The 60,948-nt window shown below is 45.2% G+C and overlaps 6 protein-coding genes across 7 annotated transcripts; 4 read left to right on the top strand and 2 right to left on the bottom strand.

Annotated features, from left to right (window-relative positions):
• LOC8062331 (villin-2) lies at positions 5,730-15,928 on the top strand. Its single transcript, XM_002456894.2, has 24 exons — positions 5,730-5,977; positions 8,482-8,593; positions 8,725-8,824; positions 8,922-8,990; positions 9,072-9,308; positions 9,389-9,566; positions 9,648-9,780; positions 10,487-10,646; positions 10,729-10,885; positions 10,957-11,060; positions 11,163-11,321; positions 11,650-11,718; positions 11,798-11,866; positions 12,012-12,149; positions 12,329-12,457; positions 12,849-12,999; positions 13,167-13,177; positions 13,261-13,401; positions 13,498-13,623; positions 13,762-13,818; positions 14,055-14,153; positions 14,277-14,517; positions 14,877-15,133; positions 15,422-15,928. The coding sequence occupies exons 2-24, from the start codon at positions 8,541-8,543 to the stop codon at positions 15,533-15,535; spliced, it is 2,952 nt and encodes a 983-aa protein (XP_002456939.1). The 5' UTR covers positions 5,730-5,977; positions 8,482-8,540; the 3' UTR covers positions 15,536-15,928.
• Positions 23,028-24,293, top strand: LOC8077362 (germin-like protein 1-3). Its single transcript, XM_002456895.2, has 2 exons — positions 23,028-23,298; positions 23,401-24,293. Exons 1-2 carry the CDS (start codon positions 23,166-23,168, stop codon positions 23,940-23,942), a joined length of 675 nt encoding a protein of 224 aa, XP_002456940.1. The 5' UTR covers positions 23,028-23,165; the 3' UTR covers positions 23,943-24,293.
• On the bottom strand, positions 29,946-31,184 carry LOC8077363 (putative germin-like protein 3-2). Its single transcript, XM_002459063.2, has 2 exons — positions 30,952-31,184; positions 29,946-30,850 (listed from the first exon to the last, which is right to left on the bottom strand). The coding sequence occupies exons 1-2, from the start codon at positions 31,085-31,087 to the stop codon at positions 30,309-30,311; spliced, it is 678 nt and encodes a 225-aa protein (XP_002459108.1). The 5' UTR covers positions 31,088-31,184; the 3' UTR covers positions 29,946-30,308.
• LOC8062332 (germin-like protein 1-4) lies at positions 35,995-37,297 on the top strand. The gene is made up of 2 exons (XM_002456896.2): positions 35,995-36,285; positions 36,426-37,297. Exons 1-2 carry the CDS (start codon positions 36,132-36,134, stop codon positions 36,986-36,988), a joined length of 717 nt encoding a protein of 238 aa, XP_002456941.1. The 5' UTR covers positions 35,995-36,131; the 3' UTR covers positions 36,989-37,297.
• Positions 38,496-45,899, top strand: LOC8077364 (F-box protein At3g54460). Its single transcript, XM_021457308.1, has 8 exons — positions 38,496-39,119; positions 41,432-43,942; positions 44,022-44,235; positions 44,319-44,525; positions 44,607-44,666; positions 44,995-45,125; positions 45,341-45,455; positions 45,543-45,899. Exons 1-8 carry the CDS (start codon positions 38,695-38,697, stop codon positions 45,669-45,671), a joined length of 3,792 nt encoding a protein of 1,263 aa, XP_021312983.1. The 5' UTR covers positions 38,496-38,694; the 3' UTR covers positions 45,672-45,899.
• Positions 46,242-54,793, bottom strand: LOC8077365. Of its 2 annotated transcripts, XM_021457310.1 has the most exons (9): positions 54,362-54,793; positions 51,754-51,840; positions 51,565-51,654; positions 51,053-51,133; positions 50,726-50,920; positions 48,216-50,339; positions 47,630-47,776; positions 46,892-47,247; positions 46,242-46,761 (listed from the first exon to the last, which is right to left on the bottom strand). In XM_021457310.1, the coding sequence occupies exons 1-9, from the start codon at positions 54,425-54,427 to the stop codon at positions 46,629-46,631; spliced, it is 3,279 nt and encodes a 1,092-aa protein (XP_021312985.1). In that variant the 5' UTR covers positions 54,428-54,793; the 3' UTR covers positions 46,242-46,628. The 2 variants fall into 2 exon arrangements, with proteins under 2 accessions (XP_021312985.1, XP_021312984.1); XM_021457309.1 differs by having other exon boundaries at positions 51,565-51,840; positions 54,362-54,721.

The following is a 60,948-nucleotide window of genomic DNA, read 5'->3' on the forward strand; positions in this document are numbered from 1 at the left end:
TCAGGCCCCTCCAGCCAAAAAGATTCCTCAATCTCCTCTCCAAATATGCGAAGGATAGGATACTTCAACTGCATAAACACATCAAACCAAGTCATAAAAAAAAAGAGAAAAACACAAATAGCCTACGGCAAGGTAGAAACAAAACAAAAACCACCACCTAAGCCGGAGGCCATGAACCTCGGCGCGCAAGCGACTGGATAAATCCAGATCCTTCGCCATCAATATCATATCCAACAAACTCGAACATATCCACCAATCTCATGTTAGGGAAGGCAACTCGCCAGTACTCCCACAATTCGCCAGAAACATAAATCCCTTTGTAAAAAATCGAAAGGGGAGTAATGTAATGATCCTGCGCAGGTCCTCCGCCAGAGACCTGCGCAGGATCAAAGTGTAAAAGAAAGGCTTATCTGAAAACAACTTAATATATTACATCCTCAACAGTCTGTACAAAATAAGCAAAACCTCCGGCCTTATTTACAAAAAGCGTCACATGCTTGGACGCAAAAAAGAATAAGAAAAACCTAAAAACTAAAAAGCCTCACACCTGAGGCGGAGGAGGAGCAGAAGTCTCGGGCAGCTCTGAAACCTTGGCACCAGATCCCTCCGGAACTTTGGCACCAGCATCACGAGCCTCCGCTTCAGCCTGGGTCGGAGGACGCGCCTCGCTTGGTGGACGCGAAGGACCGGCCTTGTCAACCTTAGCCTTCTTCTTCGCAATCTCCTACAAAATACCCATCTTAAGTAACATTACAAAGCAGCAAAGCAAAATACAAAAAGAAAAAACCAAATCAAGAATACCTCAGCGCGACGAGCCTCCGCCATCTTCTTCGCCTCAGCCCGCCCAAACCTAATCCAGAACGAACTGATAAAGTTCCGGACAGATTTGCGCAGGCCGGGGGTGCCCTCGCCAACGTCCTCCGCCGTGGCAAACTCCACCTTGTCAACCCCCTCGGCGTGGGAGCAACCTCCGCGCCGCAAAAGCCGAGCGAAGGAGCTAACCGCGGCCAAAGCCCCAAAATCAACAGCCCCCCCGACAAAGTCAGGGAGCATGCGGATATGGGACTTCATCCACGCTAGGCAAGCCCCAACGTCGCCGCTGGGCGGAGGAGCAGAGGTACTTCCCCCAAACTTCGCAAGCGATTCAGCATAGAGCTCAACAATAGCTGCAGCCTCCGCTTCCGCCTTCTGCATGCGCGTCTGCAACTCAGCCGCAGACAACCGCTCAGCATCAAGCTCCTTGCGAAGGCGTTCAGCAATGTCCTCCGCCTTCTCGACTCGCTGCATGGCCAAATCCCTAGCCACCTCCGCCTCAGCGACACTCGTGCGAAGGACAGCCGCTGAAGCTTCAGCATCTTCTTTTTCCTTCTTCAGAACCTCTGACCCAGTCTTGTAGTCATCCCTCTCCTTTCTCAGGGAATCAATCTCCCTCCTGACGGAGGAAAGCTCCTTAACCTCCTCCGACAGGCGAGCCTTCTCAGCTTCCAAGGTCTCGTTCTCCTTCTTCAGAGCACCAATCGCCTCATCACGGCAGATAACCTCCCAGGAGCAACGCTCCTCCAAGGCGGCAGCCATGTGATGACCCTGCTCAAAAATAAATAGTTACAACAAACCTCCGAGCGAAAAACCGTGAAGAAAGATATAACACATCGCAAACGTACAAGGCTATGGTGCTCATATTGCACGCGAAGGAGCGTGTCAAAGTCCATGCCGCGGAGCTTCTGACGAAAACGATCTGTAAAGCAAAAACAAGTAAGAAAAAACATCGTAAGAAACAAAAAACCTTTGGCGGAGGCCAGACAACGAACCTCCGACCAAGGAATGAACCTCGCGCAAGGCATCAGTCCAACCTGTGATCGAAGGATCAGAAGCACCTGCGCAAAACAAAAACAAACCTTAGAATAAAATGCCAAAAAACCAAACCAATTTGTTGAACAAAAAAGAAGAAACTCACCGGGACCAAGAACATCAGCAGGCGAAGGCCTACTTGCCAACGCAGAAGGCGCAGGCTCACGCCGCGGAGGAACAGCAAGTCCTTCCTGCGCAACGCTGGCGCCTTTGGCCAATTCCTCCGCAGTAGCCAACCCAGCAAAAACATCCTCTGAAAGAAATATAAACAACATGAGACCAAGTCAATAAAAAAAATTATATAAAGAAAACAAGAATCAACAAAAACTTTACCCATGTACAACGAGTTTATACCATCTCCAGCCGGACGCGGGAGATCCTCCGCCCTCTTAATCCTCCGAACAGAGACAGACTCTGCCTCATCACTGGATTCCTCTTGCCCATCCTTCGGCGGAGATCCTCCTCCAGCCAAAGCCTCCCGCGCAGGACTCTCAGCCACCGCAGGATTTGCCTCACGCGCAGGACTCGCCTCAGGGGCCTCCGCGTCGGAAGACTCCTCCCCAAGAAGGGACGCGAAAGGCGCTCGTACAGAAGAAACCGCGCGTGAGTCTTCAACCTCAGGAACTCCACCAGCAGGAGCAGCCTCCGCAGGAACAGAAGCCACCGAGTTAGACTCGGCAGCAGAAGAGCGGGCAGAGGAAGACTCCAAAGGAGTCTCCCGCACAACCTCCGCCTTGCGCTTCTTCGCAAGTTGGTTAACAGCACCACAACCCTTTCTTTTCTTAGCCTCAGCCGCGGCAACGGCTTTGGATGAATCCTTCTTCTTCTCCAGGCCAAGCAGAACCTCCGGAGGAACGACATAATCCTCATACTCGACCCCCAACTCTTCAAAAACGCGATTGAAACGCGGCATAGTCCCAAGTGCGGACTTGCGCTGGAGGTATTCCTTCTCTGAGATCTTTCCAACGATCCTTCGAGCAGAAACTTCCACGCGGTCAAGGAAAGATTCCCGCGTCTCATCCTCAGGCAAACCCGCGCCAAAACGAGGAAACGGCAACCCCTCCGGAGGACCAAAGACTGGTACTTGCACCATTTCAATGGTGAACTCGTCGGTCCTACGGCCAAGGGGCCAGTAGTCGGCTGCAACCATCTCCTCAACTAGGTCCCGACCTCCGGAGTATCGGCAAGCCTGCGCAAATGCCTTGTCGCAAGCCAATCGCGCCTCAAGCTGTTCCTCCGACACCGGCTTCGAAGGATCAACCTTCGAAATAGGCTTCAACTCCTTCATCAACGATGCGTAAGGATAAACCTTATCAACGCTACCGTCATCCAAAGTCCTCGACGCAGCGGGGGTCCTCACGTAGAACCAGGCTCTCATCCAATCCTTCTCCCACTTGCCCTTTTGGCAGTAGGAGATCTCGCACCTTGGCCCAGGCATTGTGCGGCGCGGCATGAACGCGCAGCTTCCAAACTGCGCAATGCACTCAACACCTTCGGCGTCCTTCACCTTCTTAGGCTGGCGCTGAAGTTCGAAATATGAGCAAAAAGTGTCGATGTGGGGCATTGCTCCGTAGGATTCACACGCCCATGAAAACTTGCTAAGGGTCAGTATCCCATTGGGGCTGAAATGCTGTAGCTCAACGTTGAAGCTCTCCATCACCTCGCGAAGGAAATGATACGGAGGCATCCGAAGTCCGCAGGTAAAAAAATCCCTGAATACAACAGCATAACCTTCTTCAGGCTCAGGCACCGTCTGACCCGCAGGCGGAGCCTTCGCGCGGCCATCCTTGAAAAACCGCGCTTCAACCATGTCAGCGATATCCTCCGTCCTCACTGTTGACTCCCCAAACTCAAAGGTAATTGCAGCCATCTCCTCAAACTCCTTCGCGCTGATCAGATCACCAACAGAAGCTTCGACGTCGGACAACGTCTCCTCCAGGTCTTGAGCTGCTGCCACCTCAAGCATCCAATCCTCAAACCTCCGCAACCAACCACCGGACCTCACACTAAGAAAATTACGCAAAGGACCAGAAAAATCTGACCTTGAAGGACGATGCGAAGGAAAATGAGCCACTTTATATCCTCCGCAAACACTTAAGAGCTATACGCAACTAGAGCGAATGCGAGTGGGCGAAGGAAGAAGCGCAAACAACAGGCAGCAAGGGTGAGACCCAAGAGCCTCCCCAATGCCCTTTTATAGGGGGGGGGCCTGCGGCAACGTGACCGTTGCGATTCCCCGCGCCCAACGGCTATAAGCGGAGGAATCAGCCTGACCGTTGCGCTTCGTCAATGCCAACGGCTAACTCCAACGGCTATAATATCCTCCGCAACCCTCCGCAATCTAACGCGCGTAGGATATCAGACTAACATAGCAACAATGATCGGAGGATCCCGGCAAAACAAAGAAACCAAGAAAATTTATGACTAAGTAAAAGAAACAATTATCCAACATTTGCTAACAAACACATCCTGCGCACCAGGGGGGAAGGCGGCAACCATGCTCATAGTCTCCGCAGCGTAGCATGTTTTTGAGCACATGGACCGCAGGAGTGCCATTAGCCCAAAAAAGGGGGAACTGTTGGGGAACAGCTTCATCCTTCCCCCTGGTAGCGTCGGAGGTTATCCTTCACCTGAGGAACCTCCGACGCCTGAAGCGTCGGAGGATATCCTTCATCGGGAAATGCTAATGTTGACGACTCGTCTGGTCGTGCTAAGTGTGTGCAGGGACTGAGACACCGGCGGAGGTCCACGAGCGAAGAAAGGTGGGAACCTCCGACCCTCCCGGGTCCGAGGATGGCGGGAGGACGCGGCCAGGCCGAGGAACCTCCGACTGGACCGGGTTAAGGAGGAACTCCCGGGGTGGCCGGGTCGAGCAACCTCCGGCCCAGCCGGGCTGAGGAACCTCCGACACCAAAGCGTCGGAGGATCCGCAACTGGGCGGAGGATCCAAGCCTCCGACCAGCTGAGGCCCCAGACAGAGGATGAACGAAGGGCTTGCAATGTGAAATTACGCAGGTGTATTAGGGTCAGTAGACTGCGATGAAAGAATATGCTGGAATATTCCCCCACCGTCAGGGGCATTTATGTAAATGTCATTAGGTCGGTTTCCAGGCCCTATATAAGGGGCGCGATGCCGCCATTAATAGAGGGAGAGAGAGCATTCACTGTATCCACCTACTGTTGAGCCTACTGCCCGTTGGAGCTCAGACCTCTCACGGCACCGAGTGAGAAGGTTCACTATTCACCGTACTGCTGGGGAGTGCGGAGAGCATCTTCCCAAAAAACTTGTGGCTCAATAATTTGTATTTCAATGTCTTTGCGTAACATGAAATTACTTTGGGAAGTAAAAAAAACTAATATATATATAATTGTAATACTTACTATGCGTAAAAACTATTAAAAGAGTTTCATATAATTGACCTATTAGAGAAACACATCCTGATACAATTTATTTTAAACATGAACCTAATCAAATTTGAACAAAGTTTAACTTAATCCGAACTAAACGTCATGTGCTCGTTATTATATAAATGAGTATATGGAAGGAGCGAGTGATAATTCAACTCTATAGATTAGAGTATTTGGCCGCATGTTATTGACTTTTTGAGCGTGGCCAAACACAAATTCCCAAAGTATATAGGTAAGGACTTTTGTTTGGAGTTAGCGGATGGGTGAACGAAATTTGAAAAGCAGGGAAAGGTCCCTGCCGCCCTGGTCGGTCGGTGCCGGTGGTCCGTCGGCCGTACGTATCCTGCTACGTACTCCAGCGCCGCGCCGCGCCGAGCCGGGGACGAGCCGGCCGAGCCGCGCCGAGCCAGCAGTGCCGTCCCCGTCCAGCGTCCATCATCGCCTCCGCTGCCCCTATTTACGCTGGACACTCTGTTCCAGGTGGCTCCTCCTCCCTCTCTCCCCCTCTGTCCGTCCGGCCTCTACGCCTGTGCGGGGGTGACCGCTGTCTCTGATCCACTGATCAGTGGCCTCGCCTCCCCGCGTTCCGCTCCCCCGCTTCCTGATCCCGCGATCGGCGGGGCGCCAGCCTCTCTCTCTCCCCCCGCGAGCGCAGCAGATCCGGCGACGCCGCAGGCCCTCCGCCGGCTGCCCGACCGCCCGCCCGACGATCTAGATCCAGGTATTTCGTCTCTTCTCTCTCCCTCGCTCTCACCTCAATTGCCCAGCTCCCGCTGGCGTCCTCGCGGTGTTAGATCCGCCTGCCCGCCCCGGGCCCTGGCTGGTTTTCTGCTTTCGCTAGTTAGTTCGATGGCATAGCTCCTGTGGACGAATTGCTTCTCCACACGACTCGCTTGTTTCCTGTGAGCCCTGGAATGAAATCCAATCCAATCCGTTTTGGATTCATCCATTTTGTTGCCAATTGTTTGACGTGAGCTGGAGTGCTGCGATCGCTTTGGTAATTGGTACTCTCCAAGTTTTTTTTTTGGACTGTCTCAAGCTTAACACCACCGTTAGCTGTCCGTCGTGTTGTCTTGCTGGAAGAAAAATCTCATGATCCAGCCAGCAGCTGCGAGCACCTTGCACTTGTATACGAAGCGGATCGCGTGATCGGCATCAACGTTTGACTCTGCCCATCATCGTGAGCAATCGCTGTCTGTACCATAGGTAGGGGAAATACTGAAGTGCTCTGTTGCTGCTCTAGTGGGATATTTGTTTTTTTTTCAAGGCTGGTGGAAGGCTACCTTTGCCAAAGCCAAGAGTGACACGTGCCCCAGCGTCGGTATCCGGCCAAGCATATAGTACCAGCTATGAACATGGTGACAAGAAGACCATGCCTATGCCGAGATTGATGGATGCCGATTTGTGGAGGAGTCAAAGGGAAAAAGGCCAATGCTACAAGATAGCGTATAGTGCTTCTTAGAGGATCAAGCTGGGGTTTTCTTACATGTAGGCTGTTGGTTACAGCAGAGGTTTTGGGTCATGCACACTGTCCGTTGAGACCGCTAAACTCGCACCTAGGCAACTCTTTGAGCTAATAACTTGAACTATGAACAGCTATAGATAATACATCTAGTGTTTACGGAAAGGGATACAAAACATTGCCTACTTCCAATAGCATGCATTTGGATCAGCCCAAGCACTCGCTATCCACTTCCTACTAATTGTGTAAAGGCAATAGTAAAAAAAAAAATCAGTACTGCCTACCATTTTCACAAAGTTGCACTAACTTGAACCCATATTTTAAGAATGAGCAAGAAGTCACTTAATCTAGACCTAAATACAAAAAACACTTGTAACTTAATTAAATTCACCTGTAGACACTTAATGTAGACACCTGCTCCAATCACGCTGTCCGCACACTTGGTTTGAAGTATGAACATTTCTCAGCCCAGTCCGCTACATTTGGGCAAAGCAATACCAACACCATGGTTATACGACAGGGTGAACAATTTAGATAAACAGGACTGAAAACCTGAGAGCAATGACGAAACTGACCAAAGATGTAAATGTTTGATTGAGCCAAGTGATAAGCACTTGTAAAGGACCTGACTGAGGTAGATAGAAATGAGTTGACATCAAAAGGAAACTAATGAATAAATTAGCGAAAGAATTGAAATCGATACCTTAATTATGTAATTGAGGTTACAAGCAGAGGAAAATCTTAAAACAAAGGGTAGCACCATAGCACCACTTGCTCACATAGATGTTACCATGCTTAAGAAATGTCTTAATATACTATTATTGTAATACACATGGCTTGTCATGGATACAGTGCTTTGCTTTGAGGTAGGGATGAAAACAGAAACAGAACATATCGTTTACCATGGCTTATTATTGAAGTTTTATGATTTTATCACGATCTTGGATCTTTGCTGAAACATCAAACATGGAAATGATAATGGTTTCAACCGTTTTAGCAATTTACACCTGTCGACCGTTTTTTGCCTATATATATATCCCACACTCCCATATTCTTGTCCTATTTTAACATATCAGTTTACATGTGTGTTCAACTTGTATAGGTAGTAAGCATGTTTGTTCGTTTTAAAAAATAAAAACAGTAAAGCATGCTTGAAGACTTGGCTTACCATTCCTATGCATGCTGTTTTTGTACTATGCATTATCAACTACCGACCAATATTTATTTCTGGCAATATCGTTTTCGATTTGTTTATGAAAAAAAATGAAAACAGAAACAATTTTGGCCTCTTCTGATCGTTCCCAACAGTTTTCATCCCTACTTAGAGGAATTAGGTAGAGGTACACGGCTTCTGTTCAATGGGATCTGGAGACGATTAGGTTTCTTTTCTTGTGGAAAATAGTTCAGTAGTGAACATCTATAAGGCAAAGATAAATCTGAAATCTCACTCAGTTATTTTTAGAGCTATATCTAGCTCAATATGTAATTCTGAATCTTTTCCATACCTGTGAATTATACATTTGTACTCCCCATTCCTAATTCCTAATTATAGTTAAGTTTAGCTTTGCCCTAGGTTAAACTTCTCTAACTTCAATATCTAGAATATGTTACCTGCCTTATTTGTAATTGGTATTTTGGTTTAATATTTTCCTTTTTATTTTTGGCTTAATCAAACACACTCTCATATTTTCAATGTAAACTGATTGCTTTATTGTTTTTCGGTTCTTAACATATGGTGTGTCTCTAATATTACACTTGTACAGGGGAACCATCTGCTATCATTTTGTTTTCTTCAAAGTAATCCAAGGAAAGTTGCTTCCAGATGTCAACTGCAAAAGTGTTAGATCCTGCTTTTCAAGGGGCTGGCCAAAAAGTGTATCCTTTCACATGTTTGTCAGTCTATTCTGGTTCTCTTTTGAGAAATTGATAGACTTTTTTTCATTTACTCAAGCTTGCAAATTTAGAACGTGTTTATAAATGTATGTGTATCCCTTAGCATAATTTAGTGGGACAGAAATATGGCGGATTGAAGATTTTAAGCCTGTTGCGCTGCCAAAATCTGATTATGGTAAATTCTACTGTGGAGATTCATACATAGTTCTGCAGGTGCCTGCTTGCCCTTTATTCTCGTATCCCATAAAACATCTTCAATTTTTCCATTCATAAGACAAAAAGTTGTGAGCTATTTCTGTTTCATTTGTAGACGACCTGTACTAAAGGTGGTGCCTATCTATACGATATCCACTTCTGGATTGGGAAAGATTCGAGTCAAGTACACACTTGTGGACTTAAATTCTGTGTTATTATATGTACTACTTCTAGCCTTTCTTGTGACTATGTGTCGGTATTGCAGGATGAAGCTGGTACTGCAGCCATCAAGACAGTTGAACTCGATGCCATCCTTGGGGGTCGTGCAATCCAACATAGGGAACTCCAAGGTTATGAATCTGACAAATTCTTGTCATACTTCAAGCCTTGCATTATACCTTTGGAGGGTGGTTTCGCCTCTGGGTTCAAAAAGCCTGAAGAGGAGAAGTTTGAAACACGGTTGTATATTTGCAGAGGGAAGAGAGCTATTCGGGTTAAAGAGGTATGGGAGATTCACTCCCCTTACTGCACATCATTTACAATTTCAGCTCAATAATTGCGGATGTTGTCTTCTTTGTTCAGGTTCCCTTTGCCCGTTCATCATTAAACCATGATGATGTGTTTGTCTTAGATACTGAAAATAAGATATACCAGTTTAATGGTGCTAACTCCAATATCCAAGAAAGGGCCAAGGCGTTGGAAGTAATCCAACATTTAAAGGAGAAGTACCATGGGGGTGTTTGCGATGTTGCGATCGTTGGTGAGGGATATATGATATTTGGACTGGCAATTTTGTCGTCCCCTTTTTTCTCTATCTCTATTCTTATGGTTTTTATGCCAGATGATGGGAAATTACAAGCAGAGTCAGACTCTGGAGAATTCTGGGTCCTTTTTGGAGGTTTTGCACCAATTGGGAAAAAAACTGTGAGTGATGATGATGTTGTACTTGAAACTACAGCACCAAAGCTGTACAGGTATTTCCTATGACAATCATTGTTATGAAAATCATTTGGTAGGTGATTGATCCAAAATTATAGTAAAAGTTACAGCAATGAAAGACTTAAATTCTTTAAATCTTGGTCAACTGCTGTAAATCATATCAATGCTTAGTTTCTGTTGTTCCCCTGCAATAGTACCTCTTAATATAAATAGGATTCTATTTGGTCTTTGAGACCAATTGGTGTATCTAAGATACATGTAAATGTTTTGTGGCTTAGCAGCTTGGCATTGCTTTGGTTTAATCTGTGTTGTGTCTTACTACTTTGAAATGTTACCTATTTTGAGCTTGTGGGGCCATGAAAACAAAATCTTCATAGAATTAAAAACCTTTTCCTTTAATTGCAAAGTTTTACAGTGTGAGGATTGCATAGTAGCCGCAAACTGGGAAGTGGCTGTACCCTGTATTCTTTGCTAAATGCTTTTGTAATAGTTGCAGCATCAATCATTGTTGGAAGCAATACCCACATATAAGAAAATGTCTAATGAGCTCATGCTGTGGCTAAATATATCTCTGTGTAACATGCCCATATATATATGAAAAGGTTTAGTGAGTCCATGCTATTGCTGAGTAAATTTCTGTGGTTTACTATGCCCCTACTGATTATATCATGTCTAAGTTCTTTATGTCCCCATAGCGTCTTCTGTGTTTTACAGTTACATTATGAAATGTTCTTCGTGCAGCATCAATGATGGCCAATTGAAGCTGGAAGAAACAGCTCTTACAAAAGCTGTGCTTGAAAATACCAAATGTTTCTTACTTGACTGTGGGGCTGAAATATATGTATGGGTTGGCCGGGTAACACAAATGGAGGATAGAAAATCTGCCACTAAAGCAGTTGAGGTAAATTCTTGAACTAATTTTCTTTTCTCACCCTTTTCCCCATTTCTTGTAGTTAACACTTTCATGGTTTTCTCTTCTGCAGGAATTCCTTATTAATCAAAAGCGTCCAAAGACAACGAGGGTAACTCAAGTGATTCAAGGTTATGAGAGTCATGCTTTCAAGTCCAAGTTTGAATCATGGCCAGTGGGTAATGCTGCTGGGAGCCCTGGCGCAGAAGAAGGGCGGGGAAAGGTTGCAGGTATGTCATTCAATTATGAGGACATTGAAAGCTCCCTTTTGTTTGCTGATAATAATTCTGTATCTTTTCAGCTTTATTGAAGCAACAAGGTGTTGATCTCAAGGGAGCTGCAAAAAGCGCCACTCCAGTGAATGAGGAAGTTCCTCCTTTGCTTGAAGGCGGTGGGAAGCTTGAGGTTAAATTGATCAATATTCCTTTTTATGAGCTGAGTTGTTTATGAAACAAGTAAACATACAAGATATCTATATACATTCCTTACTAAACCAAATTGTAACAGGTATGGTGCATTGATGGCAATGCTAAGACTGCCCTGCCAAAAGAGGATATTGGAAAGTTTTACAGTGGAGACTGTTATATCATTCTCTATACGTATCATTCAGGCGACAAGAAAGAAGAATACTATCTCAGCTACTGGATTGGGAAGGATAGCTTGGTGGTATTGCATGTTACTGCCTTTCTCTTTTTTGATCTTAATTAAATTGTTTTGGCATCCTGTCTTCTACCTTTGTGCTTAATTAAAATTTGTCAGTTTGCATTGGCAATGTGGCATTTTTTTATTGTGGAGTGTTTGCTGATAAAATTTACTGTTTTAAGTTAAAACATATTTCTTGTATTTAAAACCAAACAATTTATGCCTATCTGCTTAGCTGTTGGCATGAATTCTCTTGAATTTACTTTGCACTTGTTCTTGTCCTTTTATAGAATTTACTCCTGCACTTGTACAGGCCTGATCTATATTTACTGTTTTGGCGTTTGCTTTGCAGGACGATCAAGTATCGGCATCTCAAATAACTAATACAGTGTGGAATTCATTGAAAGGACGGCCAGTTCTGGTGCTGCATTTTATTTCAGATGTGCCTACAATATTTGTTCGCAAGAGACGACTTTGAGTTATTTATAGTTATTTTGTAGGGCCGTATATACCAAGGGAAGGAGCCACCACAATTTGTTGCTCTTTTCCAGCCCATGGTTATCTTGAAGGTACACATGTTAAGACTACCAAACATTTTTTTCTTGCTTCCATTATTTTATTTGATTTTTTCAGTAATGGATTTGTAGCTCACCTTTGTATGCAATCTAAATAATATACATGCATAATATGTTTCTGGCGAAATAAATTGTGTAGGGTGGAATTGGATCTGGATACAAGAAGCTCATAGAAGAAAAGGGTGCGACGGCTGAGACTTATTCTACTGAAGGCATAGCTCTAATTCGAGTATCTGGGACATCTATCCACAACAACAAGACTCTTCAAGTTGATGCGGTACTACCTAGCTCTTTCTACTAGATGTCGATGATTTTTTTTTGTCTTGAAGGCTCTTTGATTTATAAATATAATGTGCTAGTCGTGTGGTGTGGTATTTTAGAATAGATTGGTTCAACATTTGCTACCAGTGAAATTCAGTTGCTTATCCTTTGAGCTGATCGGTTATTGTTTTATAGGTGGCAACGTCTTTAAGCTCAACGGAGTGTTTTGTACTGCAATCTGGAAATGCTATGTTTACATGGTTTGGCAATTCTAGCACATATGAGCAACAGCAGTGGGCAGCAAAAGTTGCTGAATTTTTGAAGGTATGAGGGCACCTTTAGACAACTTTAAGCCAACCAATTAAAATTTCTAGCACTTTTTAAGTTCTATAAATCAATTGAGGTTTTTCCTCTTCTTCAATATCCGCTTCTGTGTATGAGTGCACCCTTTGGTGTTCTGCTGATGCTTTAGCGCAACAAGAGTTGCCCTTGAGGTCACTTGCCCTGGCCAACTACTTATTTAACTCAGGGGCTATTGGTGGTCGCTTTTTTTGTGCATGTGGTGCCTTTTTTGTGTGTTTTTTGGGGTCTGGAAAAGGCACTTAGCCTCTTTTCTGTGTATTTCTGTCTTCTTAATGAAATGACATGCAGTTCTCCTGCATAGTTCGAGAAAAAAAAATCTGCTTCTAACGTTTGAATATTTCCAATCTTACAGCCTGGCATTGCAGTGAAGCACTGCAAGGAGGGGACAGAGAGTTCTGCTTTCTGGTTTGCACTTGGAGGAAAACAGAGTTATACAAATAAAAATGCTCCTCAGGATATTATTACTAGAGAGCCTCACTTATATGCATTCTCATTCAAGAACGGTCAGTTGCTGTAAACTTTTGTACATACTTTCTTGCAGTTGTATATCAGTATGAAGTTAATGTTCCCTTTCATTCATTTTTGAGATATCTATATTATACAAGTTTCTGGCCTAATTATCATTTTATTGCTCGGTTTTGTTTATGCTACGATCATCGTCATTAACCAGGGAGACTGGAGGTCCGTCCTCTTACACTTGCTCTTCTTAGATCTATATTTTGTTTTGCAAAATTCAGGGTATCTGATTTTATGGGCTTATTCAGGTTACTGAGATCTTCAACTTTTCCCAAGATGATTTGTTAACTGAAGACATGATGATACTTGACACACATGGTGAGGTTTTCATTTGGATTGGTCAGTGCGTAGAATCAAAAGAGAAACAGAAAGCCTTTGATATTGGCCAGGTATCAACTGAAGCCCTGGCCTTATTCAAGTGGTCAGTTCCTGTTTGCTGTTGTACTACCGTTATTCTGTATGCTTAACAACTACTTCTCCCCCAGAAATACGTGGAGCATGCAAATTCTATTGAAGATCTTTCTCCATATGTACCACTATATAAAGTCATGGAAGGGAATGAGCCATGCTTCTTCAAGACGTACTTCTCTTGGGATAACACAAAATCTTTGGTATGATCTTGGTTATCTTATGCTGTTTTATTATGTTTTTGCTGTTCTATCTGATATTAGTCAGAAAAAAAAATAGTTGATTTTATTTTCTTGTTATAATCTGCATCACGTTTACTAATAAGTTTCATCTTTACACAGGTTCATGGAAATTCTTTCCAGAAGAAACTCTCACTACTTTTTGGATTGCGGTCTGAGGTAAACCTGAGATTTTAGGTTTGAGTTATATATTAACAAAACACATGCATATATGCATGATTTTCTTTAATGAGTTTTTTGGATGTTCTCAAGTCAGTTGCTAAGTTTATATAAGATGGATTTGATATTTGCATGAATAACTATTTCATGAACTGTAGAAAGGTTACATTGAACCATTATTTGGAAATGCAAATACATGTTAAGCTAGTACAATCTTTACATCAGTCCTTTTTTAGGGTGCATCTAGGAGCTCTGGTAATGGTGGACCAACTCAGAGGGCATCTGCATTAGCAGCTCTATCATCCGCATTCAATCCATCATCTCAACAAAGGCTGGTAGGTTTGAAACCATTGATTTGACTTCTCACAAAAATGTCTACATTTCGTCTAAAATAATGATACATTCTTGAAGAAAACACTGATGTAATTACTAACTACCTACATGATCCTTCTTTTCAGTCTAATGAGAGGCCTAAAAGCACAGGCGATGGACCCACTCAGCGTGCCTCAGCACTGGCTGCCTTATCTAATGCATTCAAAACATCCTTAAAACCCAACAAAACACCACCTCCATCTCGCTCAGGTCAAGGTTCTCAAAGAGCAGCTGCTGTAGCTGCACTATCCTCTGTGCTGACTGCTGAGCAATCTGGATCTTCAGAAAATCTACGAGCAAAAGCTAGCAGCACAGCTGATAAGACTGGTAGAGCTAAAGTTTCCTTTTCAATTTATCATTTGTTAAAGAATAGCTAGGCAAATGTACATGGGCCGAAAGTTTCTTACTTTCTTTGAATTTTCTTTCTGTATTCTTTTCCAGTTTGTCATTATTTAGGCATTTTGAGTTCTCTGATCTGTATTCCTCATTTCTTCAAAATGTTTTCTTTATAGTCTTGGCTTTTTTTCTTTGCAAATGTAGCCTTGGAGTCATGTCTATTTGACTTTGTTGGTACACCTTTGCCCTTTTTTTATAGTCATGGGTAATGGAATGTACATAGATGAAGTCCACTACCACTTTGCTGGCCTATCACTCACTTGAAAGTTTGACAACTTTGATCAATGCAGATGTCGACAGGGTTGTCATAACTCCAGCTGGGGTATCTGGTCCATCTTCTCCTCAGTCTGAAGCTGGGGAGTCCAATGTGTTTCACCAGGAAAAAGATGCTGCAGTAGATGGGGCACCATCTGGCACAGATGGAGCAGTGGCTGAGGCCCCAGTGGAAGAAACAACAGAGAATGTTGGTGAAGCGACATTTAGCTATGACCGCTTGATATCCAAATCTACCGATCCAGTTCGTGGGATAGATTACAAACGTAGAGAGGTTTGTTCCCTGCAGCCATCCCCTATTCTCCTTAAAGCGGTGAATTCATAAGTATAGTTATGGAGTAACCACAGCCTTTCGCCTGCAGCTAGATTCCTTGCTTCTGTTATATTGATGCATGGTTCGATTGGTTCTCTTTGAACAACTCCTTTTCACATTTATCCACACATATATTCTTTTGTTGCTCTTTTAGCCCAGTCTATTCATGTTCGAGTTTGCTTAAAGAGAGGTTTACATTGAACCGTGCTGGGTCAATTTTATTGAATAATTACTCTATTCATTCTGCAGGCATACTTATCAGATAGTGAATTCCAAACTGTTTTTGGCATGACTAAGGATGCATTCTACCAACAGCCAAATTGGAAGCAAGAACTACAGAAGCGAAAAGCAGATCTCTTCTGAAGAGAAAGCCTTGTTTCTAGTGTCTGCTGCAAAATGTGTCATGAATGGTCGGTCCCATGGGAGTAAGTCTATTAATATATTGTTGGTCATTTCTGAGGACGGGTTACTGGTGGCTTTGCTCGGTTGGTTTTTTTGCAACCAATTTTATAGGTCAATTCTTTTATTTGTACATGGCCTGAGTTGTGTTGCTTGCGAGGTCCTAAGATGCTCATAGCTTGCTTTGTGACTGTCCATATGTGTATATCGTTTTTTTCATCAGTTTGTTACGTATGGGCATTTTCTGGTAGGTTACCATTGTAGTCATTCAGATGTATCGCACACGAAATATTTGTGCTATCCGTTTGCTGTTGATGGTTGGCAGTTGTTTGGGATTTGAACACTTGGTTGAATTTCTCCATTTTTGTCTGGCCTTGCATTTATTTTCTTTCTTTTCATAGATTTTTTAGGGGATTTTCATAGATGTACTCCAAGCAACATGCATGGTTGTCATTTGTGACGAGAACATAGATTTGTCCAGTGTCTGGCTCAGGAGTTGTAAGGGCGTATAAAATTCATTTTATAATTTTAACTGTGGAAAAGTGGAATTAGGCTCTGTTTGATTTGCCCTCCTAAACTTTAGTAGCTCCAAAATGGTTTAGCCCTTTTTTGTCACTCCAAAGTGACTAGAGGGGACTAAGGACCATTTAGTTCCATTTAGTCATAGTGTTTGGGGGTAAAAAGTGCTTAAATGTGACTAAATTAAGGAGTTGCTAGGTGAAACAAACATCCCTTTATAGAGCAGATTATGATCGTTGTGGTCTTCTATCAGCAAATATTTTGATGATATAAATCAATAGTCCTAACCATTTCAAACTCATCCAACTCATTTTAAAACTAAACTAGTAGAAATTTAAATGTACAAACAAACGCGATCATTCTACTAGTAAGCAGTTATTCCGTATACAATGGAATTGAGGCATATTGCGATCATGTGCTCCGAGAATAAATCAGCAAATATTGGTAAAGGAACAGAGCCTGGATTCTTGTACGATCTGCGGCTTTGATATTTTCAACAATCGTGTTACATGTTGGCGAGCTGCGTTGGAGGGACAGGCTAGGAGGGCTACAGGGCGAGCCAAGGGCGGAGGCCGGCCGGCACGACAGGAAGAGGAAATATCAGGATCCAGGTCCTCTCGTCGAGAGGAATTCGCGACGCTCCGGGGGCTACGGGCGAGTGACGAAACGCTGGAACACACCCACTGCTTTGCCCCGCTTTTCTACCGTCCGATCAAAATGTAACGGTTGAGGGGAAAAAAGAGCGAAGTGGCCTCTCATTTCGTCTTGTAGAGATACTATATAATATAAAATCTATATCTATCTCAAAAGGTTAAAATAATTTATAATCTGCATTATAGTTAGGGGTGCAAAAGGGTAACCTTTAGGTGCACCTCCAAACCTCTTTAATTCAAATATTTGTACTACTTTTTAATTTTTTTTTTAGAGAAGTAGTATAAATATTTAATCATCACTCATTTGCACCCCTAATTACAGTGAGTATTAGTTAGCTATCCAAAGAAGTAAAGAGCTGCATCGGGTCTGAAGCAATCGACAGCCAGCAGAGGCAGAGCTTCTCCCGTGCCTAGTTGCCTGCAAAGGAGTGGCCGTTGTACCCACCAGAGACGCTGGACGTACACAGACAGCAGAGATCGTCAGGTGACCTTGAGACAGAGGCAAGTGAACAGAACACCACTGCATTGCTGGTGGCGGCGGCGGAAAAGCCCAATGGCTTCGTCCCAACCAACGTTAAATAAGTTGGGCCTTACCCTTGGTTCAAATGCGGAAGACAGGCCCAGTAAATAATCTAGTGTGCGCCCACATAACAAACGAACGTGACACCTTGGTACAAATTTAAATCTTTTTGCGAAAAATGTAACGTGGACAGTATGGTTGTTGATACCGTCCTCACTAACAGGTGTGTTAAGTGTCTAATCTCAGAAATTAGCAGGCGTGTAATCCTGGCAATTAGCTTAATTGTCATCGTACGGCCGCCGTTAGGAGGAAGACATGCACGTCCGGGAAATTAGGTGGCTATAATTGTGTTCCCTTTTTTTGTCGGTGCAAAAATGTCAAACACGTGTCATATCATGCATGCATCATCCCGTGTACGCAAATATGTAAGCTACTCTTCTTCCTTTTGCTTCGACTTCCAGAAATATAATGATAATAATAATCTGATTTGAAAGGTCCCTTAATTGCGCGCAATCTTGTATATCAGCTTCATTCAGATGACAAGAGACCAAGAGACCTAATTAAAACCCACTTTTCAGTCTTAGTATATGGTCCGCACAAATAACATATACTAGGTAGTTAGCGTTTCTCTCTACAACAATTAGTTTTTTCTTACTTCAAACATTTTTCTCCGTAAATAATTCTGTTCCTTTGTTTGGTTTTATTGGTTATTTTCTCCATGCGTCGCATTGCATGAACTCCGGCCATGTAGCTATTGTCGGTGAATTTATTGGCTTAAATCTATAATATCTCTCTTCCTCTCATCTTCTTTTATCCCAATACTATCTGTGGCAGTGCTTATTATTCTACTGGTGCGAAATCAAGGTAGTTTAATTTTAACTCCATTGTCACTAAAATCATTGTCAAGTCGCTCTCTCACAAATTGTATGTCCCTTTAACCCTCTTTTCAATTTAATCTTATATCACATTATGGGGGTGTTTAGTTCCCCTTTCATCCCAAAAAAATTCTGGGTTTCGTTCTATCATTTTATATAATGGAACTAAACACCATGCAAAAATTTTGGCAAATAGGTGGCTATTATCCATTTTGGATTTTGGCTTCAAAAGACAAAAAAAAAAGTCCAAAAGAGCCTCAAGAGGTTATAATAAGGACAATAAATTCTGCATTTTGGATGGAACTAAACATAACCTTGATATTTTGTATTTCATTATTTTCAAAGTAGTTGGCATTTTGTATTCCATATAGAACTAAATAGGCCTTATATCACATTGTTGTAAGTTATAATGTATCCCATTTATTTCAACTAATGATAAACTTCTTTTAGAAAAAAAAATTGAGTGATGTCTGTTGCTCTGCTATGAACTTCTCAGGCATGTGTATAGGAGAATAGATGGAACAATTACACGTAGGGTCTCACAAGCCAATGAGTTTTTTATGACATGGTCGTAATATTGGCCACAAGAATCCATTTATCCCCTAGGTCAGTGTCATGAAAGCAATGCTTTGATCCACCTGTCACTGCCTCAATGTCTCTTCTTTTTTTTCCCTTTTCTTCGCCAAACCATATATACCTATCTAAGGCGTGGTGAACAAATTATTAGTTACAAATTTAGTAAAGTTTATCAAAGAAGTGTGGCAATTTGTAGTTAATTATCAAACACACCCTTAAGGTCTTAATATTGATTATTACCCTCGTCTCTGTTGGGGTGCTGCTTCATTACACGCATAACCAAATTAATAAACATGCATGCATGCAGCACTTGCAACCTGCCAATTGCATTTGCATTGCAACCAAAATAAACCATGCCAGACGAGGATAGACGATAGGGGTATTTAATTTGTGTCGTTTTTCGTGGCTCAAACACCCGGCCCTAGTTGGAAGTAGGAAAAACTCATGAATAGATGCTAAATTGTAGGATAAATTTTGAAAATGTTGGAGTGAGTACAGTTAAACATAAACTCTACCTATCGAGCATGCATATAATTAAAAACAGTAACGTGTGTTAAATAACACAGCACAAATGTACAGTGCAAATACAGACCATAATTTGTGAGCATAAAGTCTGACACTGCTGGTGCGCAATTTAATGAGGTTCACGAGCAAGATTGATGGATCGAGCGCTAGCTAATAGCTAGTGCACCTCGTCATTATTAATAGGAACTAGTAGGCAGAAATGGTGGGTATAGCTAGCTTTCTGTATCGAAGTCATGCATATATACTCTGTAGATCAGAGGTGCATGTGTAATAATTAGTACACCACAGTGTTTGTAACTTTATACTACGTACCATACGGGCAGTCTAAGTCTAACCATACGTGTATCCTTCCATCAATGTTGACGTTTGGTACGTGCATGATATATATGCATGTATGACGGTGCCATCTGATCGATCACGCGTAGTTAATTAATACAACGAAAGAAAGAAAAAGAAATGTGATCACTATAGATGATGAAGAGCTTCGAACCGACAAATGAGGATGCAAATTTTCGCGGTTAGCACGCGCCATGTCCATGTCACGCAATCACTAGTTTTTTGCGATCTACGCGCGCGCGGGAAAAGTCAATAGTAGTATAATCGACGCACCTGTCAGTTACATTGAGCTTTTATAGGCATAATTAAGGCATGTAGATTTTCCGGATTTTATATATAAAGCAAATTAAATTAATTAAACCAGTTCATCATGCATGCATGCACGCAAGGACGACGATCATATATGTTGCATGTGCATGCATAGAGACGTACAGTATATAATAATATATGTGTGCACAGTTTATTTTCTGGCAGTAGTACGATACGTACTTTCAGTACGGTAAATGAATGATTTACTGAGGCGGTTCACTTGCCCGCTATGGTTAATGAAATAAAAAAAGAAAAGAAAAGGCCGCATAACCGGGCCTGGATCGAGCCTCGTTCTGGGATTCACCGGACCCACCGCTCTTGTGCCGGATCCGCCTCGCCGGAGCCGAGATCCATCTTCTCCCCATGGTTTCTTCCCGTCAGATCCATTCTCTCCTCTACAGGATCTGCAGGATCCACCCTCTCCCTCGCAGGATCCGCCGCCAGAGGGCATCTCCCCGCAGGATCTGCGAGGTGGTGGGAGAAGACAGAGAGGAGGGGGCACGGGTGCTGCTCGCCTGTGAGAGAGGGAGGGACGCTGCTTAGCCTCGGGCCACCGCGCATGTCGCGACGCTCGGCCCTGCGCGGTCGTGCCCAACCTCGCGGCGCCGCACGCGTAGCGCCACCTGGCCCCGTGTCTTCGCGTGGGGGAGATAGGGGTGCCGCCATGGTTGAGAGGGAGGGGATGGCGCTGAGGGAGAGAGGGTACGTGAGGGAGAGAGGAGCTGACTGGCGTCGAGGGTGCCTCCGGCTCCGGCTCCGCGTTCAGGTCGAGGCCGGCACGCGGCGACGGGGCAGCAGCGGCGGCGAGGACGGGCTCGTCGGGCCGCGGCACCTGCGCGGGGGTCTTGGGCGTCGGCGCAGGCACGGGAGGGGCTTGCGCTTGGCGGTGTCGGGGCGATGGGGCAGCAGCGGCGGCATGATGAGAAGAGTGCACGGGGAGGAGAAGCGACTTGGGAAACCCTAAGTGGCTGAGGAAGTGGCCAATATATATGTTGAGCAAAATATTGGGCCGAGAGGGGCAGTTGGACTCCGAGATAGGCCAATATTATCCGAGACGGGTCTTATAGTATGCCCGCCTCGGTTAATATATTAACCGAGGCGTTTGCATTAGAACAACCGCCTCGGTAAATCGCTATTAACCAAGACGTACGTTTTAAGCTACCCGCCTCGGTAAATCCATTTTACGAGGCGGTTGTCCATAACCGCCTCGGTCAATAAAAAACAACCGCCTCGATTAATCGGAGGCATTAACTAAGGCGGTTTAAAATTATGCCCGCCTCCGTGGGGTTTTGAAAAGGTTATGGTTAAGTTTTTTTAGTAGTGATATACATGTAATTATACATACATAATCAGCTGGACAGGGGTACGCGTGCGTATGTAGGCATGGGAGTCAAGTACTCGGTCAATAATGTGTAGTACTAGCTACGCGTACGCCGTGTATATATGTACATATGCATGCACGATATATGATATATATATATATATATATATATGCATTCGTAGTACGTGATTTGTTGGGTATACGTCTCATCACCATAAACACAGCGTGTCTACTGTCTAGGATTATATTGCAACAACTGCATGCGTACTCCATGGTCGATCAATTCGAGTAACAAGTCACCAATTAACCGTACGTACAGTCGTTACTGCATTTCGGTCCGGCCGGTTCGATCGTCACTGCAATTATGGGCGTTCTTTGGCGTGATTTTTCGTTTCTTTTAACCGCCACCGCAGAGAATGTGCATGGTTTCAGGTACGCACTATATTAATGTCACGTACGGCGAGCTCTGCGTAGGGGATTGGAGGAGTACTTTTTTAGTTCCTGATCTAGACGCAGCCATTGGAGAGAGTGTGTGTGTGTGTATATATATATATATATATATATATATATATATATATATATATATATATATATATATATATAGGAGTACATGCATGCGCACGCAGGAGATGAGGCGGGAGAGTAGCTTTTTATTTAACGGTTGTATATAAAGTTTGGTGGCATACACTGGCACATAAATAGGACGACATATAATGCATATATAGTGAAACGAATGGATCAATCTCGGTTGGTGGCTGCCGCCCAGCGCCTGATCTGATCGATCCATCGATCGATAATATGTCTCTTGGCCCTCACGTACGTATGCATGCATGCAGATGCATGTGCACTCGGTCGTACAATTTCAGGGGCAGACACGGCGAGGCTATACGGTACACAGTGCATGATTCATTGCCAGCTGTAGCGTGTATGTAGCGCAGCCTAGGATCGGAGCTCGGCGCGCCGTAGACGTGCAGTGGTGTCGTACCAATATATTCTCAGCCAAAAAGTCGGCGTCCAATATTAACCTTAGTGCTGCAGAAGTAAGAACCCTCTAGAGTCTGTCTATTAGAAAACCACAGATCGAGTGTCTTGTCCTCCACTCCACCAGATTTTTCCAGGGGACTGTTCTTCCTCCTCCAGCTGCCCGCCGCCGTTCTTGCTCGGCTTCGCCCTTGCTGCCGACCACCGTCCCCCACCATGGATACTAATGTTCAATTATTGAACGACTTGATTACATATTATATTGATATCTATCGTCACACGTATGCATGTATACGTACGCAGTGGAGGAGCCAGGGGTAGCAGGGGCCGTGGCCCCAAGCACAATATATAGATTTTGTTTAATACCTATATTTGAATATATATAGTAAAAATATCAATTTTCAAAATTTTACATTTTTTATTATAAATAGTGTAAAAATTAATTACAAATTATTAAATATAATTATATATTTTTATTACACTAAATAATACAATCGTATTTGTCTGGTCTTTTTAATTAAATTTGCTGATTCTACCACTGTACATACGTACACCCCTCTGGCCTCTCCCCACATCTCAAATAGAGACAACATGCATGTACAACAAGAAAGAACGACATATACTGAAAGCCTACCTTATTACTAGCTATATATATTCATCTTTCCAATTAACCTGTTCAAATGCATACATGCATGCATGTGCACGTACGTCGTCCGATCCAATCCATACAGTACGTGCGATGCACCGGCCGGTCATGTGTTTATTAAGCAACTAATACTAGTACCAGCTTAGGTCTGGGAGCCACCACTATAAATACCAGCTGCCCTCCCTCGTCGTCCTCAGACCAATGCAACCCAGCCATTTCCCTTCTTGCACTTGCACATAGCTACCTGCCAACAGCTAGCTAGCTCACAAGAGGGCGATCGAACCAGTAGCACAGTTTGTCAGCAAAGTACATACTTTTTGACGTCGACCAACCATGACTAACAAGCTCGCCACTTCCCTCCTCGCCGCCGCCGTCCTCCTGGCGCTCGCCGCCCCTGCGGTGCTCGCCGGCGACCCCGACATGCTCCAGGACATCTGCGTCGCCGACTACAAATCCCTCAAGGGCCGTAAGTGTCATCATCGGTCTAGCTCCACAACATGCACTAGCTAGCAACAATGTTATATATATATATATATATATATAACAAGTATATATGCGTGCCATGCAGCACTGCGGGTGAACGGGTTCCCGTGCAAGAGGCCGGAGAACGTGACGGCGAACGACTTCTTCTCGAACGCGCTGGCGACCCCGGGGAACACGGGCAACGCGTTGGGTTCCGCGGTGACGTCGGCGAACGTGGAGACGCTGCCGGGGCTCAACACGCTGGGCGTGTCGGTGTCGCGCATCGACTTCGCGGCGTGGGGCGTGAACCCGCCGCACGTCCACCCGCGCGCCACCGAGGTCATCTTCGTCCTCCAGGGCTCCCTCGACGTCGGCTTCGTCACCACCGCCAACCGCCTGTACGCCCGCACCGTCTGCGCCGGCGAGGTCTTCGTCTTCCCCAGGGGGCTCGTCCACTACCAGAAGAACAACGGCGGCAGCCCCGCCGCGGTGCTCTCCGCCTTCGACAGCCAGCTGCCCGGCACGCAGCCCGTCGCCGAGGCCCTCTTCGGAGCGGCGCCGCCCGTGCCCACCGACGTGCTCGCCAGGAGCTTCCAGATCGACGGAGGACTCGTCGAGGCCATCAAGTCCAAGTTCCCGCCCAAGTAATAAAGGCCTGCCATGTTCATGTTCATGTTCATGCAATGCAAGCGCCAGGTCGTCGATCGATCGATGGTATTATTAATAACGAAAGTATCACTTCGATTGTATTCTAGCCGTAAAGCAAGGTGTGATGGGTCATTTCGTTGGGTTCTCGTCTTTAGTTCTTGGTGAGGTCAAGGTCATGGCACCGACGGTTCGCAGTTGTTGCGCCTGAATTTCTGCATGAGCCATATTTGTACGTGTAAGGTGGTGTGTATCTTTCAATTAATGCAAATCCACAGAAATGAGTGTCATCGTTGTTGCTCTTGCAACGTATTATTCATCGGATAATAAAACCTTATATATGGTCCTTGTTGATGCTTTGATGGACAAGCTGCAGCCGTGCAATCGAACTCTGGTCGGGCAAGATCAATGAGCCACCATCAAGAACGTAGTCCACCCGGTAATTCCTGTTCGTCTTACTGTTCTTGAACAATCGCCTTCCGAGTTCAACTTCTCTGCATGTAGAGCCTCCATCACAAAAGCACACACTGAACAATGTTTCAACACTTTGCTGGCTCCCACACCGGACCCGACGAACACGCCCACGGTCACTACCACGCTCTGGAACGGTTGTCCACCTCCTCCTTTTGGATCGCTCCTACACCCTTCTCTTTGAGCGTTGTCCTCCACCTTGGACGACCAACCACACGCCGCCCGCCACGGCATCCTAGACATCCACCCAGTCCTCCTCCAAGGTCTCTTGTAAGTCCCCCACTTACATCTTCCCCGTTGTTGTACCGTTCAACCCTATCTCTCAAGATGAGCTAGCCCTTATCCTTAACTGCCAATGTCTAGGCATCCACCTGAGCTTCAAGGCCGCTGCGTCAACTGCTTCTTGTTCAACCACAAGGTCACCACTTTGCAATTTGCTGCTATGGTGCCTCAGGTGCCATGGCTTCCGCCACCTGGATCAGAATTGCAAGTACCCCCGCGATCTTTAGTTTTGCCGTGGTTCTACTTGTGGACAATTCCATTGCATGCTTATTAGGTGTATAGATAAGTGGAACTCTACAAACTCTGCTACAAGAAAAAAAAAGATGAAGGTGTGAGAGCACCTAAATAGCTACTCAAGAAACTCCAAGTTTTCTAGAGCTTCTCCACGGTGGAGTTTGTGGATCAGTCCCAAACAGACTATATGTCCTCACTCCTTAGCTCCACAAAAGCACAAGACCACACAACCACCTTTGCCTCTCTTATGGTGGATCTCGCCATCTCTTGAACCCACTTCTCTCTCCCATAGTAACCTTTGTTCTCTCACTCTGAGTACATGAACCGCAGACCACAGTCCAGGCGCATAACCTCAAGGAGATGGATTGCAACATGCAATGCGATTTGAGCATGCATGCGGCAGCCAGTGGGGAGTGCATGATGGACTAGAATATGAGTTCAACAGAGAAATGGAGGCACGCTGCACGCACGACTCAAAACTTGACTGTGGCCGCAACTTGCAGCAAGCAGCGGACAACTAGAAGCTCTAGTTTGGTTTTAGTAATTGTGTGTCAACCATGTGGACCGATGCTTTCATTGAGTATGATTGGCTAGTGTCCTCTTGATGGTGATGAACAAGGCATAGGAGGTGATATAGATGGAGATCATGATCACATAAGTGCAAAGGTTCATTAAATGGTGAGAAGATGGAGCAAAAGCGAGACACAAGGCAATGGTATATGATAGGACTTTGCTTTTGACAACCAAGGTGCAATAGGGTGCATGGTTGGATTTAGAATAGATGGCCATACTATAAAAAGGGAAAATCCTTAATGGTCATCTAGTGCCACTAAGTGTGAGGTTAATGTGCATATGCATAAGCGCTTAGTGAAATGATGAGGTGCATGAGAAAACCCTGAAAAATTCTTTGCGAAAAGCAAACTCATGTGCTAAAATTGTTTTGGCATATTTGGGAGGAGTTAGCACTTTGAAAGGGAAAGAATAAGGAAATTAGATGAGCTTTAGGTGTTGCAGAGAGGCCTAGGCTAGAATTTCTAGCTCACCTTGGCCAAATTGTCGGGCAAGGGTCCTCTGCTCAAATGATCGAGCAGCCCAATCAGGGTCCAAACTGGAATTTCAGTAGGATTGAAAGCGGCTATGCTGGTCCATTTGTCCGTTGAGCTAGGCCGACCCACCATCATCGTCTCCTTGCGGAAGCGCGGAGTGGGTATGCGGCTCTTTCGCACTTGGGCCCATAAGTCTGTCTCATCAGCGCACTTGGGTGCACGGCTGTAAGCGCATGGGGCCTATGGTCATGTGAGGGAGATGAACGCGTGCATGGGTTTGACTACGAGTTTGCACATGGGAGCATGTGTTTCTGCTGGTTCGGCGGTTGGCCACGTGAGGCTCACACTGGGTGGAGAAAACTAGCACGCTTGCGATGGTTGACCCGACGCGGGAGCACATGCATTTGTTTGCACGTGGGGCACGCACATCATTTCGGCATGTGGGGCTCGCCCCAAAGGGATAAGCTTGGTGCCGCTACCATTTGTTGTGGGTGAGGCTGGCCATTAGTTTTGCCATTTCTTGATCGTTTGGAGGGAGACGTTGGGCTAGGTCTGTTGAGCCTGAATATTGGCGAGTTTGCACTAAAAATTCTAGTCTACCTAGGCCAGGCCGCACGTGCCTGGGTGGGTAGTTCCCTATTTCCCTCCATCTCTCACTCTTCACCACCACTATTGTTGCTCAATTGAGATCCAATTTTTGAAGAACAAGCTCCCTCGCTTCCTCTCTCTCCAAGCTTTGTGCTAACCCTAAGTGAGAGATTGAGAGCACTATATAAGTGTTGAGCTTCAAGGGCATCTTCTCTCTTTCCTCTCCCTCTCTAAGCTAGCTTGGTGCTCATTTGTGAGAGGTTGGCGAAACCTTAATGCGTGCATGTGAGATCTGCATTTGGTGGCACTAGATAATCTTTTTGATTGTGGATTTCTTGTTATTCTCGGTGACTGCCGTCACCTACCGTTACTACTACTATATTAATAATTTATTAGTATTACTACTACTACTAGTCTGCTCTTGGTTTTAGAGCTTTGGGCCTGTATCTTTACCACTCCTCTCCTCCACCCTGTCTATTTTTTTTTTTTTTGTCATGCCACCGCCTGTGTGTGACTGGACCAATCCAAGTCGCCGCTGCACCCAATGACAGGGGCGCCACTCCACGTCACCGAGGTTCACGATACCCTGTGGCTGGGCGCCGCTTCCACCTGTGACGACTGCTTGTACTAGCTAGCTAGTGCGTCATGCAAACCGCGCATGGAGAGGCCGCGTAGTGCCGCTGCGCTGCCGCATGCATGTGCCTCCGTGGCCATGAGGCTACCCACCGTGACCAAGAGCCTAGCTATAGCAGGAGCTAGGCGTCGGCGACCAACTACTACTCTAGGTACTCCTACATACATGCGTCCGATCGATTAGCGTAAGATTAAGCTCCGACGAGACTGTACCACGTTATGGCCCCCTTAATTTCTCTTCGTATTGATTCTGGAGCAGGTATGACCAATGATGTTTTTTAAACATTGGTCGGGGAGGAATTGCATTGCTTTCTAGACGAAATGCAGCAATACTAGTTGTCTTGTTGCACTTGTTTTTCACTGTGCCTTGCTGGCTCTCACTGCTCTTCTGGAGATAATATCAGACCAGACGTCTCCTTCAGGCTTTTCAGTGACCAGGAGAAACTGGTGCCTGAGATAGTATCAGACGTTTCCTTGAGGCTTTTTCAACCAGGAGGAGAAACTTTTTCGTGGTTATATATATACCTTGGTCTTGGTTAGCCCAAAAGGAAACGAGTAGCTCTGCTCGCTAGTCCCTTTTTATTTCGTTCCTGCAGCCTGCTAGGCATAACCGAATTCAGATGTTGACAAATAAGATGTGTACGAAACCACAGGAGAATTTGTTTTGTATCATTACCGGTGCGAAAAGAGCAGAGCAGGGTCATAGAATTAACTTTTTCTCACGTTGCCGGCTAACTATCATGCATGGTACCAAGACATATATTGACATGCGCTAGGACGATAGACACAGAAGAAGGCCTGCAGCATGCATGGGCACAAGTTAAGGCAAAAAAAGTCGCTTACCAGCAAACGGGCTCCCAGAAGCACAGGTTAATTTCCTGCTCTTGGTGTGTCTTCCACACAGCTGAACCACCAACACTTGGCTGGTGCAGCTGAACCAAGTTTTGGTGCCACCAAAACTACTAGAAGCAACCGGCTGGTGCAGCTCCCTTCTCTCACACTAGCGTAGTAGGCACATACCACAGCACACCAGCAGGCAGCAAGATGGCTCATGCTCCGAGAGTGGCAGAAAATCGATCGAAATGGTGAAGCCGCACACACGCACCCGGCTGGCTGCAGACTGTCATCTCTCCCAAAATAGAAGAATCCTCAGCTTCTCGAAAAGTTAATTTTTTAAACTTTAATCAATTATATATAAAAATTATTAATATTTATAATATACAATTGTTATCATTAGATAGATCTTGAATATATGAAAATAAACTTATTTAAAGATATAAATATTGTACATATTTTCTATAAATTTAGTTAAAATTGAAAAAGTTTGACCTACATACATACACAACGACTTTTACCGTGGGATGAAGTGAATATGTAATTGTTTCACTTTATAAAACAAATCGATTTATACTAAAAATTACACAAAGTTGTAACTGAGTAGTAACTCATATTATAATCATGTCTTTTTTATCTGGTTGCAGTTGTATTTCTGAGACTATAGTAACTGTTTCTCTCTATAAAAAAAATCAATATATAACTACAAACTACACTAAGCTATAACTGAGTAGTAAGTCAGTAACTTATATTGTAACTGCGTCCTTTATTTGGTCGCAGTTGCGTTTCTGAGACAATGTAACTGATTTTCTCTAAAAAAAATCAATTTATAACTACAAACTACACTAAGTTATAACTGAGTAGTAAAGCGGGGATCTTCGTTCGCTTAGCGGAGTTCTTCGTTTCGTTAGTGGGTTTTTAGATTTTTAGAAGCGAAATTTGCTAAACTGTTGGAGATGATATCTTTTTTCTCCCCATATTATTTTAGGAGTCGACAAATAACAAGATTTGGAAAATGAATTTCGTCATACGGTTCGAGATGCTCTAATACACATCTTGTAATTCCTTAATTGGTTGCAATCTGGGGCAGATGCAGCCCTGCCCGGGGTGTGGCCCAAAAATACATTTAGCAGTTCTTATGTCTAGCCTAAGATAACAGATAAAAATATAGATTTAGCCCTACCTGATGTGTACTTAAAATACCTTACACTATTTTTAGCCCCATCCCCCTTTGAGGTGTTTCTGGATCTGTCACCGGTTGCAATTGCATTTAAAAACCTTTATTTTTTATTTTTAAAAAAGGTTGTCAAAATGTAGCCTTCATGGATGTCATTTTGTTCGGCACATTATTGCCAGAAATAAATAATAATCTTCAAATGGTTTGTCAATTATTAGACTTATAATTTAAGAGATGTCGCATTTTGAACGTTTGAGTCAAGGAAAGATTCAGTGCACATGTTCAAACAATAAGCGCAGGTTTATATTTGTTTTAATTTGGTAGAAAGGACGTGGAGGGGAAGCGTGGGGAGCTGTAATTAATTAATTTGTAACTCTGAAGTATACAATTATATTTGGTTTATTTAGTTTGGCAAGAAAGATGTGCGCGGCAGCGTGGGCTGTGAGTGGTGGGATCTAAATGATGCGATAATTCGAACTTTACGCGCGTACAGAATAGTCACTCCCTATATATATATCATCAACTTCATCCTTTTTAGTATAGTGGTGATTTGGGCTCGGAAGACATGCTATGGCAAGATTAATGATGTCAGGATTAATTCTTGCTAGCTTGAGTCCAACTTTCAAACGGAGGATGTGCTAGCTGTTAACATTGTTACACGCGTTTGAGAACAATGGCGCCTGCTCACAGTTTTGACGACTCCAAATTCTGAATGACGATGTGTATGCATGATGATGTGTATTTGATCAGGCACCAATCAGGACACCTCATTACTCTGGATTTGCAAATTGACACGGAAACACACCACCTTACAAGTCTCGATCACATGGGGAAGAAATTGAAACGCAACAACAGTGAACTGTCGGTGAAGCCATGCATGGCCATCACGACCTCACCAAGAACTAAAAAGAACCCAACGAATTAATTGACCCATCACACTTGCTTTTACAGCTAGAATACAAAATGATGACGACACTTGTTCAATTAAATCACACACTCGGTTGATCGATCGGCGTAAGTGTATAGTACGTATATAGTACGTACGTGCATGGTGCTTGCATTAATTCCATGCATGAGCTGATGAGGCGCATGAGACAGCAGCCCCTACTTGGAAGGAAACTTGGATTTGATGTCCTCCACGAGTCCTGCGTCGACCTGGAAACTCCTAGCGAGCACGTCGGTGGGCACCGGCGGCGAGGCGCCAAAGAGGGCCTCGGCGACGGACTGCGTGCCAGGCAGCTGGCTATCGAAGGCGGAGAGCACCGCGGCGGCGCCGCGGCCGTTGTTCCTCTGGTAGTGGACGAGCCCCCGGGGGAAGACGAAGACCTCGCCGGCGCTGACGGTGCGCGCGTACAGGCGGTTGCCGGTGGTGACGAAGCCGACGTCGAGGAATCCCTCGAGGACGAAGATGACCTCGGTGGCGCGCGGGTGGACGTGCGGGGGGTTCACGCCCCACGCCGCGAAGTCGATGCGCGACACCGACACGCCCAGCGTGTTCAGCCCCGGCAGCGTCTGCACGTTCGCCGACGTCACCGCGGAACCCAACGCGTTGCTCGTGTTGCCGGCGATCGCCACCGCGTTGGAGAAGAAGTCCTTCGCCGTCACGTTCTCCGGCCTCTTGCACGGGAATCCGTTCAGCCGCAGTGCTGGTAATGCATATATAGTTATTGTATATATATATAGTGTGGAGCTCACCGAAAAACAAAACAATGTTGCTATATATTGTGGTCTGTGCTCGATGACTTACGGCCCTTGAGGGATTTGTAGTCGGCGACGCAGATGTCCTGGAGCATGTCGGGGTCGCCGGCGAGCACTGCAGCAGGGGCGGCGAGCGCCAGGAGGACGGCGGCGGCGAGGAGGGAAGTAGCGAGCATGTTGGCCATGGTTGGTCCACGCTTCTTGTAAGCCAGCAGTTGGCACTTGGCACTGGCAGTGAGCTATATGTGCAAGTGCAAGCAGGGGAAATGGCTGGGTTGGTCTGAGGACGATGAGGGAGGACAGCTGGTATTTATAGCGGTGGCCGGTGGCTCCCAGACAGCTAGTTGGAGTATACTAGTACTAGTAGTTGCTTATCATAAAAAAACACCTGACAGGCCGGTCCATCGCACATACTGAATGGATTGGACGACGTACACATGCATGCAAGCATGTGGAAAGATGAATATAAAATATACTGGCTGGTTGTCCACCGATGAATATAATGGCCTCGTTTAGTTCGCAAAAATTTCCAAGATTTGCCGTCACATCAAATCTTTAGTTACATGCATAGAGCATTAAATAAAGATAAAAATAAAAACTAATTACACAGTTTACCTGAAATTTGTGAGATAAATCTTTTGAGCCTAGTTACTCTGTGACTGGACAATGTTTGTTAAATAAAAACAAAAGTGCTACGGTAACCCAAAAAACCAAAATTTTGCCAACTGCCAAAGTATACTGGCTCGTTGTCCACCGACTCGCTCTTCATGAGCGGGTGAAGCGAACACAGTATTTTTTTCATAAACACTAGGGCCTTGTTGAGTTCCGAAGAGATTTTGGATTTTGACACTGTAATATTTTTGTTTTTATTTGACAAATATTATTTAATTATAGACTAACTAGACTTAAAAGATTTATCTCGTAATTTACAGCAAACTGTGCAATTAGTTTTTATTTTCGTATATATCTAATGCTTTATGCACGTGCCCCAAGATTCGATGTGACGAAGAATCTTGAAAAGTTTTTGTTTTTGGGGTGAACTAAACAAGGCCTAGCTCTCATAATGTGGATTACATGATTTGTACTGAGATTCATAGAAGAAAAATAATAGAATATTATCTCTCTCATGTTGGGCACCAATTTCACTGTGAATCTTGTATTTCACATTGTGAAGGCATGTGTCCTTAGGGGCAAATTTTACTTTACCTGAGTGAAGCTCGCCGTAGCAGTCTGCAATAATGTATACGAAAGCTCCCAAAGTTGACAACTTGGCTAGGGGCGAAGGCCCTGACTGTGATAGTGATCTCGCAGGGGAGGTGGACATTGTCTTCTAGGGCGAGGCCACCTGCTCCTCTACCTGGCGCGCTAGCTCTCGCAGGTTCGTTGCCGCGACAAACATTGTTGTTCATCGGACATCAGGAGTGTGGGTCTCCGATGGCTCGATCACTCAAGAACACCCATTAGAGTAGCGAGTAGTCTTTTTATTCGAGAGCACCCAAATTGGGAGGTTACAATGAAGGAGAAAGAGAGTTTGACAAGTGATCGCTCGATGGCAGTGATGTCATTGCTTCCCCCAACGAGTAAGGGAAGCACTCCTCTCTTTTGCTGGTTTGCTGGGAGGGACATTATTGTTCCTCTTGGTTGCTCTGTTCTTGTCCAAGCTCGACCGCCCAACCTCCTAATGAATGAGGGAAGGGAGAAGATCCTCTCATCTATGGGAGTCGATCTTTCCCTTATATCTTGGGGAAGGTCAGGTACAAGGCGGTTTGTGGGCTATAGTCTATAGGTTTTGTGCACCGGAGTCCAGGAGGGTGCTGCTGCAGCACAGATGGACCTCAATATTGTCGTGGAGTCAATGGGAACTACTATAGGCGTCACCTAACATCGTTGTGGTCCTGGCACTTGACCACTAGGGGTTGTCTGCTGAAGAGAAGCCTCCATCGAGTGAGCCTTCTCGAGTGCGCAGACTATGGTGTAAAAAAATCATTACAAAAAAGGAGAAAAAGTCATAAAAAGGAACGAACTCTTAGAACAAGATCTCACACTCCTAAAAAGATCAAACAAGATCACTAGGCTCTATAAAATCCCATGCACTATTACATGGTAGTGGAGAAAAATACGAAGCTTCACGTGTCTATGATCTTAGGTGGGCAACGCTAGGCGACGACCGCCATCGTTGCTGCCTGCTGGCCGTGGGCTCGACACCTGGCACCGCTAGTCGCAAGGGTGTGGCCCATGTGAAGGCAAGAATAGGTGCCGCCGCTGTCACCGACGAGTGCATCGCAGGCTGGTACAGACGAAATAGATCTCGGCCACGTATGGGGTCAGTGGCGAAGCTTGAGAAAATTGAAAGGGGTGCACATGACTTGGATATATTTTTATTATTGAGGGTTATATGGTGAAAACTTAATGATTATGACTGATTTTTGAATTTTAGAGTGCATCTGCAGCCTGTAGATACACTGCAGCTTCGCCCCTGCATGGGGGTGGAGCATGGCGCTAGAGTGGAGGCGAGCAACGAGGAAGCAGAAGCGGGAAGTGGAGGCTGTGAGAGTAGAGGCCATGGGCCATGTAAAACGAGGGATGGGCCGATGGGGCAGCAAGGACGCCGCTGCCATGGATGGGGGCAAAGATGTAGCGCGTGGTGCGTGCGGTGTGGTGTGGGGCTGCGGGTGGCAGGTACGGCGCGTGAGTGGATAAAGGAAAAGAAAAAACAAAAAAAGAGGTATTATGGGTGTTTTACTATTTTATAAATTGAGATGTTTTACGGTGCTTGGGAGGAACTGGTGGTTCCTTCTATGAAAATATTTATCAGCCGTATGATTTAAAAGTAATTAATTAAATGTAATTACGGATAGTTTTGTCATTTTAGTGCAAGCATTACCTTTGATCTACATTCTTATCTTTTCCTTTTGCACGGAACGCATACATGCATCAGCCCCGGAGATGGTTCACCGGCTCGTCGCCGCCGCCACTAACCTTCTGCACGAGGCGCAATGGCGCAGGCCTGTCCAGGCTCACCGTCGCCTGCCTCCAGGGGCTCGTCGGCGCCCGCCTGCAAGAGCCTTCGGCTTGGCCGCTGCAAGGGATCAACGCCGCCCGCAGTCCGGCACCCGCCGGGCTCAAGGGCACTGAGCTTAGCAGGGGCTGCTTGGCAATGAGATTGCCATCCTCATCCAATGTAACCGTTTCAGATGAACCACATTCACAACGATAAGATTGATGACTTGGTGTTTGCTTTTGAATAACCAAAACTGATACTGGTTTAGACCTGTGGAAATTCTGAGGAATGTATTTATTAGATGCTCAACGTCAACTATCTATGTGTTTGTTCTTGGATTATTCATAACCAATCAACGATTAAAGCCTGAGATGGTAATTGGCAATACTGAATTTGTTTATTCAGACATTTCGCTTTAATACATTCAGTCCGTTGCTCATATTTACAGCACAGCCACATAGCCACGTTCATGGCAGCGCCGCCACCATAGCCAAGAGTCCACCCTGCGGCACCGAGTCGACGAACGGCGGGTACCACGGGGAACTGCTCCTCGAGCGTGAGCGTCGGGAAGGAAGCCTGTGCTGCGGTGGACGGAGTGTGTACGGAATGCAAATACCATTATACCCTTTAAGAAGAAAATAGAAATCAGTTCCGGGCCCACTAAACCTAAGTTCCGGTCCACGACTTAAGTTCCTCTTATTAAGTTCTTCTATATTTTTAACCATTAGATCTAATGGAATGAAAGGCTCTCATTATTTCCAAGCACCGTAAAATTTCTCTTATAAATTAGGTAAAGTGCGGAGGAGTTAGGTGGCCAATTACTAAAAAAAATAGGTGGCCAAGGTCAATTGAAATTACTTTGCACAGGTTGTAAAAAAACCGGATCCAAATGTGCGCGTCTAATATGATTTTTATTATTTTCTGTAAATCTATCTCCATAAATGTCAATAAAAAATAAGTATTCCTGGTATAACACATGAACATTTTATCTAGTTTAGCTAAAAATGATATAGAGCGGAGGAGTTCAAATGGACCTATAATAAAAGACTTAAGCGCTAGATAAGGCATATATTATAGAGAGCAGGGTGAGCAACTGAGCTAGGTGTTCCCGGGTAGTTTGGGTCATCGAGTACCCGATCAAAAAAACTGACCCGTTACGAAATGCTCCAGAAATCGGGTCTTTGCGAATATGAAACCCATGCATCTAGGAACCGATCGAGAACCGAAATCTTGGGCTGTTCTGTCATGTCTCGGTTTTTTTTTTCTCCACTCCTATTTTATGTCATGAGAACAAAAATATATGAAGTGAATGGGACTGCTCTACAAATTAGGGGCCGTTCGGTTAGCAAGAAACGAGACTCTGGAAAAAAAATCCAGCTGGAACAACAGGCTTAATTTATATAAGAAAAGTAAATCTGGAATGAATTCTGGTCTTGGAAGGAGCTAACCGAACGAGCCCTTAAATGGAACGGAAAGTTATTCAAAGTGAATGATTGAGCATAATTAAACGTCGATTTCATCCACCGGTACCATTTGTAGTATGCATGCATGTCATTTTCACGTTGCTTGAGTCACGCGAAAATCGATCTGCGGGACAGAAAGTAACTGCACGCGCGTGCAAAGCATTTCTATATACTAACGTGCAAGTTACTATTATAAAAAAACTTCGAGTGTTATTACAACCGTACCGGGGATTAATTTATAAGGCGGGGATCCATGCATATGCGCGTGTCAAAATTTGCATAAAAACAACGACCGGCCGGCCCGGGACGATCAAACACACTACACGTACGTACTATTTGCATTCTCAATTAATCGAAACTTGACGTGACAAGTAACGTCTTTTGCGGCCATATCTCTCGACTCTAACATGCATCACCTAGCGGCCAGCTGTGTACTATAGTACTGCACGTACATATATATATACGTACGTATGTGTACGTACCCGTCGTCGTTGTCGTCGTCGCGCGCACTCCATTCCATCAGTCACGTACGTAGTGTTCATTAAGCTGTAATCCAACAAGCTCTTCCCTGTTGCATACATAAATAGCAGCTCCCTACCCCTTCTTTTCCATCAAACCAAAAACCTAAAGTTTCCTAACGCCCTTAACAACCTACTCCGATATAATCCAGCTGCTACGACAGCTCACACTCACACTCACATTCACGCACTGTACACAGCTAACTGTGGCAGCTTCAGCTAACTAGAAACCGTCGTTACGAGAAACATGGCTCTGATGAAGAAGCTCAAACTCCCCGCCCTTCTCCTCGGCGCCTGCTTCGCCGTCGTCGGGCTCCTCGTGATCGCCGCACCTGTGCTCGCCGGCGACCCCGACATGCTCCAAGACATCTGCGTCGCCGACTACAAATCCCTCAAGGGCCGTAAGTGAAATGACCCCACATGCATATATCACTTCCCAATTCCCATATGCATATGCATTATTGCTTGCATTTTCGTTCATTCATCATCGATCTCTCGCTGTCTCGCATATATATATATATATATATATATATACATACAGCGCTGCGTGTGAACGGGTTCCCGTGCAAGCCGGAGGCGAACGTGACGGCGGACGACTTCTTCTTCGGCGGCCTAGCGGCGGCGGCGGACGTGTACACGGGCAACCCGACGGGGTCGGCGGTCACGTCGGCGGACGCGACGGCGGTCCCGGGGCTCAACACGCTGGGCGTGTCGATGGCGCGCACCGACTACGCGCCGTGGGGCGGCGTGTCCCCGCCGCACGCGCACCCGCGCGCCACGGAGATCCTCTTCGTCGCCGAGGGCACCCTGGAGGTGGGCTTCGTCACCGCGGCCGCCGCCGGCGGCCGGCTCTTCAGCCGCACCGTCAACAGGGGCGAGGTGTTCGTCTTCCCGCGCGGCCTCCTCCACTTCCAGCGCAGCGTCGGCGCCGCGCCCGCCGTCGCGATCTCCGCGTTCGACAGCCAGATGCCTGGCACGCAGGCGGCCGCCGCCGCGCTGTTTGGCGCCGCGCCGCCGGTGCCCACCGACGTGCTGGCGCGGGCGTTCCAGACCGACGCCGGAGTTGTGGACAGCATCAAGTCCAAGGTCTCCCCGCCCAAGTAGGGCACACGCACAGTGGCTAGTACATACGTACATGGCTCCAATTAATACTGATTGCAACGAGTGATGATGATTACATTGTTGCAAGGACATGTACGTGTGATTACAATTACATTACCCGACGCGCTAAATCTGATGACGCCTTGCTGCTTTCCCTTTATTTGGTGTATGGTGTGCTTGGACACAGCTTGTGGGTACTCCATAATATTATAATGTGTATGTAACTCCCTTCTATTTGTAAATCAAACGAAACCTTTGATTTGTCTTCAATTGGATGTGGGGTTGCAATTCACAACCTCAACTTGTATCCTATATTATATCATGTCTCGTCCAGCAAGCTTCCACTATGTAAAAGAAGCAAATAGTAGACATCCACTCCTGATGATGCGAAATTGAGCCACGTCTATAATATATGATCACAGATACGTGTAGCTAGCCAAAACATATCTCTCAAAGATAAGTTTTTGAAAGACATATATCATAGACGCGGGCTAAAAAACCAGGTCTATAGTATCAATTACCTACCCTTAGATGTGTACACCAAATCTATGCCGGCTTCGACTCCTTCTTTTTCTTGATGGCTTGGAACCTTTGGAAGGAGAGGAACGCTAGGACTTTTCAGAGGGTTCAGAGAACAGCGTCGAGGCTAGCCAACGATATCCAGCAGGAGCTGAACCTGTGGTGCTCAGCGGGGTACAGGGGCCTGTCCGCGCTGGCTGCTCGTTCCGCGTAGCTTGTTTCGGCCTGTTGCAGTTTCTGTTTCAATGTAGTTTCTTCTAGCTTCGAGGGGTGAGGAGAGTGGTCGCTTTGGGCTGGTAACCTGGGTTACCTAGTCCTCCTTTGTGTGTTCTAAAAACTCTTCCTGCTTAATGAAATACGCGCCAAGGCGTGCTCTAAAAAAAAAAACCAAATCTATGTCTCTGGCTCAACACCGTAATATTGATATAGAAAGAAGCTCTACTCAAATTATCCTCGCAGCTTATTTCAAGTGTGTGTTGAGCTTCTTCTAGATTAATATTACTACCTAGTTCTGCATGATTCTTATTAGTACGTGTGTCGTACCATATATGTTTTCCTGTCACTAATATATGGCGTCAAGAGCACGCTTAGCATTATTTGTTAGTGACAAGAATAATATATATGCCAGTGACTAGTGGGAGTATATGCAAATTGTTTATTACAGATCCTTGCATTTCTTATCTAATCAACTCATCCGTGATCAATGGTCAATCCGGTAATTTTCTCCTTGCTGATGACACCGTGTGAAATTTGAGACGTGCCAACTGCAGACGTCCGTGGAATGGAACTCATTCCGTACCCGTGTGCCGTAAACCGTCGTGCGCGGCCCACGTACTGCGAAAACGGCCCACAGTTAATGCCGGCCCAACAAAAAAAAGGGATTCGATTCGATCGAAGCCCATAGTTCCGATCCCCAGATGAGATCCGATCCGTTAACCGCGGACTCCAGCCGACCCCACACATCTCGCCCGGTAGTTACGCTTGACCCCGCCCCGCCCCGCCCGTACCCTTCCTCTTCCTCCTCGTCGTCGCCTCGCCTCCCCTCCTCTCCTCGTCGCAATCTCCGCTCCAGTCCCCACCGCCCGGAAGCGCAGCGCGCCACCGCATCCCAGCGGGCATCGAGGCCAGCACCCACTCCGCTCCATGGTGGCGCGCGATACCTAACCCTACCTTATTATCCCCACCTCACAATGACCGCGGCGGCGGAGCGCCGCAAGCTCAGCGGCTACCTACGCGCCGTGGTGTCCGTACCCGGCGTTGACGCCTCGGCGGCGTCTTCGATCCCGCCTCTGTCCCCGTGCACGCTCTCCGCGTGCGGGGCCGTGGCCCTAGCGCCGCTCCCCGACGACGTGGGGACCCAGCCGCGGTGGCCCAGGTGGCGCGCGCCCGGCGTCGTGCGCCTGCTCAGGACGCTCGTGGCGAACCGCTGCGTCGAGGTGGAGGGCACGCTGCTGCGGGTCGTGACCAGGAAGGCCGGGGAAGGGGACGGCGACGGCGCCGAGGTGGAGGCCAGGGCCGTCCTGCTCCTCGACGTCTACCTGCCCGTCGCTGCGTGGTCCGGGTGGCAGTTCCCGCGCTCGCGCTCCGCTGCCGCCGCCGTATTCAAACATGTCAGGTGCGTCTCTTCCGTCTGTGTCTATCTGTACTGGTGGAATTTTGATGACCCCATTGCGATTTTTCTGAGGTCGGGGCGGCATGTGCCCTGCATTGTGCACCCAAATTTTGGAGTTCTGACTGCGTAGGGGCTACTGATGTTTATATCATTTTTACGGGGCTTATCAAAGTTACAGGTCTCTTAAATGTTTGATTAAAAAAATCTGCAGTTTCTCTGAGAGTCGACATAGTTACTACTAGCCAAGCGCCCATGGTTGCAAAGGATTTCCTGATCTAGAGTTCCGGGCATATGGGTTTTCAAAACAACTAAGGCTTTGTTTGGATGTTGTCGGATTCACTTCAATCCATGTGTATTGGTGTGGGTTGAGGTGGAATTTAGCTCAAATTCCACTCCAATCCACCTCAACACATGTGGATTGATGTAAATACGACTACATCCAAACAAGGCCTAACAGTTAAAATCTGGAGAGCTAGTCCTAGGAAATCTGAATAAATAAAATTGCTGAGGGAATTTAATCTTTGCACCATCAAATGCTCACCTCTGAGGCTCTGAATATGAACAAACATGTTAAAAGCATGAGCTTGTACATGGGATGACAATTTAATACTACTAGTTAGTGGTGGACGTTCCTAGAATACAGGCAGTTTCCTCTTCCTCACTAGATGACGTGGTGATGATCCTGAATGTACCTGTCCTCAACGAAGTCACAGCAGGAGGGATGCAAGGGTTATGGGCTGGTGAGACTGGGGGGCGTTAGCAATTGAGATGAGGCATGGAAGGCATCAGGTCGGAATTGATTAGGCCAGCTAGTATGTAGGACTAATTGTTTATTGCATGTATAATCAGATGGAATATTCAGAGGGGAAAATCTTACAATCATAATGTATCTGTCCTTTCAACCGTTCTAAGCATTCCCGATATGCCTGAAACCTTGCAAAGGAAGGCTTTTGATATAATACCCTGTTTCAGGAACGATGCTGCTTGTGATGTTTTTCTTTTTACTATTTGGAGTTTGGACTGCTATGGTCACTTTCTGGTCTTTTCCAACAACAAGAACAACAAAGCCTTTGAGTCCTAAGCAAGTTGGGGTAGGCTAGAGCTGAAACCCAACATGAGCCATCATAGATCAGGAAAAGAAAACTGTTTCTGGGGCGTATGCCTGGGCAAAAAATTCTGGGACATTGGCCATGCTGCACGTGTACGTGGGGGTGACCTCTTATATGGTTATCCCGTATCAGACATGATCCAATACGGGTACTTTCTGGATATATATCCGCCTATTATTGCTCCCATCCCCCTCAGCTCTGGCGCCTGTGGCATCACAGCTTTCTTCACCGTTCAACTGTATAGCTTGATCTAGAAAGGGGCAGCGCCGGAACTCGATCCACATACAAGTAGACCTCTATATGGAAGAAGGGGGGGTGGCACCGGTGCCCTATTTGCTGCTTCATCTCAGTGGGGTTGGGAAGGAGCGGAGGAGGAGGCATCTAGTGAGGATGGTAGATTAGGGATCGGGGAGACAGGGGAGGGGTTGCTTTATGGGCTATTGAGTTGATTGGGCTCTACTGAGTTAGTGGGCTGGCTGCTAGTAGTATTATGGCCTATTAGTGCTCGTACTTTCCTCGTGTTCCCTATTGTGGATATAGTCTCTTTTTACATATGTTTGTGCCATACATTATTTATTTTCAAAAATATATTAAAAAATGTATCAGCATATTAGAGTTTTTTTTTCTGGAATGGTGTATCTGTATCTATCCAAGACCGATACACATCCGTGCCACTACCTCCATTCTCATATGCATGACGCTGGTTAGTTCGATTTCCAAATTTCAATAACCGGCGTCAAACCAAAAAAAAAGAGGGAGTACTTAGGATATTAGTAAAATTATTCCCAAGCATTTTAATTTTTTCCTGGTATTTCCTGCCCCCTGATTCTTGAGATCTTGTAAATGGCTATTAGTTGCTTCCTCCTGACTACGTGATGAGACCTTGTAAATTGTAATAGGCTTCACATATTGTGGTGTTTCCACTACCTGATTTGTTGATGCCAGTACCTCTAGATATGGCTATTTTTTTCATATGAAGTCCCAATTCAAATTTTCCATCCAGCCATGCATATTATGTGGATTTGAGCAAAACTGCAATTATAGAGTTTGCTAATTTTTTAATATTTCCAAAAATGTAGTTTCAGAGACCTAAGATATGTCAATACTGAGAGTTGGGCAATGCGACAACTATTCATTATGCCAGTAATATCTCCTGTGTTGTTGTCAACCTTCCTCCGAGTTTAACCCCCCTTTTTTGACTGGCAGTTGCAACTGGGATGCTAGGAAAGCTTTGCTTGATTTTGACTGGACTTCTCATGCCAATACACACTGTGATGACCGTTCCATTTGGAGCTGCACCGATTGTCACGTGCTTGGTTGCGAGGACCACAAGATAGCATCAATATCAAATAAAGAGAAGTCATTTGACCTGCATGAAATCTTCAAGATGCTCCCTGGTGTTAGGATGGAGAAGAACATGCAGGTAGCAAGAATAATACCAGATGCAGGAGCACTGGAACTGGGTATTTGGTCTGTCCCTGACGATGTATTGCATAAAGTACTAATTCTACTTAAACCCAGAGATTTGATAAGAGTGGCAGCAACTTGTCATCATCTTAGGACTCTTGCTGCCTCTGTTATGCCTTGCATGAAGCTTAAGCTCTTCCCCCATCAAGAGGCTGCTGTTGAATGGATGTTGAAGAGAGAACAGAACGTGCATGTCCTAGCACATCCTTTGTACAAGGATTTCTGCACTGAGGATGGTTTCCCATTCTACATAAATGTTATCTCTGCTGAAATATCTACCGGTGATGCTCCAACCATAAATGATTTCTGTGGAGGTATGTTTTGTGATGAACCTGGGTTAGGGAAGACAGTAACCACACTCTCTCTGATTCTAAAAACCCAAGGAACAATGGCGTATGCTCCACAAGGGGTCGATGTGAGTTGGTGCATGCATAAGCCAGATAAAAAATGTGGTTACTATGAATTAAGTGCCAGCTGCTCTTCTAATAGAAACAGCTCTTCGTCTGCGTCAAGAAAGCTTTTGGGGGAGGATGTGATAACAGATTATCAAAGTCCAGATGATTCTGTCTGCAGTACCAGATATTCAAGAAAGAGAGGTAGGTTACTGAGCCCTGATCCAACTAAGGTAATGTTGCATGCTGCGATTGAGAATTCCCCATCGTCATCACACAGCAAAGAGCATTCAATGCCAGCTACGCATATACTGAAGTTCACTAAAAACTCGAGACAAGTTAGGAAAAACCTCATGGATGCATACAGCGACGTTTCAGTTGGCAATAAAAGGAAGATTGGTATCAGCTCTGAGTTAAGTGAGACCTGGGTTCAGTGTGATGCTTGCAAAAAGTGGCGAAGGTTATCTGATGGAACAGTTCTTGATTCTACCACAGTGTGGTTTTGCACTATGAACACTGATCCTACACGACAGAAATGTACTGACCCGGAGGAATCCTGGGATTTTAAGAGAAAGATAACCTATTTGCCAGGATTTTACAAGAAAAATTCTTTGCCTGGAAATGAGGAAAACGTGACATTTTTCGCAAACATATTGAAAGATAATGTTACTATGATCAATTCAGAAACCAAGAAGGCTTTGTTATGGTTAGCAAAACTTTCTCCCACAAAACTTCTCGAGATGGAATTTGTTGGTTTGACTCGACCAGTTCTAGATACACGTGCAACTACTAGCAAGGGTGCTCGTCCATATTACAAGATATTCCAAGCATTTGGCCTTGTGAGAAAGATTGAGAAAGGTGTGACTCGCTGGTACTATCCCTCTATGCTTGATGATTTATCTTTTGATTCGACTGCACTTGGAGCTGCTCTTGAAAAACCTCTGGATTCAACTAGATTTTATTTATCTACAGCCACCTTGATAGTGGTACCTGCTAACTTAATTGATCACTGGACAACACAGATACAGCGTCATGTATCCTCGGATACCCTTAATGTTTTTGTGTGGGGAGACCACAAGAAGCCATCTTCTCACAACCTTGCTTGGGACTATGACATTGTCATAACCACATTCAGCAGACTAAGTGCAGAATGGGGTCCAAAGAAGAGAAGCCCACTAAAGCAGATCCATTGGTTCAGGGTAATACTGGATGAAGGGCACACACTAGGTTCCAGCCTTGCCCTGACAAACAAGTTACAGATGGCTGTCGCTTTGGTTGCATCAAATAGGTGGATATTAACTGGTACACCTACACCAAATACACCAACTAGTCAAGTTGCTCATCTTCACCCCATGCTTAAGTTTCTTCATGATGAAACTTATGGTGAGAACTACCAGTCATGGGACTCGGGGATCCATAGACCTTTTGAGGCGCAAATGGAAGAGGGACGTGCTCGTCTTGTGCAGCTGCTTCAGAGGACTATGATTAGTGCAAGAAAAGCAGACCTGAAAAATATTCCTCCTTGCATAAAGAAGATAACCTACCTAGACTTCAATGAGGGGCATGCAAAAAGTTACAATGAACTGGTTGTTACTATACGCCGAAATATTCTGATGGCTGATTGGAATGACCCTTCTCATGTAGAATCCCTTCTTAACCCCAAGCAGTGGAAATTCCGTGCTACTACTTTGAAGAATGTCCGTTTATCTTGCTGTGTTGCCGGGCATATCAGAGTAGCCGAGGCAGGTCAGGATATACAGGAAACAATGGATGAATTGGTGCAGCATGGCCTTGATCCTTCTTCAGACGAATATCAGTTTATAAGATATTCTCTTTTAAATGGTGCCAGTTGTTTCAGGTACAGGAGCTTCTGTAATAAGATCATATATGTATCAATCACAGTATTTCCCTTATTCAAGTATTCATATTGCTTTCAGGTGTAGAGTTTGGTGTCGCTTGCCTGTTATCACACCCTGTCGACATCTTTTGTGCCTTGACTGTGTAGCTCTTGATAGTGAAAAATGTACATTACCTGGTTGTGGTAATCATTATGAGATGCAGTCTCCTGAGACTCGTGCAAGGCCAGAAAATCCAAACCCAAAGTGGCCAGTGCCTAAGGATCTAATTGAGTTGCAGCCTTCATATAAGCAGGTCCGTGCTTGTGCTACACTGTCCATTTTTATCCACTGTGTGTGCTCTTGAAAATAAGTTTTCTGTAATTTTGTAATTGTTAGGATGATTGGGATCCCGATTGGCAATCAACATCTAGCAGCAAAGTTGCTTATCTGATTGAGAAGCTAAGAAGTCTGCGAGAAACTGGGAATAACATAACCGATAGTGTTGGTCATGCTAATACACTATCTTATCAACCACAGGCAGTGTTGGACAAAGTTATAATTTTTTCTCAGTTTCTAGAGCATATTCACGTGATTCAACAGCAGGTTAGTTTGAAATGCTTATACTGTTGGTTTTACTTAATAATTATGTGAAATTAGTTGACGATTGATCTCCTTTCTGTTCAGCTGACTATTGCTGGAATAATATATGCGGGAATGTATAGTCCGATGCCTCTAGCCAGTAAGGTATCTCAATTCCTGATCTCTACCACTCTAGTATCTCAACTGCCTCCGAGTTCCCACTACTCACTCCTTCACATGTTACTCCTTCCATTCCAAATTATAAGACGTTTTGGCTTTTCTATTCTAGATATGTAGTTTTTCTTATGCACTTAGATGTCTAAAAGCAATGTATCAAGAAAATCCAAAACGTCTTATAATTTGGCATGGAGGGAGTACAAAACTACCTTCCTAATTGGCAAAAATACAAGTAAACTCTCCTTGGCAAATATCTGAAACATATTTTAAGGACATATTTTAAGGTTTATCTCGATGTTGCTGCAACTCTTTGCAGAGAAGTGCACTAATGAAGTTTCAGGAGGACCCAACGTGTATGGCTTTAGTCATGGATGGAACTGCTGCACTGGGGCTTGATTTGAGTTTTGTGACTCATGTTTTTCTCATGGAACCAATATGGGATAGGAGGTAATATAACTAAAATGCAGCTGCATGAGTTCCACTATATTTACCAATCATTATGGTTCCATAGGGTTAAATAGATTCTTTTAGGACTATGTGAAGTGTGAATTTATTGGCCAATGATGCGCCCTTGTCTTTTTGTCATACTTCTGACAAGTATATTTGCTATCACTGTCATTATCATGTGTAACTGACGCTTGCACTTTCTTTGTTCTGGTCAGTATGGAGGAACAGGTTATTAGTCGGGCACATCGAATGGGGGCTACGCGTCCAATACATGTCGAAACTTTGGCTATGCGTGGTACCGTTGAAGAGCAAATGCTTAGGCTTCTGCAGGTTTGTGTGCATGACATGTTCATGACATTTTGATGCCAAATTATTGTCAAATTTTACATGTGGTTGAGTGTTTTTATTTGTCTGCAGGATTCTAGCGCCTGCAGAAAAATAGTGAATAAAGGAACAGGCAGCACTGACAATGAAGGAGGCCGGTCTCATCGGAGCCTCCATGATTTTGCTGAAAGCAGCTATCTGTTGCAACTCAGCTCTGTGTAGACAGGATCTAAAGCAGCAGCCCATTTTGGTTGTTGGTAGCACTAACTAAATTCTTGAATTTTTTGTGTTTCTTCTTTGATCATTCCCTTTGCAATAGTAATAAAAATTGCTTCTAAGTCAGTTCTTGATTCCAATCAAGTGTTGATGGGATTCTTTCGTGTAAATAACTCGAATTCCTTTTGTTAAACGACGTGTTTCCAAGCCTTGTTCCGAGCATTATCGATGAAATCTCTATCAGCTGCCTCATATTAGCCAGAATTTGGATTCAAATCCTGCTGGCGGCCAAGACTTAGTTTTTAAACCATGGAAGAACTTCTGTATCAGCTGCATCATATTAGCCAGAATTTGGACTCTAAGTATTGCTCACGGCCGTGACTGAACTTCTGTATCGCGCATGCTGTTGTTTAGTTCTTATACTTTCACACAACTACTGGTGCACCCCCATTTTGCTCTCGTCTGGTTAAGCTAATCAGTTGGGACTTCCGATTTCTAGCGTTGACCCCTCGAGGCGTTTGCTTCAGATTTATGCATACAGAATCACCGAGCTGCAGGTCTACTACAAACGTCAGGGACATCACCACTTAGCCCAGATTTGCCATTTGCATTTGCAATCATATCGGAAAATTTCCAAGACATTCTAAATCGATGCTTGCTTATGCATTTACAAGATAGATTAGCCTGCTTCTACTAAGCATTTACATTACCTCTGCTCAAGCACTCTACTTTTCACACAAGGAGAAAAGAGAAGGGGGGTAAGAGTAAAGAATTATGTAAAACCGAAGATAAAAAATCCTTCCTGTTTTCCTGGGAGCGGAAACCACCTCTTCTCAAGGGGCTAGGTAAAATGGTAGCCACGTTAGCAACCCAGCTTGACTGACGAGAGAGCCTTCACGTAGGTAGGGTACATGGCCTCAGCTCCGCTTGTAACCAAGTATGTTTCTCCAGGTCAATCTAGTGTCAGTTAGCCACAATGTCATTGTCGACACTGGCGGTTGATTTGTCAACCACACGGACATTGTACTGCTGGTATACCCTCGCTCGGTTCTCCTGCCACCACTGTTCTGCTTGTGTCTCACTGAATCTCTTCCGGCTATATTTACAAAAAAAAAAAAGAAATGACAAGTCACGAGCTGAACCACATGAGAATTCAACAGGAACACGAATTAATTAGGACACCAGCTATAGAAGTTGCCTGCTGAGCAGGATTCAAATGCATCTACCTGAACCGAACCCGCTTGAGATCTCTGGCGCCTCCAGGCAACGCGGTGAGAGTAATGTAAACACCTGGTTCATCTTGCTCTACCCACTCAGCATCATGGCAAGATTCAGCATCAGGCGGCCTACTTCCATTCTTGCCTACTTCTGGATGGCTCGTCTTATTCCTAACAGAACTTGGTCCATTAGAAGCAAGCAATCCATTATGACCATTTATGATTTGTTCTCCAGAGCTGCTTGGGCTGACCACACTCTCTGTAGCCATAGACGAAATGTCACTTGGAATGGAAATTCCAGGAAGAGGTGGCAACTTAGTGTTCTTGGCTGCTCCTCCAGGTAATCTCTCTGCCATCCCCTTCAACTGTTACATAAAGAATGGAGTTGGCCATCAGATGATAGCTGTCATAAGTGGTATGAGTTACAAAGCTCTTTTCCCCCTTTATTATTAGCCATTAGCCATGAATGTACAGGGCCACATTTAAATGTGGAATTTTACAGCCAATAATTGATTCGAAATTGTTCAAGTCTTCAGATTTTCCATTAAAACAAACTGCTTTATTCAAGTTTAGTATCCTGGTTGTGACATACTAACATGGAGCTATTTAATATGGGATATACAACCTAGCTCAATGGGCCTTTATCCTAAATGCTAATATTGAAATTATTCTACCATAATTACAAAATTACATGTAGGGCATAAAAAAAGAGACAAAATTGCAAGGCCACACAGTAAGCAGACTTACCTGTGCAGTGAGTGACTTGATTACTTCCTTTGCCGCCTTGCACTTTGCAGTTTCCTCACCGGCAATGGAAATAGCTTCCTTCAATTGTTTGGTAGTTCTTTCCAGCTCCACTTCTAGGAGTTGAGACTTCCTGGTAAGACTCTCCACCTGTAAGTCAAGAGCTAACTACATGAGCAGCAAGCCCCTCTTGTTCTGATGATACTTAGCTTTAAGGAAAAGGGAGGTTCAAATCTTGAAACTCCAAAGGACAATATGTTGTCTGCCATATGAGTATTAAGTAGGCAGGTAACAATCTGCTAAAATTTAATGAACTTCCATTCTCCATACTCTTACAGAACAAAAGGGTATATATATCTACACTAAGTGCAAGGTTGCAGGAGGTAAGCAGAACAAAAAAACATGTAAGCTACTGTATCTTTTAGAACTTAGAATCAAAAGTTCAGTATAACAACAAAAAACACTGCTTTCTATCGAGCACGGTGTCAGCTAAAACTCCACTAAAGTGAAATTGTCAATTATTGAAAGCAATATACAAACATCACCATATCAATCAAACAGCATTAAAAATGTGGAGCAAAATGTGTACCTGAGACCTCAAATTCAGAACCTCTTGGCTTAATGCATCATTTGTTGGCTTGCCATCGTTGGGAACAACTCTTGGAGATGTTAGACCACCCAGAGTAGGTGTTGGTGTTGTAGATCGTGGAGGGCTTGCTCTTCTTGAAATAGGTGATGTTGCCCTAGAAACAATTCTAGATCCAGGAACTGATGCTGAGAAAAACTTCTTTGAAGATCCAAATACAGGATTGAAAGATCTTGAAATGTTTAATCCACTCCAATGTGAACTCCCATTAGGCACAGGGGAAACACGGGTGCTATTAAATTCAAACTTCTTATTTTTCTTGGAATATCTGCTATCCAAATGCTTGAAAGATTCCATTGATGACAACCTTGATAGTTGAGCATTTGACCTTGTTTCCAGATCCTCCTCAATTGTATCACTGAATCCTGGTACAGTAGCAGCCCGCTTCGCTGAAGAATGCATATCTGTCTCAGGTCCCTTTGTCAGTTTGCTGTAGCAGGTATCACAGACACGGTAAGGCTTGTTTGTATTAGGTGCTAATGAAGCCTTCAGAGATTTTTTACTGCTGCAGGAATGACAAAATACTAGAGCACAGTTGTAGCAATTATGTCGTTTTCTCCTCAAGTTGAATGGCTGACGGCAACCTGAGCACATTGATTGATCAACTCCAGATACCCATTTGTGAATGCATATTGCTGCAGTGAAATTAATTCCACAAACAACACTTCTGACTTGCTTATCTTTCAGTGCTTCAACCAATGTAGGAGTATTCTTATCATCAGTATCGCCATGACCTAACCGGCCATTTGCACCCTTTCCCCATGTGTACACCTCAGTCCTAGAAGTCAATACAGCCACATGATAAGCACCACATGAAATCTCCTCCACAAAGTTTTTGTGTAGCTTCCCTTCAACACGCACAGGAAGCATACCATCAGCTTGTGTGTTCCCAAGTTGACCATAGACAGCACTGCCCATTGTATACACATGCCCAGAAGTTGTTAGGGCTACTGTCAAGCAGTGCCCACAAGCAACCTGACAAAAATTGGGCTCCACCAAAGCAGCCACACAAGTTGGGACAAGTTTTGCTTCCTTGTCACCATGACCTAAGCGACCTTTATCACCATCACCCCATGTAAATATCTTACCGGAAGAACAATTGCTAGAACTTGAATTCCCAGCCATGACTTCTACAACTGCAGCAGTGTGCCAAACACCACAAGCTGCCCGCACCGTGCGTAGCCCTTTGAGAGATTCAACTTCCCTGGGGACCGAGATACTCTCACGATCTCCATGGCCCAGAACCCCAAAAGATCCATCACCAAATGTGAAAAGCTGCCCAGCGGAAGTTACTAGGGCTGTATGCCAAGGTCCACATGAAATTGATGAAACATGTATACCCTCTAATGGTCCATTCACGTGCTTTGGTACCCAGTGACTGACATCATTTCCATGACCCAAAAGGCCAAATTTAAATGTGCCATCTCCCCATGTGTAAAGATCTCCAGACAGTGTAACAGCACAAGTGTGGTATTCGCCACATGCTACAAGCTCAATGTTCATATGAGAAAGAGCATCAATAAGTTTTGGCTGCGACACATCACAATCAACACCATGACCAAGTCGTCCCCCTGATTCCTCACCCCATGAGTATATCTCGCCTTGTTTCGTAACAAGTGCAGCATGCCTTCCTCCACAAGATATGTTCTGCACATCAAGTCGTACGGCAAATTCTAATGGTTTTGGTACAAGGCAGTCCATTTTTGCACCTGAGGAGCTTCCAACTCTTGAACCACCACCGCCAAGAATTCCTTCCCCGGTTCCTTCTCCCCATATGAAAACATCGCCTAAAGCATCACCATCATCATGACCAGAACCATGACTAGATGAACTAACGGCACTTGAATAACTGACTCGGAAAGCATCCATTGGGACGCCTCTGGGGTGCCCATTTGTGTTATCCGAGTGTCCAGAAGACATAGAATGGACTGATCCAGCATTAGAATCTGATGGAAAGAAACCCCTGGGAGGAACTGCATACAACATGGCATCAGAAAATGCCTTCTCCAATCCATTCTTTGGTGGGCTCCCATATGGAGTACGGAGTCGGTAATTGTCACTGCCATCCTGATACAACAGATCATTTTTAAAATAAATGGCAATATCACAAAAGAGGACATATAATGCCAAGTAATGTGAAGGGAAGGAGAATTATTAAAAGTAATTAAGTACACTAGCAATTTGACACAAAAGAATCTTTCATTTCTAGCTTTGCACTCTAGTGTCATCAAATTTCTGGCAAGGCTTTCTGCTCTAATTGAACACATCAGTGAAAAAAAGGTGCTTCCACAATTATTTGAGTGGACAAATTGCTGATTGAACCCGCAACATGGAAGCAGGATGGCTTCTAACTTGAAGAGCTTCCCAGCACAATTAAGGGTTGAAACTCAAATGTTTTATTCTAGTCTTCTAGTCATCTAGGTAAGATTTTAATAAAATGGAGACAGTAATACCTTGTGCATGCTATCATTGCTGCTGAAAGGTGAACTCAAAGGAGAACTCCGTCGTGTGTAAGTCCTCGGACTAGTTGCACCAGAGGAAAGGATATCACTTCTAGATTCAGTTCTCCATTTTCTTTGGTGACAACGTGAAATCAGTGTTTTCAGCCCAGCAAACCATACTTCAGCTTCATCTTTATCTTTGCATATCTGATATTAATGAACAAAACAAATCATGTCACCATGTGAATACAAAACTAAGAGTAAGAGGGGAGTGGGGTGTTGTAGCAACAGAGGCAGCAAAGACAAAACATATAAAAATATGAACCAGCGATAACTTACTATATCCAATGACCTATCATGTGAAATTAGAGAAAAAGACTGGCATTCCTTCTCAGGCCGTGGATACCTCTGAAAAATTGCCTGAATTATCCAAAAAAAAAGGGTCTAGTTAGTAAAGTCAGACAACCAAGTTCATCATAAATGGAAAATGGAAATGCTTCTAGAAAACATATGGCTTTTGTTCATTAACAATGTAATTAAATTGTATCCTGACACGAATTCTAAACTCCTTAGTGTAGGCATCAAAAGTAGCAAGACATATACATATAGAAGAGTTGTTCTAGTCATTTTTAATTTCACAAAATTATTCATCCATCCTAATGTGAAAAATAAGGACTTCGGAAATGCTATCAAGTTCATCCACATGGCTTGGCAAGCAAACATCACCAGAAAATCAAGACATTTTTTAATATGAAGCTTGTTGACCAAAGCAACTCATTATTAGGGAGAAATTGCTAGACAGGATAATCTTCTTGAAAATGAGTCTAGGCCTCCAAAGAACATTAACTTACAGTCCGTTGCCCAGGAATTATCCTGGATACATGGCTCAACCTTAAATGTTTCTCTTCTTTCCCTGAGAACCATATCAGTACAGATTCATCCTGAAGGAGCCAAAAAAAAGTATAAAATATACCATATAAGCCAAAGGATTGTGAAGGCACAGAAACACTGTTAAGTTGGAGAGTCCAAATAAGGCTCACATTGGATAACCTAAATGGACAAAACTTTGGCTTTCCTCTACGCCCATACTTTAGCAAGTATGCTCCTTTCTTGAGAGCAGTGATGGCCTGAAAGAAGGATGCCGTCAACCCTCAAATATCAACTTATTAAGTCATCAATATATGGGGGAAAAAAGACAAGCAACCAGGAGCATGCAACTTCCATACTTCACATTTTGAAGATATAAAACAGACCTGAGGTAAATTACTGGTTTTATACTATTAATGAAATAATAACACAACATAACACTAGACACGTACAAAGGCAAGTGCCAGAAGATGCTAATGGTTCAATATACACTATGAAACAATTTCTTTTACTACTTTTGCTTTGCTGCTGATGCCACACAGCCCCTCTTTCATATCGAGCTTTTTCACTAAGCATCAGACTGATATGTGTGCCCTTCTTTTATGATTTCCTTTATTGACAACAAAGAATAAAACCAAAATAACCCCTATCACACTAGTCAAATTTTAGTGATGAGTGCAACTACAGCCACTAAGAGCATCTCCAAGAGTACCTAATAATTTCTTCCCAAAAACATGGTGTTTTCCAACTCCTAAAAAAGTATGGGAGGAATAAATAATACTATCTCCAACAGTTTCCAATAATTCACTCCTAAAATATAGAAGACAATTTTACATCAGGAATACTATACTGTTTTTAAATTATCCAAACCACTTCTGTATATTCTGTCTCTTGTACATTTGCATCAGGAACCCTTTCCTACTTTTTATTCTTTTCCACGCCCTTCCACATTCTCATCTACGTTGCCACCGCTGACCTGCACAATTCTGCCGACTGTGGCCAGCCCCCAGCCGGCGGCAGCCAGCCACTAGGGCACCCCAGCTGGTCAGCCGCCGGGCCTGTTCCTGGAGTAGATGCATTCGCTATCGCCGCTGAAGCACATGTACGCCGTGGTGTTGATGGCCGCTTGGCAGAAGCCCATGTCGCACACAGGAGCCCTTGACCGGCGTCCAGGCATGTGCCGTGCATCCCATCATGTGGACGGTGCCAGTGTTGACAGACTGCACCTACGCCGGGAAAGTAGCGGACAGAGGATACGCGCGTGTGTGAGTCCGTGCAAAGATACGCGCGTAGGGGGGAGTTTCCAAGTGCTAAAAGATTGGGAGGTGGGATTAGGAATTGTTGGAGATATGTTTTTTTCAATCTTGCCAAAAATCAAGGATTAGGATAATGTTTTGGGAACTCTTGGAGATGCTCTAAGCTTGCTAATTTGATAAGAATATATCAATGATTGTGATATTTTCAGTTATGCATGACCTTTTCCTGTATTGCGTTTGTTTTAATTACTTTGTATTATTAGCATCTTGTCAGATGCACTTGGAAGGAAGCTTATGGAGCATCTCACTATAAACTCCAGAACTGAAACAGGGTTTTGATCAGTGCCCCCAGCACCTCTTATGTTACACATTATCTGGTATGACAAATGCGGTCCCTTGAGAGCAAAATACGTGAAAGGCATAATTGAGTAAGAAACAAATGAAAATGTCATTTTATCACTTGTCAGCATAATCAGTTAAAGCATGCTGGTTGTATTCAAGTATCCTAATCCAGCCTTATCTTCACTCTATGTCTCTAATGAGTTTGCCACAAACAGAATGTTGGACATATATTGTACATAAAGAAAAAAACAAATCAATCATCACTTGATTCCAAAGCCCCCCACACTGCAACACCCTCCTTGGTGCCAAAAATAGGAGTATATGACTACAGTACTAGAATCAGCTTAAACTGTCCATTTGCGTGTATGGTCGGACATGCCTCTCAAAACACACAGGAGTTTGAATCCACAAAACCACAAAGCCACAACAACCATCCCCAAACAATTCTTCACAAATTCACGAAACCCAATGCGACATCCTGTCGAATCCGGCTCAACTTCAGTGCCATGTAGCAGCTACAACAATGGGCAAGCACAGCACCAAAGCCAACCCAGCAAGAGGAAAAGGCACGAGCATGCAAGTGAAGAACTAAACTATCAACTAACGGTCCTCGCTCCCAGAATGAATCTTATGTTCACGAAAGCATCCCACTGATAGCCGATCCCCTCAGCTCCAGAAAACAGGGAATGAGATGTGTAGTAGTTCTAGCTTGACCTCCAGACACTCGAATCAGTGGTTGGACGCCCAATAAGTCAACCACCTTCCTAGCTCCCGGAATTTCAGCAGAGGGAGGGGAACAGAGACCTGGAATATCCAGTCTGAGCTCCACTGTAGCAAAGAAGAAGAAGATAACAGCAAACTACAGCATCAACGCCCATGAATTCCGCCGGAATCAAGCACCATTTCACGTCGGCGCAGAAAGAGCACGAGCTCGCTTGAAATTCCGCGCCACGTGGGCGGAGAGCACGTAGGCGATAGACGATGATCTGTCCATCCATACCACAGTTGCACCCGCAGTAGAACCAGGGACGGGGGAGGGGAAATCGATCCGCGCCACGCGGGCGGAGAGCATGTAGGCGATAGATGATTATCTACCCATCCACATCTCAGTTGCACCCGCAGTAGAACCAGGGACGTGGGGAGGGGAAATCGATCCACCCAGAGAAGGGTTAGCAGGACGCACCTGCTCGATGTCACGCTCCACGGGCCCCGCCCGGATGCCGCCGAGATCCGACGAGACGTCCGACATGGCAGCGGCCTCCGCATCAGCCCCGGCGCCGGAAACGCCCCATAACAGCCAGGCGCGCGCGGACCGCCGGCCTCGATGCCCACGCCCTGCTGCCGCGTGCGGGGCAGGTGGCGCGCCGCAATGGGGGGCTCGCTCGCCGGCGCGGGTCCGGTGGGGCAAGGCAGCTCGCGCGCGCGCGCGGTGCGACGAGCTTGGGGCGCGCCGCGGGGGCCGCGGGAAACCGGATCGGAGCGCGGCGGCGGCGGAGGCAAGGGGAGGCGGCGGAGGGCGAGGGGTTTGGCAGTGCGGGGAGGTGGGAGGGGCAGGGGGGAGAGAGAGATCGCGACGCAGAGGAGTCAGGAGAGAGAGAGGAAGAGGAGAGAGAGGAGGAGGAGGCTGTGGAGGGAGGGGAATGGAGCTTTTTACCTTTTTCTGTGTTTATTATATATTTATTTATTTTTCTGTTATTAATTAATGGTGTACTCCTTCAGTCAGAAGAACGTAAATCTCGTTTTTTATTAATCAAATTTAAATTTGATCAAATATGTACTTTCTCTATCTCTAAATAAGTTAAACCTCTAAAATTATCTTAAGTTACTTTTTTAAATTTATCAGTTTTTGTAAGAGTAGTCATATATATGACAGAGAAACATAATATGTAAATATATTTAATGTTGTGTCATGTGCCAAATTTTAAGTCTTTTTTTACTTAGAGCATCTCCAAGGGTTTTTCCATTCTCAGCTTTGCATTTCAAGAGATTTGCAAAGTTGCAAATGAGTTTGCAAAGTTCCCAAAGGGGGATCTCCAACCGTTTTGCATTCTCATCAAGTCCTTTCCCGAAATTTTTTCCCACGCGCCATCCGGCCAAAAAATTTCGCGCGCAGTGCCAGATCGCAGTCCGTGTTCGCGCCATCGTAGATCGCAGTCCGTCGTTCCAGTGCCCATCGTTCCTCGCAGTCCGTCGTTCCAGTGCCCATCGCCCCCGTCTCCCCGTCGCCCATCGTTCCTCGCCCATCCCCAAACTTGCCTAGGCCAGTCGGGCGATCGCCGCCAGTCCACCGATCATCGCCCGACTCGCCCAGTCCGCTACTCACCCAAGCCAGATCGGGCGATCGCCCAGGGCCAGTCCGCCGATCGTCAGGCAGCCGATCGCCCACTCCACCAGTCGCCCAGATCGCCAGGATCGCCCACTCCACTTCGTTTGTTTGTGCAAGATGGCGTCCAGGTTACCAGAGAACAACCTCGTTGCACAGCGCATCGCAAAGGTTTCATCTTCGTACCCGAATATATTGATCCAATTCATGTTTACTTTGTTCTATGTTCTGAGCTGCACAATTTATCGTAGTTGAGGGCTTCTAGATCGCGTCTCCGAAAGCAATTGGATGACGATTCTTTGGCGCGGGGGGGGGGAGATAAATCGCGCGGGAGTCCTTTGGCGCGCCGAGTCGGGCAACCGCGATGCCGCCCAAAATATTTCGCGCGAGGGGACCGAGCGGCCTACGTGGCGGACCGAATTCCTTGCGAATCCCAAATGCAAAGCCTTGAGGAGGTTTGCATATATGCAAAGTTTCCACCTCTATTTGCAAACCTTACCAAATTGCAAACCTCATTTGCAAAGCCATTGGAGAGGTGTTTTCTACTCTTTTTTGCAAATTGGGCAATGCAAAGTTAATTTGCAAAGCCCTTGGAGATGCTCTTATCTAGATACATTGTTGTGCACATGTATCATTTTGTCTTTTCTAGATTTATAGTTTTTTATACATATCTCGATATGAGTTATATTTGGATTCGTTTTGATTAAAAATATGTATTTAAAATCCTAAAAAATTATAATTTAAAACAAAGGAAATACTACACTATATGTAGATATATAGTAAAAGTTATGATGTATCTATATTACTAGAGTACAAAAGTCAAAACAACTTATAATTTAAAATGAAGGGAGTACATGGCCATTGATTTTCTATCCCACTTCATCTGGTCAACCTTTTCCATACAAATAAGGAAAGCTGTATAAATTGATTCACTAGGGACGAGAGGAGTAAAAAAAACCAATATTTATGATATAGATTAATCTTGAAATGTAATTTAACAATAAAGTTATTTGAAGATAGATAGCTTGATATCATTTTTATAAACGTAGTGAATATATTAATTAATGTACTTCTTAAATATCAAGATTTTATATTTTTTTGTGAAAGCATTATTTTTGTTTTGGTCCGTCACTTAGAACATTTTCGGAACTTTCTCTATTTAAAAGTATAAATTGTTTTGACTTTTTTGTAGATATATGAGTTCAGGCCTTGTTTAGTTCATGATTTTTTTTGTTTTGGCTATTGTAGTACTTTCGTTTGTATTTGACAATTATTGTCTAACCATATACTAACTAAGTTCAAAACCTTCGTCTCGCAAATTACAGACAAACTATGTAATTAGTTTTTATTTTCGTTTGTATTTAATACTAAATGCATGCGACACAAGATTCAATGTGACAAGAAATCTTGAAATTTTTTGAAAACTAAACAAGGCCTTACTATATATCTTGACATAATATTTAAAAAGATAGTAACTAATAATTTGAAAAAAAAATAGTTTTAGTTAGAAGCGAGATTTCGGAAATGATAAAATAAAATCTAACAAATATTGTACCAACTTTTTTTACTTAAAAGAATATTGGTTTGTTTTTTAATTTAAACTACTGGAGATGCTCTTTCTATCTCATGACGATGCTGATATCCACGGACCACGGCCTGGCTTTCCGCGCTGCGATGCGGTGTCGCTCGTTGGCGTTGGGAAGTGGGAACGGGAGAAAGATCTCTCTGCCCGGCTCGGCTCTCTCCTCTCTCTCCCCGGCCCTCGTGGTACTACTCTGCGCGGGCGGCGACGTGACAGGCAGCGGCGGTACACAACCACCCGGCGACGTGACGTCTGATGCCCGGCCACAAGTGCGTTGTACTGTACGCTGAGCTGCAGTGACGGCGGGAGCTCCCCTGGTGCGTGGTGGCGTACCAGTAGCACAATACCCTGCACTAGCACACAAGGAAAGGAACGAACCATTCCATTCCATTCGTGTGGTAGCGGTACGCCGCCGCGTACCACTCCGCTCCGTGCGTCCCGGACCAGTCGTTGGACGCACAGCACGTGCCGCGTGCCTCTGCTCACCTTGCTCCCTTTCCGTTGGAGAATTCCCCCGGTGGGCCGGCTACCGCTCGTAACCACTCCTCCTACAGATGCAATGCAAGTGTCGTACTGTATTCGGGTAGGAAGGAGTAAGTGTTATTATAGCAACTGCAAACATCGTTATCGGCCTCGCAACTGAAAATCGCCAAACTTTGCGAGACCGCCTCGTCGTCGAGTGAACATAAATAAACACTAGACCATTGTACGGGTCCAACCTAATCCGGTAGCTCCCCAGCCCCTTTTTTTCCGTGCTTCCTTTTTCCCTCTCTGTTTTCGTACGCACACGTACCAGTAGCAAGCAGGCTGCCTAATTTCTGGGCGCAGCGGCAGCGGCATGTGCTTTGCCGAACCTGCCTGACGTGATCACCATCACCACCCGGCCCCGATCCATGTGCACACAGATATATATCTATAAATACTTCACATATAAAAAAATATTACTAGTACAGAATTAACGTGCAGAATTAAAGGAGCTGGGGGGGTTGATATATTGCTCCTGACAGCGCACGTAGCGCGGGGCTATAATGCATGCATGGGACCGGAGACAAAGGTCGGTTTCGACGATTCATCCATCGCCGCTCTCGCTCATCGAGATGATGAAAGAGAGAGAGAGATGGCCGCCGGCCGGTCGGCGGGCGCGACGCGATCCACCTAGGAGTGTGCATCGTCATGGAGATCAATTCAATGGTGCAACTTGTCCTGACTCTTCTTAATCTTCTCCTAATTAATAAAGTAAGCTAAGTCTATGACTAGAACCGGCCGGGGTTCATACTGTCAGTTCAGTTGGATGATCCGAGATCGGCCGGTTGCTTGTCCATCCTTTTTGTTTAGATCGATGGGAAACAACGTGCTGCTAGCTAGTCGCTAGAGGATTACAGTGCTATTAGTAGATGCGATGCGAGAGCCTGATGAGCCAGATCGAGGGTGGTGATGGAGCGAGATCTCAGAGTGGTCGCGTGGGTTGTCGTTATCGACGACGGACCCTCGCTCGATCTCCAACCACGGACGGACAATTGGGCAGGTTAAGGTTGGCACGGGCTCCCCTCTCGACTGACTGCAGACTTCACTGATGATCGATGGCCAATTGGGCATCACTAAATTCAGAGCACCTAGATTTTTAATATTAAAAGGCGTATAATGAACCAAAGCATGCATGCGTGCAGGGAGAATGAGATAGCTAAGCACCACCCACATGCAGAGATCAGCTCGTAATACCACCAATCCGCCAATTAAAACAGTGCATCTAGTCTCTAGATTATTATTGCTCCCGGATCGGTCCAATGCATGGTCCAAGGTCTCGTGTGCTTTCGTTGTTGTTGCAACTTTTTTGGGTACGGGAGGGGCGGCTGGCATTGGCAAGCCCCAGCGGCACAGCAGGGCGATTGATCTGGCAGTGGGGCCGACACAATCGATCATCTATCTAACTGCTCATAATAACCAACAAGGGCAATGAGATGCATGCAAATGGACCATTGCTACCTTGTTTTTTTTATGGTGTCACGTTGGCAACGCATCAAAAAAAAAAATCTCACTTTCCACTGACCAGACCACCACCCCAAGCAGAGAGAGGCGGGAAAGCCAGGCTTGGCTGGCCTTATCACTGCAGAAAGTGGACGCTGCCAACGTTATCACCCGCAGGGCGCACGCGGGCCCGGATCCTCTGTGAGACTTGCGACGATGGTCTTGCGTTCCTTTCCGTGCTGCCGCTGCCTATATAATATGTTTAATTAATGCAAATACAGTAGGAGAACGGGGAGCACCTTTTTTTTAGCACAAGACAATCCTACCCTAATGGAGAAACAATGGTACTACGTAATGGCTGTTTATTAAAAAAAAGATGGTACGCACGTAGTAATGGAGTATTATAGCAGTAGCATGCATTAAGCAACAACAATGGCACGGACTGGGCATCCCTGCCGTGCCGCGGCAAAAGTGGCCACACGGAGAAAGAAAAGGAACAAGCTGACCCCGCCTGTTGCTTGCGGTGCTCCTGCCTTTTTTTTCGCGTTGGTGTTGCAGTTGCAGTGCAGGACGTGGACGGCAGCCACTGTGCGCCTTTTTAAAACGCTCGCCTTTTAATCGGCGCTGTCCGTGGCCAGCACTCACGCCGCACCGCACCGGATGGATCGGCAGCGGCCTGCCGTGGATCACTTGTGTTGGGTTTCTGGTAATTGTACGTATCGCGCCGCCGGCCAAACACTGAAACACATCCAGCAGCAAAGCAAGCCGATGGAGCCACGGCCGTTTGGTTTGTTTTGGCGTGTACAACTACTAGTGTAGTAGGATAGGAGGAGTACTCTCGCTTTGGCCAGGGTCGTTAGTGTCAAACTGGCAGTGGTGACTGGTGACCTCGATCGGCCGGGCGGACCGGCGGGCGTTGGTTTGTCGGCGCGCGCGACAGGCCAGCTTACGCGAAGGGGCTTGTCGACCGGGGCAGGTGGCAGAGAGTGGATTCGGTGGTGGTCCTGCTGCTGGTGGGGGTGCCCATGTTAAACTGCAGCGCACAGTCAGCACGAAACCAAGAACCACCAGCCACAGCGGCTGTGGCCGAGTGTGCGAAGCCGCCGTCTCGGCCTCGTTTAGTTCCAATTTTTATTTTTAGATTTTCTGAATCTTACAGTACATGTATGAAATATAAAATATAGATTAAAAATAACTAGTTATATAGATATATTAAAAAATAACTAATTATATAATTTATTTATAATTTAGAAAACAAATCTTTTTAGTCTAGTTATTTTATAATTTGACAAAAATTATCAAATACAAACTTAAGCGCTGGCAGGCGCGTGCCTCTCCGGGCGGACTCGGAGTACCCGTGCCCACTCGTGCCATGCAGTCGTGTTGCTGCCGATTCGCCGTACGATCTGCTCCCCCCGGGCGCGCGGGCGTTGCCATTTGCCAAATTTCCCAACGCGACGCCCGTGCCCGCTGCCCCAGCGTTGCGTTGCATACACACAGGCACAGCACCGGCGCACAGCGCGACGCGTCGGCAGGACGTCCACGCCGGGGCCATGCACAGCACAGCGCGGAAACCTTAAAAAAGCGAGCTGGGCTAGCCTCTATATCCACCATCATCTCTCTTCCCATCGGGAACGCCACCGCGGTAGGTCGTCGTCGTCTGGCCCGGTGCTCGTGCGCCCCCGGAGGCCCGCAGGCTGCTGTTGCCAGGACCAACGAGGCCATGTGCTGGCGAGCGTCATGGAAGAGAGAAGATTACTTCACCTCACTCGGGTTTATTTACGTTGTGACACCATAATAAAGTTTATAGCCTGTTGGCGCCACCTCCCGCTCGATCCCACGAGAAGATGGCGGCACTGGCAGAGGCCAGAGGTGGCTCGCAGCTCGCTGCAGTGCACAG

This window comes from Sorghum bicolor, chromosome 3 (genome assembly GCF_000003195.3).
Source record: "Sorghum bicolor cultivar BTx623 chromosome 3, Sorghum_bicolor_NCBIv3, whole genome shotgun sequence".
Lineage (NCBI taxonomy): Eukaryota > Viridiplantae > Streptophyta > Magnoliopsida > Poales > Poaceae > Sorghum > Sorghum bicolor.

Coding starts and splice junctions, on each gene's coding strand:
- LOC8062331 (XM_002456894.2), top strand. CDS start 8,541: ATGTCAACTGCAAAAGTGTTAGATCCTGCTTTTCAAGGGGCTGGCCAA. Junction 8,991..9,071: donor TTGGGAAAGATTCGAGTCAA/GTACACACTTGT, acceptor TCGGTATTGCAG/GATGAAGCTGGTACTGCAGC. Junction 11,719..11,797: donor TGAAAGGACGGCCAGTTCTG/GTGCTGCATTTT, acceptor GTTATTTTGTAG/GGCCGTATATACCAAGGGAA.
- LOC8077362 (XM_002456895.2), top strand. CDS start 23,166: ATGACTAACAAGCTCGCCACTTCCCTCCTCGCCGCCGCCGTCCTCCTG. Junction 23,299..23,400: donor CTACAAATCCCTCAAGGGCC/GTAAGTGTCATC, acceptor CGTGCCATGCAG/CACTGCGGGTGAACGGGTTC.
- LOC8062332 (XM_002456896.2), top strand. CDS start 36,132: ATGGCTCTGATGAAGAAGCTCAAACTCCCCGCCCTTCTCCTCGGCGCC. Junction 36,286..36,425: donor CTACAAATCCCTCAAGGGCC/GTAAGTGAAATG, acceptor ATATACATACAG/CGCTGCGTGTGAACGGGTTC.
- LOC8077363 (XM_002459063.2), bottom strand. CDS start 31,087: ATGGCCAACATGCTCGCTACTTCCCTCCTCGCCGCCGCCGTCCTCCTG. Junction 30,851..30,951: donor CTACAAATCCCTCAAGGGCC/GTAAGTCATCGA, acceptor ATGCATTACCAG/CACTGCGGCTGAACGGATTC.
- LOC8077365 (XM_021457309.1), bottom strand. CDS start 54,427: ATGTCGGACGTCTCGTCGGATCTCGGCGGCATCCGGGCGGGGCCCGTG. Junction 51,841..54,361: donor TGGAGCGTGACATCGAGCAG/GTGCGTCCTGCT, acceptor TCCTTCTTTCAG/GCCATCACTGCTCTCAAGAA. Junction 47,248..47,629: donor TCAAGTCACTCACTGCACAG/GTAAGTCTGCTT, acceptor TTTATGTAACAG/TTGAAGGGGATGGCAGAGAG.
- LOC8077364 (XM_021457308.1), top strand. CDS start 38,695: ATGACCGCGGCGGCGGAGCGCCGCAAGCTCAGCGGCTACCTACGCGCC. Junction 44,236..44,318: donor TGCAGCCTTCATATAAGCAG/GTCCGTGCTTGT, acceptor TGTAATTGTTAG/GATGATTGGGATCCCGATTG. Junction 44,526..44,606: donor TTCACGTGATTCAACAGCAG/GTTAGTTTGAAA, acceptor CTTTCTGTTCAG/CTGACTATTGCTGGAATAAT.